The 72,089-nt window shown below is 36.8% G+C and overlaps 4 protein-coding genes across 9 annotated transcripts; 2 read left to right on the top strand and 2 right to left on the bottom strand.

Moving 5' to 3' along the window:
• Positions 1-17,257: 17,257 nt before the first annotated feature.
• On the top strand, positions 17,258-25,212 carry LOC121980828 (OVARIAN TUMOR DOMAIN-containing deubiquitinating enzyme 12-like). Of its 5 annotated transcripts, none has more exons than XM_042533063.1 (13): positions 17,261-17,589; positions 18,648-18,742; positions 18,814-18,921; positions 19,007-19,085; positions 19,187-19,353; positions 20,166-20,239; positions 22,228-22,282; positions 23,537-23,611; positions 23,691-23,764; positions 23,849-23,897; positions 24,295-24,379; positions 24,530-24,589; positions 24,873-25,212. In XM_042533063.1, the coding sequence occupies exons 4-13, from the start codon at positions 19,040-19,042 to the stop codon at positions 25,004-25,006; spliced, it is 819 nt and encodes a 272-aa protein (XP_042388997.1). In that variant the 5' UTR covers positions 17,261-17,589; positions 18,648-18,742; positions 18,814-18,921; positions 19,007-19,039; the 3' UTR covers positions 25,007-25,212. The 5 variants fall into 5 exon arrangements, with proteins under 5 accessions (XP_042388993.1, XP_042388997.1, XP_042388996.1 ...); XM_042533062.1 differs by having other exon boundaries at positions 17,265-17,589; positions 18,822-18,921; positions 19,007-19,096; XM_042533061.1 differs by having other exon boundaries at positions 17,265-17,589; positions 19,007-19,096.
• Positions 25,213-26,257: 1,045 nt separating this feature from the next.
• Positions 26,258-33,153, top strand: LOC121980827. Its single transcript, XM_042533058.1, has 5 exons — positions 26,258-26,977; positions 29,345-29,463; positions 31,687-32,433; positions 32,525-32,843; positions 32,924-33,153. The coding sequence occupies exons 3-5, from the start codon at positions 32,239-32,241 to the stop codon at positions 32,941-32,943; spliced, it is 534 nt and encodes a 177-aa protein (XP_042388992.1). The 5' UTR covers positions 26,258-26,977; positions 29,345-29,463; positions 31,687-32,238; the 3' UTR covers positions 32,944-33,153.
• A 159-nt stretch (positions 33,154-33,312) lies between these two features.
• On the bottom strand, positions 33,313-45,469 carry LOC121980826 (protein CWC15 homolog A-like). 2 transcript variants are annotated; one of them, XM_042533057.1, is made up of 7 exons: positions 45,245-45,469; positions 37,370-37,476; positions 36,763-36,801; positions 36,569-36,659; positions 35,218-35,311; positions 33,728-33,834; positions 33,313-33,649 (listed from the first exon to the last, which is right to left on the bottom strand). In XM_042533057.1, exons 1-7 carry the CDS (start codon positions 45,373-45,375, stop codon positions 33,526-33,528), a joined length of 693 nt encoding a protein of 230 aa, XP_042388991.1. In that variant the 5' UTR covers positions 45,376-45,469; the 3' UTR covers positions 33,313-33,525. The 2 variants fall into 2 exon arrangements, with proteins under 2 accessions (XP_042388991.1, XP_042388989.1); XM_042533055.1 differs by having other exon boundaries at positions 36,763-36,804; positions 45,245-45,468.
• A 196-nt stretch (positions 45,470-45,665) lies between these two features.
• Positions 45,666-46,226, bottom strand: LOC121979735 (putative invertase inhibitor). The gene has a single exon (XM_042531721.1). It carries the CDS (start codon positions 46,224-46,226, stop codon positions 45,666-45,668), a length of 561 nt encoding a protein of 186 aa, XP_042387655.1.
• Between the last annotated feature and the right edge of the window lie 25,863 nt (positions 46,227-72,089).

Raw genomic sequence — 72,089 nt, 5'->3', positions numbered from 1 at the left:
AACAAGCACATATATTTGATATTTATTTCTTTAATTTATCAATGGGTGAGATTTAGTTCGATAAATCAATAAGCCCGATAAGTTGAGAAATGATATCACTTATAGTGTGTGTTGTTGATTATAGAAGGAAACTGTGTCCTAGTGATCTAGGTTGAGAATGTCCCCAAGAGGAGCTCATAAGGATTGTCATGTTAAACCCTGCAGGTGGACTTAGTCCGACATGACGATGAAGTTGAGTGGTACTACTCTTGGAGCTAGATATTAATTAAGTGAGTTGTCAGTAACTTACTTAATTAGTGGACATTCGACATCTTAAACACAGGGAGACTAACACACTCATAATAAGAAGGAGCCCAAATTGTAATTTGGGATTGGTGCGGTAATTCAATAATAGTTCTCTAGTGGAATGAATTATTATTGATAAAATTAAGTTGTGTGTTCGGGGCGAACACGGGATGCTTAATTTTATCGGGAGATCAAAACCAATTCCTCCTCTCGGTCTCTATCGTAGCCTCTTAATTATAGAGTACTATACCCACCTTCTTACCCATCCCATAGGGGCCGGCCAAGCTAGCTTGGAGACCAAGCTAGGGCCGGCCAAAGTTTGGTTCATGGGTGCTTCAAGGTGGCCGGCCCTAGCTTGGGTTCAAGCTTGGTGTGGCCGGCCAAACTTAAATAAAAGGATTTTTATTTTTTTAATTTTTCTTATGTGGATAACATGATTTAAAAGAGAGTTTAAAAATTTAAATCTTTCCTTTTATAAGATTCTACAAAAGATTAAGAGAAGAGCTAAATCTCTTTCCTTATTTGTAGATTAAAATGTTGATTTTAATTTTGATAAAACTTTCCTATTAATCATGTTTATTATTTAAAATAAAGTTTAAAAATTAAAAAATTCTCTTTTATTAGTTTCTACAAAAATTAAGAAAAGATTTAATATCTTTCCTTATTTGTAGATTAAAAGATATTTTAATTTTTAGAGATAACTTTCTTTTTATCCACATGTTAAAAGAAAGATTTTAATTTATAAAATTTCCTTTTTATTAACCAATCATGAAGGGAAAAATTATTGGAGAAATTTTTATAAATTTCTAGAAACAAATTAGGAAGTTTTAATTTTTGTTTTAATTAAAACTCTCCTTGTTTTAGGGAAAGAGGTGGCCGGCCAAATAAATTGGAGAAGAGAAAATTATTTTTAATTAAATAAATTTTCCTTTTCATGGCAAAAGAATTAAGGAAGTTTTTATTTAAATTTCCTTATTTGCCAAGACCAAGGATTATAAAAGAGGGGGTAGAGGAGGCTTCATGGTGAACGACTCTATTCTTTTTCTTCCTCTCTTTTCTTCCTTGGTGTGGCCGGCCCCTAGAGGTTCCCCTTCTCCTTCTCTCTTCTCCTTCTTGTGGCCGAGACTTCATCATCTCTTGGAGGCATAGAAGTGGTCGGATCTAGCTTGGAGAAAAGGAGAGAAAGGAGTCTTGTTTCATGTATCCCTTGGAGCTTGGTTGGTGGAAAAAGATCTTCATCTTTTGGAAGCATTGTGCTTGGCCGAAACTTGAAGAAAGGAGAAGAAGGTGCTTTGGTGGTTTCTCATCTCGGAAGATCGTTGCCCACACAACGTCCGAGGTTAGAAGAGGAATATAGTAGAAGATCAAGAGATCTTTCTAAAAGGTATAACTAGTATTTTTCCTTTCCGCATCATACTAGTTATTTTTGGAAATAATACCAAATACAAGAGGCATGCGATTCTAGTATTTCGAATTTGTTTTCGATGTTGTGTTCTTTTTTTTTTCTTTTCCTTGTGATTTGATTGTTCTTTTCGGTTGACCTAAAGTTATTTAAGGAAATTAAATATTAACTTTCCTTAAAAGGCTTTGTCTAGTCGGTGGTGGTTGTTCCCATATCCAAGAAGGTCATGTGCCTCACCACGTCAGTACTGGAAGCCAATTTTGAAAATTAATATTTAATGAAATTAATAACCTAGGTGATTTGGATCGAACGTGTTAAGTTTCGCAGGAGATCCGAGTCTAAACCTAAAAGAACAAATAGATTAAACTTTGGATCAAATGTGTTAAGTTTCGCAGGCGATCCAAGTTTAATTTAAAAGAACACATGGTAGCTAGGAAAAGGTTCAGACCTTTGTACAAAATTTTTGTACAGTGGAACCATTAGGTTTTCCGAGTAGCAACCAACAATTGGTATCAGAGCTAGGGTTTTGCCTCTGTGTATTTAGTATTAGTTTAATTATACACATGTCATACATAATTTAGGCAGGTTAATATGAGGATATGCTAACTTTGTGGATGCAGGATCCAACTATTATGGCTTATAGTTATTATGTATGTGATTGGACCCTTGGACATATCAAGGGCATTTTATTGTGTGTGCATGATTGTATTATAAATACAGCAGGAGCTGTATTTAGTTTTATTAGAATTTTATTTTTTGATCTAGTTACATGTACATTCCTTTTATGGAATATAGGATCGATGGATGTAAATTTTATTTTATGTTCGATCTAGTTTACATGTACATTCCTTCGAGGAATATAGGATCGAAAAATGTAAAATTCTATTTATGTCGCGGATCGAATCTTGCAAGGCGTGGAACCTTTTGAGGATCAGAGGCGCAGCGGAACAAGGAGCAAGATGGATGCAATAAACTAGACCCAGTGGCGGTGGCCAAAGATGGCAGCAGCTAGGGTTGGCAACACACGGATGACAGCAATAGATAAAAGTCATAATAGTTGAAAATTAGTTTTTCTATTTATTGCTTTTTATGCTGTGTTGTGTGTGCTTGTTAGTATGCATGCTAAGTAGGCTAGCATAGTCAAAATTCCTCACTTTAAATAACTAAGTGGGAGAGGGATTTATTTTTAAACAAATTCCACGGTCTCCATTACTGGTTTATAAGTGATGCAACAAGCTTGCGCGTTGGCTCTGAGTGCCTTCCTCCATATCGGATGAGCTTGTTTGTGGATCACTAACTTAAACTTCCATTTTGGATGACTATAGGAAGTTAATTAAGAGCGTGTGATCTTCCCCATCGGAAGGGACACAATCTTATTAACGGACTTAGTGTCAAGTAATGGTATACACTTAGGCATGTCTAATAGTATCCTCCCCATCGGAGTCACTGCTATTATTTGTGTGACCGAAGAAAATCAACTATTGATTTGTCAAATAAATAAGTTGACAAGATAATAAAATTAAAAACCCCTCTTACAAATATTTGATTTTGTATACGTCCACACTATCGTGGCATACAAAATTCACGGTGTTTGAGATAATTTTATTTGTCATAAAGATTTATTGACAAGATAATTAATGGGTAAACCCCTCCTCTTACAAATGTTTAATTTTGTATACGTCCACACTATCGTAGCATGGAAAATTCACGGTTTTTGAGGTGTTGGTGAATTTAAATAATATTGTTTGAGGAATCAATGTTATTTTAAATTCAAAAGTTTTGACCAAATATTTGATCAAAGAAATATCAACTATTAATTTTATTCGTCAAGTTGACGAGATAATTAATGGATAAAATCTCTTCTTTGTTTTTGTATACGTCCACACTATCGTGGCATACAAAATTCATGGGGATTTTAAGGAATTGATCTTGACCAAATATTTTTGTGATTCTTAGGATTTAAAATGTTTGTCAATCCCCTAGTTGTTATACTATAGAAAAGACTTAGTAGTCCCAATTGTAATGATTGGAAATAGGACTTGGACATTAAGGTAGACTGTCTTCTTAAAACTAAGAACAATTTAGGTGTATTTAATTCATTAGTTGAAACATGTCTAGTGGTGTTATCTACCAGAACCTGGAGTGTAGATACAGATGCCATTAATCATGTCTGCAATTCATTGCAGGGTTCCAAGAAACCCGACAACTAAATGAAAATAAAAACACCGTCCACGTGGGCATTACTGTAAAAGTAGCAGCTGTTGCAGTGGGAGAGGTTTATTCTCTAATAGGAATAAAATATGGATTATTAGAAATTGTCTTTACATACTAAGTTTAGAAAGAACCTGATTTCAGTTTCTAAACTATTATAGAATAGATATTGTGTCTATTTTGATAACAAAGTTGTTATCAAGAAAAATATGGAAGTTATCTATTCTGGTATGTTAGTTGACAATTTATAATCAATAACTCCCACGATGCAACAAATGGAAATTATAACGCATCTTCTAACTTTAAGAGAAAGCAACCTTCCGAAATGAACCAATTATATCTTTAACATCTAAGGCTAGGTTATATTAACTTGAGTAGGATTCAAAGGATAATAATCAATGAACTATTGGGTTCATTGGTAGAGGAAAATTTTCCAACCTGCGAGTCTTACTTGGAAGGAAAAATAACCAAGAAGCTTTTAAGTCTAAGGGGTTTGGAACCAAAGATATGGAGGAATAGGTTCATTCTGATTTGTGAAGATCTTTGACTATCCAGGCAAGAGGTTGTTTCAAATATTTCGTCTATAAACAACTATTTGAGATAAGGATATATTTACTTGATGTACCACAAGTCTAAGTGCTTTGATTAGTTCAAAGAGTACGAGGCTGATGTGGAGAAACGTCAAAGTAAAAAATATCAAGACACTACGGTGAGATCGTAGTGGCAAGTACCTCTTGGGAGAATTTAGGAGTCACTTATCAGAAGTAGGGATTCAATCCCAACTAACTGCACCTGGTACACCCTAACAGAATGGTGTAGAAAAAGGAAGGTATAGGACTCTTATGGAAATAAGTAGATTGATGATGAGTTATTACCAAATTCATTTTAAGGATATACTCTGGAAACGGAAGTGAATATAGTACCTTCCAAAGTCAGAACTCTCTACTCATATAGAATTGCTGAATAAGCGTAAGCCTATTTTGAAGCATATTCGGATTCGGGTAGTCCAGCACATATGATGAAGAGAGATAATGATAAGTTGGACAGGAATTCACTTGTTTGTGGGTTATCCTAGAGAAATGAAAGTAGGTTTATAGTCTTAAAAATCAGAAAGTCATTGTTAGCATCAATAACCGATTTTTAGAAAAGGACTATGTAATAAGCCGCGTGCCCATAAGTAAATTTGTTCTTAAGGAAATAATAAAGGACATGTCTAACCTAATACCAACTGTACAAGATGAAATATCACAAGAAACTACAACACGTATCACAAATGATATACAATTGCAGAAGGTGTCTCGTCATAGTGGGAGTGTTGTTAGGCAAGCTTAAAAGATTCATGTTTTGGGAGAGTTTTTGGACTCGATCCCTGGAAGACATGAACCTGATCTCCGGACATATGACGAAGCACTCCAAGATAAAGATGCAGCATCTTGGCAAAGAGTAATGAATAACAGAATTAGAATATATGTATTCTAATAAAATCTAGAAGCTTGTAGAACCACCAAATGGTGTAAAAGCCTTTGGGTGTAAAAAGGTCTATAATAGGAAAAGAGGGATAGACAGGAAGGTAGAAACTTTCAAAGCAAGGCTTGATGAAAAAGGAAACTTTTTCATTGGTAGCCATGCTTAAGTCTATCTAGATTCTTTTATCTATTTGGCAAGTGGATGTCAAGACAGCATTCCTTAATGGAAGTCTTGAAGAAAGCATCCATATAAAGCAACCAGAAGGGTTCATTGCAAAGGGCTAAGAGCATCTTGTGTGTAAGCTCAATCAGTCTATAGACTGAGGCAAAGCTTCAAAGTCTTGGAACATCCGGTTTATCAAAGGAATCCTGACCTATGGATTTATTTAGTAACCGGATAAGTCTTGTGTATACAAAAGGTGTGATGAAAACGTGGTGATATTTCTTGTACTATACGTAGATAACATTTTTGGTAGTTGGAAACAATATCAAAATGTTGTCAGAAGTAAGGGTATGGTTGTCCAAACAATTCGATATGAAGTACTTGGGAGAATGAATATATTCTTGGGATCAAAGTAATAAGGGATCGCAAGAAAAGAATATTTTAATTATCCCAAGCTTCATATATCAAAAAAAAAATCCTTGCTCATTTTAAGCATGCAAAACTCCAAGAAAGGTTTCTTACCTTTTTAGCATGGAGTAACTTTATCTAAAGAAATGTCTCCGTGGACATCAAAGGAGATAAAGGATATAAAGGCAGTTCCTTATGCTTCGGCTGTGGGAAGCCTAATGTATGCAATACTGTGTACGAGACTGGATATCTATTTTACCGTGGGCATAGTTAGTAGATATCAAAGCAACTCTGGACAAGGACATTGATCTGCGGTAAAGCATATATTGAAGTATCTTAGAGGCACTAGAGATTATATGCTAGCTTATAAGGCAGATAATTTTTTCCCTGTGGGTTGCATGGATTATAACATCCAATCGGAAAGGGACAATAGTAAGTCAACCTCGGGGTTTTGTGTTTACTTTAGGAGGTAAAGTCATAACTATGGAAGAGTGATAAGCATAGGTGTTTTTCTGGACTCGACCATAGAAGTTTAGTATATGGCAAGCCTCTGAGGTAGCCATAAAAGTTGAATGACTCAATAACCTCAAGATAGACTTAGATATGATTTCTGGTTTGTCTAAAGATTATTACAATTTATTGTAATGATATTGGTGCAGTAATAAACTCGAAGAAACCATAAGTCTATAAGGCAGGTAAACACAATAGAATGCAAGTACCACCCAATACGAGAAATCGTATAAACGAGGAGAAGTTGTTGCTGCCTAGATTACATTAGATGATGACCTATAGATCTTTTCACTAAGGCCTTTAAGGCAAGAGCTTTTGATGAGCATGTTGAAGAGTTGGGAATCAGATGTATGGCAGCAGATATAGCAGCTTAGTCTTTTAGTATAAGTGGGAGATTGTTAGGATGTATACTAAAAGCCTAGCTTTTGGTATAAACATTTACCTAGAAATAAGAATCACATTGGTCAAATGTCTACATTTATGATAAATGTAATTGTTCAATTAATATATATTGTAGATAACATGGTGTGTGGTGTCACACACAAAAGATCATGTTATCGGTTCCTTATAAATTATAAACAGTAGCTCACAACCAAGATGGAAAGGAACAAACCATTGGAAGGCCGTAGTGTAATTAGGTATTAGTTTATCTTAACTATATAATTACACTAGTACACTTAGAGTGTATTGATTAGGACCATTTGAGGTCGTTTCTTTTATACTGACTTTATAAAGGAACAAAGACCTCAGTTATTATGGAAGTGTGTGCTCTTAATCCTAATATAATAACAAGCACATATATTTGATATTTATTTCTTTAATTTATCAATGGGTGAGATTTAGTTCGATAAATCAATAAGCCCGATAAGTTGAGAAATGATATCACTTATAGTGTGTGTTGTTGATTATAGAAGGAAACTGTGTCCTAGTGATCTAGGTTGAGAATGTCCCCAAGAGGAGCTCATAAGGATTGTCATGTTAAACCCTGCAGGTGGACTTAGTCCGACATGACGATGAAGTTGAGTGGTACTACTCTTGGAGCTAGATATTAATTAAGTGAGTTACAGTAACTTACTTAATTAGTGGACATTCGACATCTTAAACACAGGGAGACTAACACACTCATAATAAGGAGCCCAAAATGTAATTTGGGATTGGTGTGGTAGTTCAATAATAGTTCTCTAGTGGAATGAATTATTATTGATAAAATTAAGTTGTGTGTTCGGGGCGAACACGGGATGCTTAATTTTATCGGGAGACCAAAACTAATTCCTCCTCTCGGTCCCTATCGTAGCCTCTTAATTATAGAGTATTATACCCACCTATACCCACCTTCTTACCCATCCCATAGGGGCCGGCCAAGCTAGCTTGGAGACCAAGCTAGGGCCGGCCAAAGTTTGGTTCATGGGTGCTTCAAGGTGGTCGGCCCTAACTTGGGTTCAAGCTTGGTGTGGCCGGCCAAACTTAAATAAAAGGATTTTTATTTTTTTAATTTTTCTTATGTGGATAACATGATTTAAAATAGAGTTTAAAAATTTAAATATTTCCTTTTATAAGATTCTACAAAAGATTAAGAGAAGAGCTAAATCTCTTTCCTTATTTGTAGATTAAAAGGTTGATTTTAATTTTGGTAAAAACTTTCCTATTAATCATGTTTATTATTTAAAAGAAAGTTTAAAAATTAAAAAATTCTCTTTTATTAGTTTCTACAAAAGATTAAGAAAAGATTTAATATCTTTCCTTATTTGTAGATTAAAAGATATTTTAATTTTTAGAGATAACTTTCTTTTTATCCACATGTTAAAAGAAAGATTTTAATTTATAAAATTTCCTTTTTATTAACCAATCATGAAGGGAAAAATTATTGGAGAAATTTTTATAAATTTCTAGAAACAAATTAGGAAGTTTTAATTTTTGTTTTAATTAAAACTCTCCTTGTTTTGGGGAAAGAGGTGGCCGGCCAAATAAATTGGAGAAGAGAAAATTATTTTTAATTAAATAAATTTTCCTTTTCATGGCAAAAGAATTAAGAAAGTTTTTATTTAAATTTCCTTATTTGCCAAGACCAAGGATTATAAAAGAGGGGGTAGAGGAGGCTTCATGGTGAACGACTCTATTCTTTTTCTTCCTCTCTTTTGGCTGGCCCCTAGAGGTTCCCCTTCTCCTTCTCTCTTCTCCTTCTTGTGGTCGAGACTTCATCATCTCTTGGAGGCATAGAAGTGGCCGGATCTAGCTTGGAGAAAAGGAGAGAAAGGAGTCTTGTTTCATGCATCCCTTGGAGCTTGGTTGGTGGAAAAAGATCTTCATCTTTTGGAAGCATTGTGCTTGGCCGAAACTTGAAGAAAGGAGAAGAAGGTGCTTTGGTGGTTTCTCATCTCGGAAGATCGTTGCCCACACAACGTCCGAGGTTCGAAGAGGAATATGGTAGAAGATCAAGAGGTCTTTCTAAAAGGTATAACTAGTATTTTTCCTTTCCGCATCATACTAGTTATTTTTGGAAATAATACCAAATACAAGAGGCATGCGATTCTAGTATTTCGAATTTGTTTTCGATGTTGTGTTCTTTTGTTTTTTTTTCTTTTCCTTGTGATTTGATTGTTCTTTTCGGTTGACCTAAAGTTATTTAAGGAAATTAAATATTAACTTTCCTTAAAAGGCTTTGTCTAGTCGGTGGTGGTTGTTCCCATATCCAAGAAGGTCATGTGCCTCGCCACGTCAGTACTGGAAGCCAATTTTGAAAATTAATATTTAATGAAATTAATAACCTAGGTGATTTGGATCGAACGTGTTAAGTTTCGTAGGAGATCCGAGTCTAAACCTAAAAGAACAAATAGATTAAACTTTGGATCAAATGTGTTAAGTTCCGCAGGCGATCCAACTTTAATTTAAAAGAACACATGGTAGCTAGGAAAAGGTTCAGACCTTTGTACAAAATTTTTGTACAGTGGAACCATTAGGTTTTCCGAGTAGCAACCAACACCCTCAACTGGGGCGAGTCCTCAGTTAGTCACTCTCCTCCAGTGACTTATCTTTATTTACCAGTTTGTCAGATATCCGGTCAGCCCATCGACCTATCTAGACTTCCCTCCAGATATCCGATCAGCTCATTGACCTATCTAGACTTCTCGCCAGATATCTGATCAGCCCATCAACCTATCTAGACTTCCTGTTAGATATTCGGTCATCCCGTCGACCTATCTGTACACTTGGTAAAGTGGTTAGATCACTATTATACCAAACTTAACTTATTTGTCATTTATCAAAACTTGAGTTAGACCGTTAGTACAAACTGCACCAACATATCTTAAGGGATTTTCTATGTTAAGTCATAAAAATAAGATTTATAGATTGTTGAAGTCATTATATGGCTTGAAACAAGCACCAAAGTAGTGGTCTGAGAAATTTGATAATGTCATGAAGGAATGTGGATTCAAAATCAATGAGTGTAATAAATGTGTCTACATGAAAGTCACAGAGAATAATTACGTCATCTTGTGTCTATATGTAGATGACATACTTATCATTGGGAGTAATGATAAGATAATCAAATCCACTAAGGGTATATTGAACTCAAGATTTGATATGAAAGACATGGCCTAGCTGACATGATTCTAAAAATCAAAATTCTTAGAACAACAGAAGGGCTTATTCTTAGTCAGTCTCATTATGTGGATAAGATTCTTGAGAAATTTACCAAGGGTGATACTACATTGGCATGAATGCTGATAGATACGAGTCAATATCTATCGAAAAATCAAGTGAAAGTATCTCAAATAAAGTACTCTTAAGTGATTAGAAGTCTGATATACTTGATAAGTTGTACATGACTAGACTTGGCCTATGTAGTAAGTAAACCGAGTAGATACATGGGTAATCTTGATGTTGAGCACTGGAAAGGGATAACAAGAGTACTGAGATACTTGAGGTATACTCATGAATATGGACTGCACTATACGAGATATCCTGCTATGATTGAAGGATATAGCAATGCAAGTTGGATATCTGATATAAAAGACTCTAAGTCTACGAGTGGATATGTATTCACTCTGGGAGATGCAGTCATTTCCTGAAAATCTTCTAAGCAAACGGTAATAACCAGATCAATGATGGAATCTGAGTTCGTGGCTCTTGACAAATGTGGTGAAAAGTCTGAATGGCTACGGCGATTCTTAGAAGATATTCTGAGATGGCCAAAATCTATACCGATAATTTGGAAATATTGTGATAGTCAATCAACAATCAGTTGGGCATAGAGTCATCTGTATAATGATAAGTCTAGACATATACATCATAGACATAATACCATAAGATAACTACTCTCAACGGGAGTTATGACTGTTGATTATGGGAAATCAAAGGATAATCTAGCAAATCCGTTAACCAAGGGGTTAAACAGAGAGTTAGTTACAAGCTCATCATGAGGGATGGGCTTGATGCCGATGAGAAATGTTGGTGCAAAGGAAACCCAATCTATACGAACTGTAGATCTCAAGAACTAAGTTCAAAGGGACAACCTAATTGTACTGACAAAGTTGCTCACTATGGGTGAATGATCCAATGGATCAGTGAAGGATGGAGGTTGAACATATAGCTTTTAATAATCCAAGTAGAGTAATAAGGAATGCTCTTAAGAGATCACCTATGTGAGAAAGAAGTGGGGCCGCTTCGAAGAGAATTGGAGACACAATTCTTAGAACTTCTCACAGAACTAGGCGTGTTTATGGCCAAGAACTAACACACTCATGAGAACTGAGTTGTATCAGGGAGAATCTTGGATGAGATATCAATGCTTGTACAGATGACAGAATAGTTTAAGGACATTGTGTCTACTATCAGCCAGTAAGCAAACAGATCTTCACAAGGGAAGGTTCAAAGGGTAAAACCTATTTGTCTTATACTGAACTCAATTGTTGAATATTATCATATACGCTATCTCCATTCATGTGGGGGATTGTTGGATATATGTGAATGAAGAAGTGGTGGAAGAGGAAAGAAACACTGCATTATGAATGAGACTCTAGTCCCACATTGGGAGTTTCAAGGCATATTAGTTGGTTTATATTGATTCACATGCATTGATGATGTGAACAAATGCATTGGGAGAGGCTCTCTCTCACGCGTGAGTGCGTAGGGGGGTGCAAATCCAGGGCTTGGATTGCACTGAACAATGTTGACTCATGTGCAAGAACGACCTCCGCGCTAAATGCTGAATCGGTCGGGGCAAAATTTGCCCAAGTGGAACAACCTATATTTTACCACGTAAATCTGTTTGCTGCTTATTTAAGTGTGTAATGAATGTATTAAATTAAGATTAATGTAGAATTTAAATGGCCAAGTGAAACGTTGCCGTTACACAACTCGGCGAGTAATGATCATTGACGTTGCCCATTGGTCTACCCTCCTATATAAGGAGGTTGCGATCATTAACAAAAGAGGTTACATACACAGAAAAGAAGCAATAGCTCTCCACCTCCGTTCCCCTCCTCCTCTGTCGTGCAACTCTTACTCGGCGGAGTACCCATGATAGTAGACGAGTACCACTCAGTTCGTCGTGACGACCAGTACTTGGTGGGAATCATAGTTAACCGTTGTATCTTGGGAAATAGACGACCCAAGTAAACCTCAAAGCACAGCCGGTGGTGGAGCGAATCTGTTTCAAGGAAACTTCGACCATCGCAGGCCTTGGTCCATTTGCTCGCTCGACCTCTCTGCCCGGCTGGTCGCTCACTCACTCGATCGCCCGCTCGGCTTCTCTGCCCACCCGACCGCCCGTTCGCTCATTCGATCGGCCTCTTCCTCCGCTCGGCTGCACGCCCGTCCGGTTGTTTACTCGTTCGGTCGCTCTGCTGCTCTGCCCGACTGGACACTTGCCTACTTGGCTTATTCGGCCGCACGCTCGCTCAGTCGCTTGATTTTCTGCTTGACCGATCGAATCTCGCTCGACCGCTCTCTCGCTCGCCCGCTCGCTCGCTTGGTAACTCGGCTGCACATTTATTCAACCTCTCAGGCTGCTCAACTTCTCAACCCATGGCTGAACCACCCGGTCGGCTACTCTACTTTACCCGATCGACTACTCTGCCCGGTCGGACTCTCTGTTCGACCGCTATGGCCACTCGATTGATCTATCACTCGATCGACTCTGCCTGATCTACTACACAGCCCGGTCGGCTATATTGCCCGCTCAGTCGGTCTACCCACTTGACCTCTCTATCTACTCGACCAGTCTGCACTCAGCACTTGGCAGAAATCAGCCCCCGCGCGCTGACAACTTAAGATTATCGGCTCAGGTCATTTCAACAGATAAGTTAAATTTAATTGTATGTATTTAAATTTGACTAATTCCCTAGAATCTCTAGCAGATTGTTTGTCCAACATGTCTTGCTCTATAGTTACAACAAAATTTTTCAAACTTATTTCTAAAATATAATAAATAATTAAAAACATAAATTAAAATAAAATGGCTCACCATTTCTAAACTTATTTACTCCTCTTCCTTCTTCTCATGTTAGATTTTGATGATCACAATTTATTTAAGTTGGGAATTATATTGAAGATGGTCGCATGAGATACACATGAGATATTTCCATTACAGATAACAAACACTTGACGGTAGAGATTTATTTAGGACACTTTTTAAATATGAGGGACATAAATTACTTTGAAAAAAATTCAAGGACATAATTAGGACTCAGTTGAAATATTAAGAATATTTTAATGAATTATCTCTTACAACAACTTGATTAATTTTAGACCCAAACCAACTCTACTATTACACTAAATCATTTTAATCCGAATCAAATGGGATCGAGTATATTTAGAAGATGAACATTAAATGGTGGAATAAAGCTTCGTACGCATCTTTGATTTCGTATCTAACTTACTAGTCGATCTATAGTGGTGGTCCTCTTGTTTAGATTCTTGAACCACATGTGGGCCCGAGTGGCCATCTCCCTAAGCCTTTCATCTATCAATCAAGCGGACTTAAAATTACAAAGGACGATGAACCGGGTAATACTTTGGGATAATCGATCCGATTTTATAAAAAAAAATTATTGATAGTAAAAGTTAATCGGGAAGTGTTGAGTAGTCTCGAAGTTGAATATTTCATAGTTGTGCATCTTATTTGAAAAAAAAAATTATAAATATATTTTAATCGGAGATCGAACTGTGAATATTTAATTTAGATAATAACTTGATGTTTTTCCACTGTACTATATCCCTAGGTATAAAAAAAATAGATCTACTATCTTAACCGTTCTCCTAGTATCGACTACATATATAAAGAGAGATAAATATAAGTACTCAAATGTTATGCGTATGGTATAGTAAACTCTTAATCATCAATTTATAAGAATCGATATTTGATCATTACATTAAAGATGCCATATGTTGATTATCTATGTTATGCTCTTGGACTCCTCGGGCATCTAAAATGTAGATCCGCTACATTAACGATCTCCTAGTGACGACCCCATGCATATGGAGGGAGGTACATGCAGGTACATAGTCATCAGGTGCATGGTGGAGTGAATCCCAGATCGTCAATTCCTGAAAATCGACTTCTAACTATTACGTCAAATATATCATGTGCTCACCATCTATGCTACGTCCTGAGAGCCTCCTCGGGCATCTAAAAGCGTCTACGAAATGTGTACAACATTAAACACTATAAAATTATATAAATCAAATTTGATTTAACTAGAAAAACAATTAAGTGAGATAGAAATAGATTATTTTATTAAATAACTTTGAATAATATAAAATTTGTTTTAACTGTTCATAGTAACGGGTATCACGTGAGCACAAATGTGACAACTAGTGGCGGATCTAGACAAAAAAAGGAAGAAGGTACTTAAAGAAAGGAGTTGGAGTTTGTCTTCCTTCTCGCTGCCCCTCGGACTACAACATATTGGTCGAATTTTCCGGAAGAAAGAGGGTGCTCAAGCACACTCCCGCTCCCCCTAGATCCGCCACTGGTGACAACAGAAGCTCCGGATTTTGGTGCGACGTAAAAGGGTGGGATTGATTCTTTAGGTACGGATTATTTAAATCACACGTTATATATTTATGTAAAACGTAACTCGGGCATTTTAGGGTATCTCCAATAGAGGATATTTGGAAGATATATTTTTCTAAATATTTCTCCTCTTAAATATCCCTTATTGTGGGGGATATTTTGAGAGGTGAATAGAAATCATCGAGCATAACTTTATGCCCGGTGATTTCATGATAGGTGGCATGCGGCAAGTGGGTCCTATAAGCGGTAATGATTACTTTATTAAGATATTTTATTATATAATTTGAGATAGTTGAGAGTAAGATATTTGGTAGGTGAGATCCATAGATATTTGATTGAGGAGATATTTGATTGTGAAATTTAAGATATTTGAGGAGTGAGATATTTAATTAATGATGTGGACGTAGAGATCATAAATATTTGAAATAAATATTTAGTATTATTGTGGATGCGATCATACTAATTCATAGATAGGTAAGTTAATCAATCGAACCGGATATGTTTTATAATTGCATTCACCTATATGTCACTCATAATATGTTTTAATTATATAAAAAGGAATAAATTATAGGCTTAGTTTATAATCTAGTGGTTAGGAGGTAGGGTGACTATGACATGTTATATATTATAATAAAAGATAATTACGTTCATCCTATACATTTTTGACAGCTCGTTTTCAGGTTATGTGAAGGGAGATAAATCACATGGTGTGCTTATAACCGATCACCAAATGACTAGAGATATAAGGAGTTTTTTTTGTCAAAGACATACGTCCGTTAGAAATTGATCTCTATCCATTATAGTAAATCTGTCGTCTTCTAACCAATTAAATATCTCCATGGGGCTATGATGTTTTATTAGGTAACATCAAATCTGGGACAATCGGTTTAGCTCTACATAAGTTTTCCATCGGTCGTCACTAGTCAGGATAAATCGGGAAGTACTTGCAGTGAGCGGCTCAAAAACCTAACATTCCATGATTATGTGCCTCATTTGGAAGAAAAATCCATGCCAATACTCCGTAGCTGGGATCGAACTGTGGGTGCCTGAGTGACAATTTGGTACCCTTTTGTTGCACCATAGTCCGAAGCAAAAAATATTAAACCAGATAACATTAAACCAAAAGTTATATATTGTGGTAAAAAGATGATTACACTCATTTTAGACGTTTTTCAGAGCTCATCTCAAGATTATGTGAAGGGAGATAAGTGATGGAGTAGCATATAGCTGGCCACCGTCAAATTAGCTAGGGGTGAAAAATTATTTATCTTTGAGAGTATTTGTCCATCAAAAATGAATGTTTTATCCTATTGTAATAAGGCCATATCTATAATTAATAGGACATCAAATGGGAACACGACAAGGAATTATTTTACTATTTTATTAAGAATTTATCCCATTTACTAATTAATTTTGGTGAAGCACAAAATGAAATTACGTTAATATCCTTTTTTCTTTGCACATCGAAAATAATTTCAAGATTTATTAGTAATTTCCACAAATATATCAATCAAAGATTTAGATTTCGAGACTCGGCCGTGATATATTATTAGGAATTTTTCTAATTAATCTATCAGTGATCTAGAGTTCGAGACTTAGTTACGACGTATTGTTCAGAATTTTCCTCATTAATCAATCAAGAATTTAGAGTTCGAGACTCAGCTAATTTTTTTCATTAATCAATTAGAAATTTAGAGTTCTCTTTAGTCCCATATAGGGGTGTAATCGAGCCAAGCCGAACTCTTGAATGCTTGAGTTAGACTCGTTTATAATCGAGCCGAGTTCGAACTTTATTTAACGAATATATTCATGGCTCACGAGCTTATTCGAGCTTTTATCGAGTATAAACGAGCTTAATAAATATAAATTATAAACTTAAATATTTATTAGAAATTAAATTATATATTTAGAGAAAATTATAATAATCTTATTAAAATTTATAATTTTATTCTAATAAATAAATTTAATATATTTATTTATATGTTTGATAAGTAGAGTATAAAATCTATAAATTCAATATCAAAACTATTATTTTTTAATTTAAAAATTGATTCATGAGCTTAACGAACATATTTATTATGAAGTTTGAGCTTAGTTTGTTTATCTTAACGAGGCTCATTAAACGAGCTCAAACGAGCTTTTATCGAATCGAGTTTCGAATAGCTCATTTGCGGCTTGGTTCATTTATACCCTTGTCCGACATCTTATAATTAGGAATACTACGAGAAGAGAAGCTTTTATAAATGTGTTAAGTCGGCGATATTAAAAATATATTTTTTTCAACTTTTTGGCTAAAATAAAGTATAATATTAAATTAATTTTTTATAAGAAGAAATTTGTTATAGTAGCTTTGCTACTAGGATTCTAACATCAAACATTGTATTATTGTATAGATCTAGTGCACCTTTATCTAATTTATGGACAGCCTTTTGAGATATTTATATTCATATATTATATTGATATTTATATTCATATATTATATTATACATATAATCAGGAGCTATAGTTTCGATGAAACAGTTATCCCATCTCAATTTTTTAAAATATCTTTAGAGGTATAAAAAATATAAAAATGCTAGAGGCTCGCCTCATTGATATACCAGGCACTCAGGCAGAGGAGTTTGAATTACTGCGCTGAATAAATTGTTAATTAAAACTCTTTTATATACTTATTGCTGAGCCATTTGCCCACGCCTCGCGTGCTTAAATTGTATATTAAGCGACAAGCGTCAAGTATTTCCACGATCTGATGCAATCAAGTGGCGTGCGCACGCTGGATCCTACGCATCGCCGGCCCATCGATTCGAACTTCGGAACGGTTTCCAACTCCCACCGCGAACGCGTGAAGCTGCTGCCGTTGGATCGAGATCGGGCGATGCGTGCACTCCGCCCCTTCGGGCCCGATGAGGCGTGAGAGAGTGGTGGAGGCGCGTCGGGAGGTCGTTGGATTTGGACTATAAACGAGCGAGCGAGGGAGAGGGAGGAAAGAGAAACGCCGTCCGCCCGCCGATTCCTTGACATTCGGTGGCGACTCGTGGGCGATTTTTTTTTTATTCCTTCTTTTTTTTTCTTAATTGCTTTCAGGTTTCAGCTCAGCGCCCTCTCTCGATTCTTCGCGTATCTGGAGGTTAGTGTTTTCCAGCTAATTTTGTGGATTATCCTATGGATGGTTGTGGATCGATCTGCACCTTTCTTTCTTCTACTGAAATGCTAGAGTTGATGGATATGGATTATGATTTCCTTGACCCTAAAATTGTTTTTTTTTCCTTTTTGTTAAGGTGTATATTGAAACTCATAGAAGTGTTGCTCGCTCCGTTCACGTTTGCGTGGATTGGATACATTTTTGGTTTTGGAAATTTCTGAATTTTCTTATTTGTAAGCTTGGAATTGTGGTGCTTGGTCAGTTCTTATCTTTTCCGTTAGGCGTCCTTGAAATTCTGTTAAAGGGGTTGTTTCACTTGAGATCAACAGAAGGTTATGAACTTTTGATCAGATGCTCTGATCTATCAGTATTCAGTTTTAAGAAACTGTTTTTCCACTTCAACTCCTTTTTTGCTTGTTCTTTCTTTGTTTTGATTGAAATAAGAATAAAGGAAAGCAGTGATAGAGATTTCTCAACTATTTCTTTTACAGAAAATGAGCTATCAGAATTTCTGCTGGACTCTCTAATTTTTTTTTGTAAGAGCAAGATTTACACACTGAGACATCCTATGTCACATATTAGCTGAGGAAAAGTTTAACAACTCTTTAATTAGATTCTAATTTATGTGCAATACAGTTGTGATCTTGTTCCACATATTTAAGAATACGATTTCCTAAGAAAGTCAGAACCATGTTGATGTTTATGAAGCAATTGCTACTTATTGTTCAATTTTCTCATTCGAAGGATTAATTTTTAACAGATTGTTTTAATAAATTTATCAATGCCAAATACCTCACCTCATTTTTCTGCACGTTGTTCTATTATGATGGTTGTGTATGCCTTGTTTAATGTACGTATGCTAAGAATGCCAAACACTTGTGTTATGATGCTTGATCCAGCTGCATGCTGCTCTATATTTATGGTTGTGTTGGTCTTGCTTCTGTTTCCCTTTTCTCTCCTCAATGGATGGTGTGAATTGTCTTGTTACTGCTTATATTTGCTCAATTTGAAATTGTTTGATGTGTCTTCCTTTTGGGGTATAGAGCTCCACATGCAAGGGATGGCTCTGACATGTTCAAGATACACAGCCTATTGTGATTGACGTATTCTTCTGATGCAATAAATAACCCCAGGAAGGGTAATTTAATTTTCATTGCTTGCACATAGTTGCCTTACATCCAATGGCTGCTTATGAACATGACTCTGAAGCTTATCAGTGGGGACTTGGTTTTTTTTACCCACTCCCTGACCCTCCATACTCTGGAGGCAGGATTAACCAGGAGACTACCTTTTATTCGAACTGTTGTGCTAGAGAAGGTATGTTGAGAATCCATTCTAGTGATGGCACGATCCTCTTTTATGTGCCTGTCCTAGGACTGATTTTCTCAAGTTTTTGATGCAGATACATCCAGAGCTGCATGCGAAGAACATATGCATGCATCTATTTTCTCACAAAACCTGTTTGAACCATATACTAGAGAGTATGACTTAGGTGGAAGTGAATTATTTTCTCTCTTTTTTAATGTGCTATTGGTATATTGCAATATTTATATTGGTTATAAACTTTTGCTCATACATGTAGTAACTGAGGAGGGACATGAAGGTATGAATGAAGCTGGACCCTCTAGTTTTTGCTCCTGTCATGGAGGCTACTCTTATGGGAGAGAGGTTCCATTGGAAATATCAGATGAACATTCTGTTGCTGATGGAGAAGTTGGGAGGAGGTTAAATCAAATGCATCCAATCCCTGTAAGAGCCTGATATTTTAACTTTACCTATTTGCTATTCTGATGTGAAAATTCATTTCATATTTATTTTTCATTAATTTAATACTCTTAGCATATTATACAGTGTTAGGCTAACTTTTATGAATCATTCTATTTTTATAAGATGATAAATGTTCAATTTGAGGATATCAATGGTTAAACTAACAGTGATGTCATGGCAATGTTTATATTGTTATGTTTTGCTACTATAATTAAAATATCTAGTCATCTTTACTTTACTTATGATGCTCGAGTTGAATCAATTAGAGCAGAATCTATCAGGGGTAGAGAGAGACAAAGAAAACAACTGTCAAGGAGTAAAAGAAAAATGATTTAGTTAAGTTGAACATTATCATCTTGACCATAATAAAGGGATAAGTTTCATATAATAGGCCCCAAATAGTTAGGACAAAGACGCTTGATGATGCTGATGAAGTATTACCAATGACATTGCCTTGAAGAACCATTCTGAACTAAATCAGTTTATGAACATGTAATGGAGTTACAACGAGCAACCAAGCTCTCCATGGTAGTTTGGGATAGCAATGTGTGTCTAATTAGTCCCATATTCAGATGTGGGGGCTAGACTTTGAGTAATTGAGTTATAATTCACTGGGAAATTTATTTCTGGCTGTGTAATAGATGTTGCATGCTAGTGAAACACAACCTCTCTTTTCATAGTCTAGGCACATAATAGATACTATTGGTTATCCATGTCTTACTTTTTATATAAAAATCCTTGTCTATTTGTATTTATTACAAGGATGTAATATTATTGTTGTTTGGTTTATGCAGCATGTTCCTCGAATAAATGGAGACGTTCCTTCTTTTGATGAAGCTACTTCTGATCATCAAAGGCTCTTAGAAAGGTACATCTCTTTTGTATTATATGTTTTTAGTGAGATCTGTGATAATTTTAGTACCATGTCCATTCTCTCCCAGAGTAGAAAATCGCATTCAATAGAGAAGCTTGTTTATACCTTGAGGTTGGCTTTTGCAATGCATTTTGTATTAGGGTTAAAATTGAGGATAACTTCAGCTGGTATTCTTACCTTTATCAGGCAAGAAGTCAAATACTGTGCAAGTACTTGTCTCCACACTCTTTTTCACTGATAAAAATACCAGTCAGTAAGTAGTTTACCAACAAGTATTTGAATCCTGATATCATGTACCATTATTTGGATAGACCTTCTCTTCCATACTGACTGGTCTTTGAATCCTTGACATCTAATGTAACAATCTTGTATTTGAATCCTTTGATATCTAATTTCACAATCTAGATAAATTGTATTCCAACCTCTTCTTTCTTGAAACTAAGCTTGGAGGTCTAGCGTTCTGCAGTTCTGAAGAGTGAAGACTGAACTTCTGGTTCTAATCAAGTCCTATAATTTAATACATTGTTTATTTATGTGGATACCTCTCTGTTTCTTGTTAATTTTCCTATAGGTTTTGGCTATCCTAATGAAAACCACATAAAAGACTTGATTGTTGTTACTCGGGTGTTTTTAGCAATAAACTCACTTAAGAAGTAAATAAACTTTCCTGCACAGAAACCAGTACTATTATCTGTTAGAATCCCTTTTTAAGCAAACATACGAAGTTCTGACTAGGAGTGCTTCTTGAAAAGAAAAGAAAGCAACGAAAGATTTGAAACTACCAGATCTACATCCAATGTCTAAGATAGAGAGTATAACTAGCTTCATACACGATAACATGTGTTGGATTGCTAAGCGCATGATGAATATTTTTAGGTATGTATTTATTTTGACTATCAAGCTTTTCCTATTAACTATAGCTGGTAAGGAATAAAATAAAGTTCATTGAGGAGGTAGAACCAATAAACATTTCCTTTTTGATTCATCTCTAGAGTTGAATACCTCATTCAAATGTTTTGGATCTGAACTGTAGGAGTCAATCGCAATACAAATCCCTCCCCCTCAAAGCACAATTTGACTCAATTAATAGTTTTTTTTTTAAAAAAAAAAATTTAGGATTCTAATAAAAAATTATGGTGTAATTTGTATTTCATTTTGTTCTACAGTTGGGATATTAAATGCAATAAATAAAAATGGCAATGAAGCATGATAAGAATTTGTTTATCTGAATGTAAGTACCTAGAAATGAAAATTTGTGACAGCTACAAATAGTTTCACATAACAAATTTTATATTGTTATTATCTTTATCTTCAATGGATGTTATCTAACAATCAGGAATCTCCATAGTCACTAATAAGAGTCCATAAGTAGCTCAAACCCTTTAAAAGTGTGAAAAGTAAATCCAACATTTAAAATATCATGTTGTTCCACCCGGTACGGATGAAACATTTATTTCTGCCCACCTTCGGCATTGCCAAGCCACGCAATCGCCTCAGAGGCATTCCGCGGGCCCTGCGGACAGGTCAAGTGAGCCCCATAATCATGGAGCTTACCGTCACCAGAGGCACATACATGGAGGAAGGGGCTGCGGGAGCTTTCGATTAAATAACTTAGATTAATAATCTTATCAACTCCTAGCTATAATAGGGATAATTTAAATAGACTTATTTAAACCCTAATAAAACTATCCTATATATATATATATATATATATATATATATATATTAAAAAGATTAAAATTTTATTTTTAGTTAATATATTTTATATTTTAAAAATACCAAAACCATTCGTTCCGGTCCGGGGCCGAAAGCTTGACACAGGTCGAGATTTTAAACCATGAGTAAATCTTCCAATTGTATTAACTATAGATGTTCAACATATAATTGACAAGCCATTTAACCAAGGTCATTGTATATATGTCAAGTTAATGTCTCATCCTCAACTTCCTCTATTTGATTGTTGGGGTTTCCTTATCATTCAGGTTGAAATTGTACGACTTGGTTGAACGCAAGGTCCAAGGAGATGGCAATTGTCAGGTTAGTCCTTGTAATTAGAACATGTTCATTTTTTCCTCTACTTCAAGACAACTTAAATGGCTGCACTGTACATACTTGTAACTTCCAACCTACCTTGGCATAGTCATAGTAGATTGCTACCTAAGTTTGCCAATTGGAGTACTGGTCAATGTTATGATGATTCTTCCTTGACTTGAAGATTCACTATTTATTTCTACACTTGAAAATAGCACTTGACCTATTCAATTTTAACACTAAGAACTATAACCGTTCCATAGCTAGAGGTTAATATTACATAGAAACAACTTGAAAATAATTTCTCACTCAATTCATTACAGGTATATGTTATTGAGTCACATTTTATTTTGTAGTTATTATTATATCAAAGTTTTAATAAATTCATGGATAACTAAATAGTAGCTTTGAATTATATCTAAATTGGCACACAGTGTCACAAGTTCTAATTCGACGGTATCATACTTGGTTCTCTAGACCTTGTTAGGCAGAAGTAGTTTGGCTATGGATAATGTCTTAGATAATGTTTAAGATCCAGGCATGTCCTATGCTGCTGATTTTGCCACATGAAGTGGTCATGCCAAAGCTCATAAAGAGGGGTCGAGTTACAGTTATTGGCTCATAAGGAAACTGGACCTACAAGAAATTCACAGAGAGATGGGACCACATATTGACTAAGAGGTCTCTCACAAGAAGAAAAAGTTTTATTTATAACTAATATTACTTTTCAAGAACATTAAGTTTATATTAGTTGTAGGTTTGGGGTTCGGTTGGTTATAGTGTCATTAATTTTCAGGGATTTAGTGTGTTAAATATGTTTCTATTGAGAAAGTGGAGACATGCTCTTGATTACATAATACATTTTTCATGTGTGTAGTCTTTGTTTTCTATTGAGAAAGTGAACACAATTACCTTGATCTTTCTAAAATTTTTCAAAAACACAAGTAACAAATTTATTTGGTATTAGTATGTGCAATACTGAAATTTCAATTTAACAACTGCAAAAATGTGATGGGCGTTGTCAGCTACATAATTATCTCTAAAGTTCTGCACTGTGATGCAAAGAATCATTTTAAGAAAAAACCAGAACCTCACATCATGCCAAATGGTTTCATGATGATTAATTGGATTTAGACAAAGAACCACTTCTAATAAAAGGTAGTCATCATTGTAAATTAGCTTTTTCTAATTTGATCTTTTTTCTATATCAATTATTTAGAAAATTAAACTGACACGTATTAGTGCTCGTTTTTTGTTCAGTTCCGAGCACTTTCTGACCAATTGTATCAAACATCTGAACATCATGAGTTTGTCAGACAGCAAGTTGTTGAACAGGTTGGTTTTTCAGTCAGTCTTCATTACTTCCTTTCCACTTTTGACATGTTTCATTATCACCTCATGTTTATATTTTCAGCTAAAATCTCATTCTGACATCTACGACGGATATGTTCCAATGGCATATAGTGACTACCTCAAAAAGATTTCACAGTATGCACTTCTTATTAGGATTATTTACCTTCAAATTCTCTATAATATGACCTCAATGAATTGGTTGTTTCCCTATGTCATCAGAAGTGGCGAGTGGGGCGATCACGTGACATTACAAGCTGCTGCAGATACCGTATCTCTCTCTCTCTCTCTCTCTCTCTTTTGTTTTCGTCTTTGTATTTTCTGAAAAGAGGAAAATTTTCCAAGTTTAAATTTAATTTTCATCCTGTTAGTGATGTCATTTGACCTGTTTCATCAAGAAAGCTCAAGCATGAGCATCCTGAGTGCTATTTTTTCAGAATAACTGCTGTATTTGGATTTAATGATAACAACTGGATGCTTATCCTGAGTGGCATGATTCTCAGGATCTTATGCTCGAACTATTTACAAATTTCGATTCTATTATTTCTTCTTATCCTCGTATTTGCACATTTTGTATTATATGCTGTTACATCTTTATCCTATTGAATCTGGTTCCTTCACTTTTGAGTCTTAATCTTTTTTTTCTTTATGGATGTCTTGTTTGGCAGTATGGAGTTAAAATTTTTGTCATAACATCATTCAAGAATACTTGCTATATTGAGATTCTGCCCAGCATTGAGAAATCTAAGCGAGGTACAATACAAATTACTGATTGCAGTCATATTCGAGTTTTCTTGTTAAGTCTAATAAAGTCTACCTAGATACAGTTCCCCTCTTTTCATCCTTGTTTAAATAACTTGCAGTCTAATTTTTGTTTTTTCTTGATTTCTATCATTTATACAGTCATTTTCTTAAGCTTTTGGGCTGAGGTGCACTACAACTCGATTTATGCTGAAGAGGAGGGTAAGGCATTCTCACTGCTTGATTCACTTATGTATCGAGAACAACAAACAACCACTAAGCTTTTATCCCACTACGTCGGATTGATCATATGGATCCTCCTATGTTATTGGGTTTCATCTTCTACTATATCATCTATATCTAAATGAATCGAGAAGGGGAAAAAAACTATGCATGCCTAAACACAAATGCCTAGAATGTTGGAAAAAAGTTTCTCCTGCACCCAATGAATTTGAATTTGTTCTTGAAACACTTGTTTCTTTGTTGAATTGTTCTCTTTTGCTAGTTCAGAACTCCCCACTGCAGACGCAAAGAAAAAGAAAAAGTGGTGGCAGTTGGGAAACAAACATTGAGGTCGTAGATTATTATTCAAGAGTTCCAGCTCAGATTAGAGCACGGTGGCGCTATCATATAAGTTGAAGGTGGTTCTTTCAGTTGGATACTTATAATTTTTAAATTTTGTTTTATATGTTGCAAATATGTATCGCGATTATATGGAAAAGTGTGATATATTTGATCTAACAATCCTTCTACTCTACTTCCTGTAGATAAGATGGAAGGGAGTTGAGAGACGAACTGTTATTGTAATAAAGAAAACTTCATTAAAGATTATCGATTTGGAAACCTTCTTGTGAGCATTCTCTTGTGCCTTGCGGTGGTGTTCCTTCATCATTGAGTCTCAACTCGAGTATGAACATGTTGAACTGATAACTTTGCATCCATTGTTAAAAGATAAGATGTGACTGGATATGTGGATAGAGATGTAAAAACAGATTGGATGAAGACGATGCGACGCGGATTTAAGTGACGTTAACATTCGTCTCATCATCCAAAATGGGGCGGAATAGATTGCAGAAAGAGGGTGAGAATATTTTGTTATCCATTCAAAAGAGTCTTATTTTTATCTTTGGAGGGGGGATAGGGAGGGAATAAAGTTCTAAAAGAATTATTAGCTAGCCAAAATTTAAGGGGAGGGAATCTTTTTCTAGATGGATTCCTTTGTTGTATATAATGAAATCAAGTAACTTGGCCTTTACAAGCTAAGTATTAGAGCACTAAATTAAGGCAATTAAGGATGATAAACACAAACACATATGTCACACACTTGGACTCGACAAAAAAAAAGAGGCTTTTGTGAGAAGTTTGAGATGATGAAATGAGGTTTTCGCAATGTGAACCTCTCATCCCTTCGTGAGAAGTCTATGACAACGAGATACATGTGTATGATGAAATAGAGGTTTGACCTAACATTATTTCTTAAGAAGAATTATATATATATATATATATATATATATATATACACTAAACAAATGATTAGTCATATTTACATATGTTTTTATTAAAAGAATAAAATGATAAAACTATAAGAGTTTAAAAACTGTAAACGCATTAAGATAATTTTTTTCCAAAAAAAAAACAAAAACAAAAAGATAAACTAGAAAGGCCAAAGCAAAATCCTTCTGGTGTTCCTTAGAGGATGTCTAAAGTTGACAGGAAACTAAAAGTCAGTAAATCAGAAACACATTTTCTTTACTTTGTTTATTAAAAAAGACTACTTTTCTTTCCTTTTCACCCAAACTATAGAACTTGACTAAACTAGGGTTAGACCAGATGTTACTCCTTAAATCACAATCAAAACCTAGCCATCTGCCATTATATATATGTATGATCACACATCCTTCTCCCACATACCTGTCATAGTACAATCTCTCACTCTCTCTCTCTCTCTCTCTCTCTCTCTCTCTTTTCCTCCACTTGATCTGATTCCTTCCTTTCTATCACTTCTATCCTCACTGAGATATCCTCATGACCCATGGCTCTTCACCTACAAACGTGTCAGATCTCATTTAATTTCTAACCCTAATCCTCCTCTTCTTCTTCTTCTTTACACCTATACCAAGTTAATAGTAGGAGGTAGGTAACGTGCTCTCCTTCTTCATCTTCAAAATCTATCCTTTTCTTGGTTTGCTTCAATCTAGGATTTGCTCCTTTTGATTCTGTTGGTTGTTTGAAAGTGGATTTGTTGCTGATAATACAAATGTTTCACCCCAGTACAACTCTCAAATCAAGACTGCAAAGATTCCTCCTGTGTGTGTGTGTGTGGGTGGGTCCATAAATCCACCATCTTTTTTCTGCAGCCTTCTCGAGCTATCCTCTTCCTTCTCCCTTCCTTCCTTCCTTCCTTCCTCCTCTCTCTAAACCGAGCTTCAAACTCCTCAACTACTTACAGCCGGTGTTTGCAGCTGTGGCATCATCAAGATTCACACACGGATCGATATTCACTCGTCGATCAGTTTGTCTTTTTCCCGGCCGCTGAGAATCTTGATGATGCTGCATCAGCAAATATGCGGCTAGCTCGTTGTCGACTGAGATCTTGCCATGGCTCGTCAGGTAACAGCTATAACTTGGATCCCTAGAGATCTAGCTATATGTTTCATCTCGTGGCTCTTCATCTTTCTTTCACTTTGTCCTTTTTTGTAGCTGCTAGTTTTAGGGTGATCAATTAGCTAACTGAGAAAAGTCTTCACGATATCACTGTGTGCTATTTGATCGCCAAGTTACTTCTTGTCTTTAGTTTATTTCATTTCATTCCATTCCATTCCATTCCATTCCATTCAATGTAGGATCAAGATTAATTATCAAGCTCGTTATCATATTATGATTCATGTAGCCAGCAACCTCTCAAATGCCAGAAACACATTAATTGATTAAATATAGATTTTGATCGAGTATAAATAGAAAATTGCATAGTGCAGGAATAGAAATGCACTTCTCCTCCATGAAACCTATTAGTTTAAACTACTATACACAACATTATAATTAGTCTAAAACAAAATGCAAGATGATATTATATATTCTAGTTTTCTTCACTAAGGAGAGTTAGTAAATAAAGCTAGATTGTCTGCATAAGCTTCTCTCTTTGATTATATGCCAAGAGTTTCTCCTAATTTGGTTCAAATTTATAATACAATTCTGATAATGAACCCAGAATATAAACTTTCAAGCCCTATTAATCAATCTTTTTTCTCAATATATATATATAATGTTTATATTCTGGTTGATACTGAATGATTTTAGAGTATGATTAAATTGAATTAACTGATCAGAAATAGGGTCTTCTAAGAAAGTAGAAAACTATAATACAGAAGTGAATCATATATAGAACTGGACTATATATATATATTTATTTATTTATTTTATTCAGGTATATGGTGATCATATAAATGTCTAATAGAAGCACAAAAAATTATTGTATTTGTCAGACATAACTCTACAATTGCTTTAACAGGTGGACCATGCAGAAGGTACATAGTCTTAGTTGTTTCCCAAGGGGACCTTTATATCTTTTAGGTCTTTTAGGACATCATTTCAGAGAATTGTCTGTCAATTCAATTCAGTGTTTTTCCTCCTCTCTCTGAAACCTTTAACCATGTGTTAATCCTTCACAAAATCCTACTTATTCTCTCTCTCTCTCTCTCATGAGCCAAATATATATGTTTAATTATCTGTTCATCTATCATTTGATGGCAACTATATATATATATATTTATATATATTAATGCATTTTCAACACTCGTTTTTGAAGCTGAAGCTCCAAACACTATATTAAGTGCTCGGACAATAAGATCCATATATGTGTAATGCGTGCACAGGACTGTGCTGCCAAATCGAGAGCTTTTAATAAAAAGCTTTTGTTCGTACAATTTGCCTTGATTTTATGAATTCTGATTCGCCATAGTGATTACTGCTTTGATATTTATGTGCCCGTACCATACACTGTTAATTTTTTTTAACTTTGCCCGGTATATCATACATGATTCAATTTCGGAGGGGTACCCATACTATTTCAAATTATCTCGTGCCCCTATTTAAAAAGGCCAGTTTCCATAATTTACCTTCTTTAAGGATGTGTGGGAAAGAACCGCTAAGGTAATTGTTTCACCTTAAGCCATTAGTTTCCTTATAAAGCCATCTAAGGTACTGAATAAATCTTTTCAAGTTCATTCATAAAGCCATCTACTGAGCAGTTCTATTCAATTTGTACGAATTGACTTTCTGCTTCCCTAGATTTGGTTGACTTCTGGCTTTAGTTGACTATGCCAATAGTGGATCTTAACTTAGCAAGTCGTTCGACTCGAAGATATCGCCCATGCTTTTTTATTTCTAAAGAAACAAATCCTTATTAAATTCTTGATTTAAATCTAATAATATTTCTTAGAACGTAGATATTTTAGTTTTTGAAAATCATCTCTCAATTTAATAATTAAAGGGGAATTAATTAAAACGAAATTAATATCAAAATTTGAAATTAAGTCGGCAAATCTGTGAAACTTTGGCTCGACTCGCTATGATTCTAAGTATTTTGAGTTCTTTGGTCGGATCATTAATTTCTTGTTTGCAGTTAGAGTTGCAAACGAATCAAACCGAGTCAAGATATATGATGTTCAAACTTATTTGATAAGATAATTAAGCGAAGCCAACCCTAAAATGAATCAAACCAAAATGATGGTTCAAGCGTGACACTAGTTTTTTTAATGAGTTTGAGCTTAGTTCAGATTTACCTTGAGGTTGGTTTGTTTAGTTATTTTCAAATTCTCAATTCAAGCTTATTAGATTGTTTGAGCTTTTATATTTAACAAATTGTTCAAATTTGTTCATTTAATTGATCTTATAGATATTAAATGAACACAAACAAGCTCTGTGAACTTGTCATGATCTGATTTGGTTGACTTCATCTGTTTGGCTTTCTTCGTGTAGGATCATAACTTTGGGAGAGATAGAGACAATGTTAATGTAAAGACAAGAGTTTGATCGTCATTTTTAGTCATATCTGGCCTACAACAAGTTTATTACACAATGTGCACATTGTGAAAAAGGTAATTTTCAATCGCTAATCAGTCGTTAAATATATTTATCAAAACCACAATTACAATATTAATATTAATTAGAATAATATTTACTAACAATGTTCAAATCATCAATTTCAAAATACAAATAATTTATCTAAAAATATTTATGACATTAATCCCACAAGATGAAGCAACATAATTTGAAGAACAACTAAAATACTAAATATTAAAATAATCAAATATAACCTATTGATCATTAGGTCTAGTATTCTAGGTCTTTTGGGAATCAAAACCATAAGTTGAATAATCAGGAAAAGTAGGAGGATGAGTTAATGGTTGAAACATAAGAGATATGAAATCTTACATCAATTGCTCTATTATCACCGTGACATGAGTTCTCAATTCTTGATTCTCAACCTTAACGTTTGCATTTTAGCAAATGAAGAATTTGAACGACCCCCAAGTCTAAGAGGACACAACACATGATCAAGTACAACTTTTATGTGAGAACTAGACCGTCAAAGGATTTCTTTATTCGATTGCTATTTAATGATCGGATTTTATTTCGGTAATTAAATGACCATTTTCTTGCATTGGTGAATTAAATTTTGAAAAAATTAAGTGAGCATACAATATAAGGTGTATATATAGAGAGAGTTTTGATATGTTACAGATTTTACGCTGTATATCTCATACATACCTAATTTTTTTTTTATTTGAATTTTTTTTTTACTTAATATTGTGAACCCAACCTTTAAATCCTAAAGGTAAAATCTTAAATCATATAACCGTAAACTATAAAAAATAAAAAATGCTCTATAGCGGACAAAAGTCCGCATCATAATGTCACACACCTCATAGCACTTCAAAAAAAATTTTGTTTTGAAATTGTTCTTGTGCTTAATATTATAACTTAACTTTTAAATCCTATGAGTGTGTTTGGTTGGAGGTTATCTCGATAATCTTAATTATCCATCCAAGGTTATCAACGAAAATCCTGTTTGATTTAGATAATCGATGATCTTAAGTAATGATCTATATATGTTCAACACGTCAACAAAAGGGGCATGCAAGAAAGTAGGATTTTTCTTAATTCTAGGATTAACGAAATTTTTTAACTAAAAATATCCCTAAAACTTTTTATAACACAAAATTTATTTTAAAAGTAACTAAAAAAAATTGGAAACTTAAAAAAAACGTAAACTTAAAAGAAAAAACAGAAACTTAAAAAAACATAAACGACAGAAAACGTAAACTTAAAAAAAACGTAGACTTTAAGAAAAAAACATAAACGACAGAAAACGTAAACTTAAAAAAAACGTAAACTAAAAAAAACACGTAAAAGAAAAACATAAAGTTCAAAATAATAATAATAATAATATTATTATTATTATTAATATTAATAATAATAAGTAAAAAAATTATAGTAATAGTAAAATATTAAATGTTATATATTAAAATTTTGAAACTAATAAATTTTTATTATATTACTTAAGTTAAATCAAATAACATTATTATGTTGTATTATATTCATCGTACTTTTGATTATGTGATTACTAAATAATCACATAACTGAGATTAACTAATAACTTATCAAATATATCTTAAAGGTAAAATTCTAAATGGCTTAACTGTAAGCCTGTGTGTGGCTGTGCATCATATAATTATTTTATTATTTTATTTTTTTAATTTACGGTTAAATTATTTAAAATTTTATCTTTAGATTTAGAAATTGAGGGTTTAGAGATTGAGTTTATAATATTAAGATACAAAACATTTAAAATGAATTTTAAAAAAAAAAGCTCACGAGAATGCTGCGTAAAAGGTACGGAATAACAAAACACTCTTTATATATCTACATTAATTGATTAACGATGGAAACTTATTTACTGAACGATCAAGCCAGCTTAATAATCACTCCACATGTCTCACCTAAACGGACATCATCAATTGTCTCCTCTCTCTTGTCTACATGACTGACCAAAATTCCCTTCACTCTAACTTCAATAATATCTTTAAATAATGCCTCCGCAGCATAGCCGAGATGCTTGTATAAATAAGCAATCATCGATTCCGGTGAGGTCGACGAAAAATACCCTCTTACGTTTACATCTATCTCTGTAAATGTAAATGATTGCGGGGCAGAAATAATATCTGTAAAATATTATAAAGATAAAATAATGTTTTAAAAATATATATACACACACTAATGCTGTGCCTGCTCTCGCTGACACACAATGCCTCTCTCAGAATGAGTCGATCCCATGGCGAATCACAAACCATTGCAGCCAGCCATCTCTTTGAGCATTAATTTCTTCATCGCCAATCGCCATTCGCCATGGCGATGAGGTGAGGTCATTGGACTTGTCAGCCATGTGAGTTCGTGAACTGTGACAAAATCCCTCCCCTCGGCGCTCACATGGCCACTTCACCATGAATCTGTGTTTATTATTACTTTCTGCTCTGCTCGCTGTCCGTTCCCCTCCACTTGTGATGATAAACGCATCCCCGTCTTCATCATTAGGCGTTAGGTTACGCTGATCAATAGATTCAGTACCTGGCTGTTGGATTGCATCTTTGACCGCTCTTTTCTGTTGTCTCTGCCGGCAACTTGCAGTTGGAGAACATGCTGCAGGGCAGGCGAAGCTTAATTAATATATATATATATATTTAAGATGGCCGTCCATGGCATGTTATCCCACGTTACAAATTGCTCTGCCATGGCGATTAGGATAGCGTCGTCTTGAATTGAGTTGAGTTGAGTCGAGGAGGAAGAAGATTAGTGCGCTAGCTGCGGTGAGAATGGGGCACGAGACGACGGCGGTGATCGTGGGGTGCAAGGTGTTGCCTATCTGCGACGCGGCGGCGAGCGGCGGCCAGCTGAAGGAGGTGGCGCGGACAAGCGAGAGGAGGAGGTCGGTGGCGCGGGTGAAGCAGGAGCTGCTGCGGTGGGCGGCGGCCGCCAAGTCCAGTAAAGGAGGGAGCAAAGCATGGAAGGTGCGTCGCAACTAAAAAAGGCTGCTTTATCAACTCTGTTATTTTTAAAATATATTTATTTTTTTAAAACAAAAAAATAATATTAATGCAGGTTTTGTATTCCCGAAACAAACTGAAACCTGAAACGGAGTCGCCGGAGTGCTCGGCGGGCAAGGTCAGCTTCAAGTGGGACGCCGGCAGTTGCTCAGGAGCTTCGTCGGTGTGCTCCCCGCTCTCGCTCCCTTCCTCTTCGACCTCTCGAAACGACCACAGTCACATCCACACCAGCAGCGCGTCCAGGCTCTCGTTTACTTGCTGCGAAAAGCCACGACACGGCTCGACGAGTAGCACTTCGATGGGCGCCGCCGCCGCCGCCGCCGCCGGCGACGAGCACGTCAGGAATGGGCAGTGGATCACCACCGACTCCGAATGTGAGAGCAGATTCTTTATTAATGTTCGTTTCGATTCATTAGCGATATTAACTTTTGGATCTGTAAAAATTAAACTGCAGTTGTGGTGCTGGAGCTCTGATTGAAAAATTCATGATTCGACCAAGAGGAGCGAGGAAGAACTAACGTTCTAAAAAAACTGGGTTTTTGATGGTCGTTCGTCTATTAGCTACAAATTCAAACATTGAGCAAATCGCTTCTAATGAACTCCAATCGAATGTGTACTAATAAGTTTCAAAAATGAATGAATTCACTCCTTTTTATAATGGTAACATGGACAATTGAACAATAATCACAGTCTAGATTCTATTTACAGATTAAATATTATCTTGGAGTCCTATATCTCTTTGGTAGAATAACATAATTTTATCTCACTCAGTTTAGTAGAAGAGATGCCGCTTCATTTCATGATCAATGGTTGAAAAGAGAGATCAAACAAACCACAACAATATGATACACCACCATGTTTCTTCTCAAGTAAATATGGTCTAGACGAAAGCACAATCAAAGGGGAAATCACACCAATACTTTGTTCTCCAAGCTAAGAAGGATGTCATAATCAAGTTGAGAACCCACTAGACACGGATTTTAGCAATGGGTATGATACAGCTTACCGACTTGAGATGAGAAATTCCAAACAGATATGAACTGAACACTGACAGAATCATTTCATGTACTTGTGCAAAAACTTGCGATGGAAGTCATTTCTGATAGTATCATTGATAAAACGCTTAGGAGCTTTAGTTTCACCACGAGACTGATTTTTGAAAACAACATCATCGTCCCACCTGGAGCATCGAATAAAGTCTCAATATTTCGGAGATAGTTTTTTCATAATTATGAAGATGCAAAGAAACAGTGTGAACCTTCTCTTGACGTTGAAAGAAGTTGAATTGTTGATATTGATTAATGGATTCCCTCGCATTAACTCGGCTTCTTTTGCCTTGAGCTCTTCTTCCTGCTGTTGTTGTTCCTGTCACATCGGAAGAAAATATGCTAAAAGGTAAGAGAAGAAATTGAAGATATGGGTGGCAATGACATAAATAATCTGTGATTCTCATGCACCATTTATTTGCAAAAGCTGCAGTACAAAGTTCATATTTCAGGAGATACTAATCTTCAAAAAATTATTCTCAAGAAAAATTCTCTATGAAGTTAAGAAATCGTTCGCAGATGTGACAATGAGAATATGTTAGTAAATGATGATTGGTAAACTTTGATATGAGAAGAAAAGATTATAATCTTTAATATGTCAGATTACAAGCAAATGTGTTAGATAAGATGAGCAAAGAAATGGATCAGAATGAAACAAATAATAAGTATTCTTCACACGCGATCTATATGCAAAAACCAATGTGTGAATGGTAAAGAATAATAATAAAGGAAAATAATATACATAAACAACTTACATCTCAGAAAATTTAAAAATGCTTAAGTAGATAGGTAAATTACAGAATCACAACTAGTCATTTTCTGCTCAATTTAAGTCATTCTACTATATCAGAAATTATATTTAAAATGGTTAATATAATCATAAAAAAATAATAATTAAAAATAATGGGATATAAAACTATGAAGGGAAAGAGTAATAGTGTACACAGGAAAATCTCATCTGACGGGATTCTTAAAAAAGTCAGCACTTACCTTGATGGGGGTTTGTTATTGCTACCTAAATCTCCTCATTAGAAAATTAGAATCCCATAAATTCCCATACCAAAGGTTCAGAAATGCAAGATTTTGAAAAATTCTGCAAATTTAAAAACAATGAACCAAAATCTACCTAAATGGTTGGGTTGAAAGAAGCTGGAAATATAGTTGCTTCAACTACAATTAGGAAAGTAACTTTGTTTATGTGGACAACAATATGCAGACGCAACCTACACCCAGGAATTATTTGCCAATACTCAAAATTACTGTAATACATCTTATGAAAAAAAGATGCCCAATCATTTTCTTTCCAAGTTATGATCACTTATAAAATAAAATTATAAGCAAACAGCACAGCTAGTGATGCACTGAAGAACAGAAAAGGAGGTTAGGTGATGCTAAACTCCAACATCTAATATTCCAAATTTCTGACTCATCACCAAACACATACGAAGAAACAGTTAAATTAACACAAATGGTAAACCAGTTCACTGTTTTAACATAAGACATCATATGTATATGATACTATGATTTCAGGATAAAACCCGAGTGTGCTATAAAGAACCAGGTTCATGTTCAATTAACACAAAATCACCTAGCATTTTCTGTAAATAAGTCAAATAATAATGTCAAACAAGCTAATCATACAAAACGGAAACCCCCGAGAAAATAAAAGAGACAAAACCCCTGAATAGTGACTAGCACAGACCTTACGGAGTTTTTCTTCAGCGCGTTCTTTCTTTATCCTTTCAAGTTCAGCCAACAAAGCTTCAGTATCATCTTCATCATCATCGTCATCATCACTATCACCAACAAGATTTTACATTTTTAAATTGGAATGAGGGTTGATTTTTGTCCAGAGTGGACCAAATGAATATTTTACAATGAGCTTCTTGGAGAAAGAAAAAATAATAAGAAAAGCAAAATTAGTAAACCAGTAGGACAAACAAGCTACCATATCTGCTCTTCTACCACGAGAAACATGGTAGAGTGCTTGTCCTACTGATCTACGTCCTATATCTGGGGAATTTAAGTATCTTTAAAATGGTCATATTGATCATGATAAAACAAGATTAGTTGACAAAAGATACACATAAAGTTCTGGCTAGGACTACTTCAAGAAAATTTTATGTGTTGTTCATCCTTAGTTTATGTACTTTTTCCTAAGCAGAATTAGAGTAGGCAAATATTTCAGATGAATGTTCAAAGTTTTGAATATGACAGCCAGTGAGACTTGTATTGTCATACTATATAAGGTGGGGCAACCAAACTAATGATTTAATCATAAATGTTTTCATGTACGTGAGATGTGATTTTCACACCAAAAAGTTACAAACAACACTCTTTGTCTTCAAACACTTAGTTCTGAAAATTTTTATTTTTAGAAAAACAAGAAAACCATTGATTTTTTTTAAAGCAAAAAGATAAATGTTCAACAGGCCATTCACCACTAATAAATTTAAAAATGACAAAAAAATCTATGCTAAACATTTGTCTTCCATCATTTTTTAGCTTTTAGATTTTACTTTCTAAAAACAAAGAAAAAAGAAATAGAAAATTTTCCTTAGGACTTGAACCGAAGGAAAAGAAAGAACAACACAGAACATAAGCAGCAGTGCTCTCATCCTAATGCTTCATGTGAGCATAAATTTTTTAGTTGTTTGAGAGTATTTGGAAAATAAGAACAGGAACAGAAATGAGAAGACAGAAAAATCTTATGGGAGTTAACTCCCGACAATCTAGATTGAACTAATATGACAACTGTCATACACATCAAACATCCAGAATGTTGCTAGCTAAAGTGAATGAATTTAACGTAATTTAAAGCAGAATAATAGCATCTTTGAGCCAAGCAATACATGACTCCATGAGCTTTGTTTCTACATAGTAAGTAATAATTAGAGAACATGTGCATATACTGCTACTGCTATCAGAAAGCCCTGATCTAAAAATTTCAAAATTCAAAGTGGGAAGTTTATGCCAAGATTTTAGAACCTGCAAATCCATAGACATTTCAGGCATTAAGAATACATGTGCAATTAAAAATAAAATAGAGTTACCTTTCATCATCATGATCTTTGACATCCCCATCAGAGTCATCAGCATCAATACTCCTAGGAATAATCCTATCTTCAACCTCTCTTCTTGTTCCTATGAACAAAACAAGAGGAAAAAATATGCATCACAGAAAAGAATTTTGAGTCGACATTAAGAGAATTTAACATTATAACAAACTGAAAACAAAGTAACATGCCTTCCAAGAGTAGGTGCCCCCCTTTTCTTCTATCTCTATCTTCTGCAAGTAATAATGAGTGTAAGTGTACATCCCAACAATGTGAAAAGAGTACAACTAATGATAATAAAGATATAAATTGCAATTTAAAGGCCAAGATGAACTGCAAGTTGCAAGTGAACATCGAATGACAAATATACAGGTGAACATTGATTGTCATAAACAAAGTGGTAGATGTACAATTCAATGAAGCAACAGAGTGATCACATCAGCATCAAGCTATGTTTTTTCCCAACGAATGGCACAAATTTTATCATCATAATTGAGTTTCATGCAAGGCTACATCACTAGCAACAAAGTGACTACAAAATGTCAAATGAAATTGTTCAAAGATGCAATATCCAAGCAGATATTTTTACAGCACTAGAAAACTAAAAAATGCATAGAGAAAATGGCCCAGCAACTCCGAATGTCTAATTATAAAAAACGAATGTGTATTGATTGCATGTAATAATCATTTATACAAACAACATTTGCTGATATTCCAAAAATTATCAATGACAGGATTATTTAAACAACAGAATATCATACTAGCCATATAATATAGTGATGAGATTTCAAAAATCACCTGCATAAGTTTTATCCTTGGAAGCAAAGTGCCTACGCTCACGCTCCTCCAGCTCCTCTCTGAGGTTCCTCTTCTGCAATTCATCCTGGGTATCCTGCCCTTCTTTCCTGCACCCAAATATCAATCATCCACAGACCAGTAGCATGCAATATAGTTTTCGTAATTTACAATTTAGCAACCAAAGGTGTTTTCCATTTTTGCTCCTACGAATGTGTGGTTCAAGATCTACCTTCAGGCTGTTGGTTATTATCTCTAATTGGTGAGCTTAATTGAAAGTTGTGCATATGAGTACAAACCAAACCCATTAAAGTAATCTAACTTAGGCTTATTGGGTTTCGGTTGTTGGATGTAGACCTTGTATGTATAGAACCTATAGTTTTGCATCTATTATCATCTATGGCCTGAAATAGATGTCCACTATATATAGGGTTAGTCTCCAAGGATTTAGGACATCATCTTGACACAACTCGTGGTTCCCTAGACCTAGAGTTTTTCAGCGTCGTCAACCCTAAGTCCCTGGGAAGACCTTCCTTTTGCTTCCGCGCCACTTCTTCTTCCTCAGGGTTTTATTTCTAGATGACGCAAAAGACAAGGATGTCTCTTCAATCCGGTTCCTTTGTCTTTGGTTATTCTTTATGTTGTTGTGCCATGATTAATTGTTGAAACAAGATCCATGCTCATATGTTCTTGTATTTCCTATATGCGAATTTTTATATGATTCTTAGAATTCATGCAACTTAGGTTTTACAAGTTCTAACAATTCATATCAGAGTCATGGCTCTGTTTCATCGATTTCATGGTTTAAAATTAAAGTTTTTGTCGATCTTTTGAGTTTTATGCTCGATTAGGTGTTACTGGTATAAATTGTATTTGATCGTCAAAATCTTTTGTATAGAAAACCTCGGAAAGGCTTCATCTTCCATGTAGTTTGTGTATTTCACGAAGAACAGCAGTGAACCGCTGCCCTTTTTGGAAAGAACCGTCGCGTTTAACCTAATTTTAGGTCAAATCATGATAGCTTAATCGATTGGCTTGGTCGGCCAATTGACTACCAAGCGAACAGAATCATCTGGAATCGATTGACTCAATCGATCAGTTGGTCCTAATTGATTCTGTTGGTTTGGTAATCAATTAGGACGACGTGATTGAATACAAGATTGATTTTAATCGATTAGGCCAATAGATTTGATGCTACCAATTGATTGTGTCAATCGATTGACAGCTCAGAATCGTGATAAATCAATTGGAATCGATCAACTTGATCGATTGATGAAGTTAATTGATTAGGACAATCGATTAACAGCTAAAATCGCGATAAATTGATTGGAATCGATCTGCTTAATCAATTGATGAAATCAATCGATTAGTCCAATCGATTAACTGCTTTGAACTAGCGACTGCATCAATTTTCAATCGATTAAGAATGGTTTTAATCGATTAAAATGGACTTAATCGAATAAACACATTCCTTAATCGATTAAATTGCCTTCCCTACGTGAAACAGGGGCAATTCATGCATGTGAATCGAATCATAGATTTTGTGAATCGATTAAATGTCATTGTGCTTGCATGCTACAGTGGCAATGGTAAGTGAATCAATTCATGGATTTTGTGAATCGATTAAATGTCATTCTGTTTGCGTGCTACAGTGCCATGGCATGTGAATCGATTCGGATGTTATGAATCAATTAATTGCATTACATGAATAGATTAATTGTATTGCATGAATTTGCTTGAATTGATTCAATAATGATTCAATTATAGAATTTCAAGGAAGCTTTAGCTTCTCAAGGGTGGTTCTATATATAATCATGTATTCACATTCAGTAGACTTTCGGATTGATTGGGATAATCGATTGGATCATACCAATTGATTACCATAAGATATCAATCGATTAAAAAACCTAATTTAGAGTTGTTAAGGTTGATTAAGTAATTTTTGTTCGAATAAAATTCCTAGGTTTTTTTGGCTCAATCTACATAACGTGCTACTAAGTTGAACTAATGTGTCGCTCAAAGGAAGACACCTTAGGTAGGTTTAGTGCATTTTGTATTGGTAGATATATATCTACTACGAGTAATCGGCCTAAAGGAAGATTATTTTTATACCAGATATATGCTCAAGGTAACCTACAACTATAGATGAGAATTTATTTTGTTCAAATCATGCACAAGATATATCAGCTCAAAAGAAGACATATTGCATGGCAGATTAAAGTTGTTATAAGCTATAGACCAATTTATAACTCATAAAAAATGTCATATTATGTACACAATGGGCCAGACCAAAGGAAGGCACATTGTGTGGCCAATTAAAGTTTGAGTTATATCAAAGAGTATCGTTAACAAATAATGTGTTAGTCCAAAGGAAGACACATGTTGTACTTGGAATCTCATAAAGAGCCTATTTATGTGCATTTAAAATTTTATTTTATTTGCATAATTTAGTAATATGTTCTTGACTTTAATTAAATCGTGAGCTCAAATAAATTTCTCGCTTTAATTTCAATCAATCTGTAACTGCTAGTATTAATAACATCCTACATTAACTGGTTTGAATTTTACTGAATGGAAAGAATATGTGATTATAGTCTTAGGCTGCATGGATTTAGACTATGAATTAAGAAATGATCGCCCCGCACCTCTGACCAGTGCTAGCACTATAAAGCAGAAGGCTGAATTTCAGTTGTGGGAGAAATTAAATCGCATGTGTCTGAGTATCATGAGACTTTCCATACTGGCACCAATAAAGGACTCAATAACAAAGGGAGCAGATGTTAAGAGTTTCCTTGATCAACTCGCAGACTGATTCATCTCAAATGAAAAGGTTGAGACTACCACATTTCTTACGAAGTTGGTAACCATGCGGTACAATGATAAAGAAAACATAAAGGAATACATTATGGAGATGTGCAATATAGCGACATGTCTGAGGGTATATTAGTACATTTCATCTTGATGTCTCTACCTGCACGGTTTATTCCTTTTAAGATATCGTATAATACTCAAAAGGAAAAGTGGACATTGAATGAGCTCATTGCTCAATGTGTACAAGAGGAGAGGAGACTAAAGATTGAGACATCTGAGAGTGCTCACTTAGCATCTGGTTCTTAAAGTGTGAGTAAGAAGCGAAAGAGGATCAATAACAAAGAAAAAGAAAAACAAACTACAAATTCTGAAGACAATGGCCATAAGGAGCACAAGAAGCAGGATAAGGAACCCACTAGTTTCTTTTGCAAGAAGAAATATCATACGAAGAAAGACTACCTCAAGTACACCAACTGACATGCAAAGAAGGGTAAACTTCTCAACTTTATTAGTTTGGAAATCAATTTAGCTATTGTATCCACTGACACTTGGTGGATAGATACTGGTGCTACTACTCAGATAAAGATCACTACGCAGGATTGTCTCAGGAGTCGACTTTCGCTTGATGGTGAAAGATACATCTATATAGGAAATGGAAAGAAGACTAAAGTCGAGTCGATTGGTGTTTTTAGACTTTATTTAGGAATCAATGTCTTTCTGAATTTAGAAAATATATTTATTGTACCGTCTTTTTGACAAAATTTAATTTCAATTTCTTATTTGGATAAATCAGGTTATTCTTGTTCATTTAGAAATGAAATTTTCAGTATTTTCTTTAATTCAATGTTGGTTGACAATAGTTCTTTGGTTGATAAACTTTATAAATTGAACACACGGTTGACAATGTAATAATGCATAGTATAGGTACGAAACGTAAATTGACCGACGAGAATTCTTCCATGTTGTGGCATATGCGTTTGGGACATATATCCAAACAACGCCTAGAAAGGTTAATATCACATGGAATTCTCGATTCCCTTGACATGTCATATTTTGATGTTTGCATAGAGTGTGTTAAGGGGAATACCACTACCAAAAGAAACAAGGAGGCTACCCGTTGTAGTGACATTTTGGAGCTAATACATACGAACATTTGCGGATCATTCCCTAAAGCATCTTGGAATGGACACATAGTTTATTAGCTTCATAAACGACTATTCCAGATTTGGCTATCTGTACCTTATTCATGAGAAGTCACAATCTTTGAACATATTTAAAATTTTCAAAGCCGAAGTTGATCTCCAACCAGATAAAAAAATTAAAGTCATTCGATCCGACCGTGGAGGTGAATATTACAGTCGATATAATGAATCAAGTGAACAACGTATTGAGTGTGGAATTGTGTCTTAGTATACCATGCTTGGTATTCCCAGTTAGAATGGTGTAGCTGAACGTCGCAATCGTACCCTAAAAGACATGGCAAGAAGTATGATGACTTTCACTTCTCTACTAGAGTCTTTGTGGGGTGAAGCACTCAAGACTGCAATTTACCTACTCAATAGAGTTCCTAATAAGGAAGTAACTAAAACCCTATTCAAGATGTGGGCGAGTAGGAAGCCTAGCATTAGGCATTTACACGTCTGGGGGTGTCCAACTGAAGCTAGGTCTTATAGGCCTAACAAAAGAAAACTGGACTCAAGAACAGTTAGCTGTAATTTTGTAGATTACTCTAAGAAATCAAAGGGGTATAAATTTTATAATCCCTCTAAAAGATCCTTCTTCAAAACAGGAAACACCAAATTCGTTGAGGCCAGTGGGAGTGATAAAATCAGGAAGTATCTTTTGAGGAAAGCATTGACGATCCTCCTGTGGTCACTACTAGTGCAATCAGTAGCGGTGTGGTTACCATACCGCACATTATGGATATCACACATCTAGTGAGCGTAGTGAACCAAGATATTCCCATGACATCTCCAATGCAATTGGAGGAGTCTGCCACTGAAATTTAAGTATTGCCTCATATTGATGAGCAAGTATCTCAACTACCTCAAACACAAGTGCCTTTAAGGCGATCCATAAGGGAACGGAGAACCACTAATTCTCGTGTTTATGTTTATCTCCAAGAACATGATTTTGACATAGGGTTGGAAAGTGATCCTACATCATTCCAAGAAGTCAAACAATGCTCTAACCTTGAAAGGTAGATTAACGTCATGCAAGAAGAATTGAAGTCTATGACAGACAATGATGTTTGGGAACTTATCGAATTACCTGAAGGTAAGAAGTCCGTTGGTTGTAAATGGATATTTAAAACTAAGCGGGATTCAAGGGACAATGTCGAAAAATATAAGGCTCGTCTTGTTGCCAAGGGATTCACTCAGAAAGAAGACATTAATTACAAGAAGACTTTCTCACCTATATCGATGAAATACTCCCTTCGGGCAATCATGACACTTGTAGCTCATTATAATTTGGAGCTAAATCAAATAGACGTAAAAATTGTATTCCTCAATAGAGATATAGAGGAGTCTTTATATATGGTGCAACCAGATAACTTTGAGTCTAAGGACTCAAAACACCTAATATGTAGATTAAAGAAATTCATTTATGATTTAAAACAGACGTCCCATCAATGGTACCGAAAATTTGATCAAGTGGTTACCTCATTTGGATTTAAGGAGAACTCCATTGATCAGTGCATATATGTTAAGTTCAGTGGGAGTAAGTTTGTTATACTTATTTTGCTACATGAAACCAAGTCATTTCTATCTAGTAGTTTTGAAATAAAAAATCTTAGTGATCTATCATGATCGTTCAAGAGGGATTCTTGGACATTCACAACAAGCATATATTGAAAAGTTGTTTATAAGGTATGGTCTGCAGAACTGTACACCTGATGACACACATGTGTTAAGAGGTGACAAGTTCAGCCTGCAGTAGTGTCCACGGCTTGAACTTGAAATAAAGGAGATGGAACAATTCCCATATGCGTCAGCAGTGGGAAGTCTCATGTATGCACAAGTTTGTACTCAATCAGATATAGCATTTATAGTGGGAATGTTAGGCAGATATAATAGTAACCCAAGACCGTCATACTAGAAAGCGGTTAAGAGAGTGATGCGGTATTTGCAAAGAACTAAAGAATATATGCTCATAAATCAGAGATCAGATTACCCGGAGGTGATTGGATATTCAGACTCCGATTTTGCTGAATACTTAGATAGTAGGAGGTCCACTTCGGGTTATATCTTCATGCTTGCTGAAGGGGCTATATCTTGGAAGAGCGTCAAGCAAACGCTAGTAGTCACTTCTATTATGGAGGCAGAGTTGGTAGCATGCTATGAAGCATCCAATCACGGGATTTGGTTGCGAAACTTCATCATAGCATTGCAAATCGTTGATGGCATTGACAGATCACTGAGAATCTACTGTGATGATAAAACCGTAGAACTTTATGCCAAAAATAACCATAGTTCATCGAAGTTTAAATACATCAACATCAAGTTTCTAGCGGTTAAAGAAAGAGTTCAGAGTTGTCAGATTATGATAGAGCACATCAGCACAGATTCCATGTTGGCCGATCCACTCACCAAAGGCTTGGTGCCTAAGGTGTTTCATGCACATGTTATGGATATGAGAGTTCTTCTTATGAAAGAAGAACTCATATAGTAGGAGTCTATATTTATTTTATTACTCTATGTTGATTAATAAAGATAAACATTTGTTTTGATTATTGTACGTACTCAAAATTCAAAACATTAATGAGAATTTATATGTTTGTTTGATACTCTGACTATGATATCATCATTTACTACTGCTGTTTAGTATTTAGTATTTGTAAATATGATTCAGATTCCTTTTAAAATCATAAAGTTGATCATGATTTGCTATTACAGTTTAATATAAAATATTTCGCAAATATGATCTGACCTCTTTTAAGGTCAACTTAGGATCAGTTGAAAATTGACATGTACTGCATGTAATTTTCACTATACACATCTAAATCTTAAACTATGTCATTAATGATATTGGTATTGTGATTACTGTTGAGGCTTGTTACAATCATATAAAGTAATTATGACCTCTTTAGTCCTATACCAATGAAGTTAATGGACCAGATTATTTACAGAAATATTCTGTACCCATAAAGTTTGATATCAACTAAAATTTTACTTGTATTTCATATATAACTCACAAGTAGTCCAAGTGAGAGATTGTTGGTTATTATCTTTAATTGATGGGGTTAATTGTAAGTTGTGCATATGAGTTCAAACCAAACCCATTAAAGTGATTTAACTTAGGCTTATTGTGCTTCGGTTGTTAGATGTAGACCTTGTATGTATGGAACATATAATCTCACAGTTATTATCATCTATGGGTTGATAATAGATGTCCACTATATATAGGGTTGGTCTCCAAGGGTTTAGGGCATTATCTTGACACAACTCGTGGTTCCCTATTAGATCTAGAGTTTTTCGACACCGTCAACCCTAAGCCCTTGGAAGATCTTCTTTTTGCTTCCGCGCCGCTTCGTCTTCTTCCTCGGGGTTTATTTCTGGACGGCACAAAAGACAAGGATGTCTCTTCAATCAGATTCTTGTCTTTGGTTATTCTTTATGTTGTTGTGCCATGATTAATTGTTGAAACTAGATTCATGCTCATATGTTCTTGTATTTCCTATATGCAAATTCTTATACGGTTCTTAGAATCCATGTGGCTTAAGTTTTACAAGTTCTTATTAAAAAAAATTGCAATTTTTGATCCAATTGAACAACCAGTTGAAAAAAGAAAAGGGGCTCTCGGACAAAGAAATAAGTGCTTTACAAGGGATCCGAGGTACCTGATACCAGACTTTCTTTTTCTCCTCTCAAGGACAATAGGCAAAATAAGGGAGAAAACAACATGTATCGCTAATTTAACAACCGCCCACAAATAATACATCAAAAAAAATCTTAATCAATCTTCAATTTTCTTCTGATCGCAAACTAACAACTTCAACTCCCACACGAGTCGATCGAATTGACAAATCGGTTAGGGTTTTTTGGAGCTTGCGAAGGGAGGTCTCACCTTGGCTTTAGGGTGGTATGGGAGGCGAGATCGCGGGAGGAATACTTCTGGGAAGGACCAAAGATCCTGGTGCCGCCCTGCTCGTTCCCACCCTTCGCCGGCGCCCACGTCGGCCGCGCTGCTGTCGTCATACCGTCGCACTCTTCTCCTCCTCTGCTTAGACAGGGCGAAACCACCAATTACTTCAGGATCCCTTCTCCGGAAAAGATCTACGATTTTTTTTCACTTTGAACCTAAAACTTTATTTAATCTCAACCTCGAAGTTAGGGAATCAGATCAATGGATCGGAAGAGTTGGATTTTTTTTTAATATTTTTCTTTCATAATTCCTACTTAAAAATAAATTTTATTATTTTCATCTCACATATTGATAATACTTAATTTTATTTGAACATCTCCAAGTTCTTGAGCCCGACAACAAACTACCCCAGCAAATGGGTGATGCACAGAGCAACGTAGCAGAACTGCTGCGCCGCCATGTTCTGCTTCGGGAACGGGCACGCCACCCGCAACTCCTCGAACGCCTGCGCGCACACATCCGCCGCGCCGATGCTCGCGCTCAGGTACGTCATCGCGTCGTCCAGCCTCCCCTCCTCGATGGCCCCCACCGAGAGCCCCAGCGCCTCCACCGCCTCCCCGTACGCGCTCGCGCACGTCTCCAGGCTCCGCCGCTCCGGCGGCCGCCGCGCCTTCCCCAGCAGCGCCGTGGCCGCTGCTACCATGCTCGTCGCGTTTTTCTCCGACAGCTTCGCGGCGATCACCGCCAGCCCCTTGGTGTCAGCCGCGCCGCTCGCCGGGTCCCTGCGCAGTGCCTCGACGCAGAAGGCGTAGTGGACGTTCGGGTCGTCGCGGGCGATGGTCTTGCAGGTGGCTTCCACGGAGTCTGCGGCGGTGGAGGCGAGACGGAGGTGGTGGGGGAGGAGGAGGAGGAGGAGGGGCAGAAGGAGAGAGACGTTAGTCATGGACCAGGGCTTCATCGCCATCACTAATCAGTGGTGGTCGAGGTGGTCACTAATCGCTATGTATATATCGCTGGGGTTTGAATTGCAAATTAGAGACATTTTCGGTGTATAATGCATAAAAGGATAAGGCTATTAAGTTGTTTTTGGAAGAATTAAAATAAATGACTGGGTAAATTTTTGGACATTTGGCGCATTTCTTCCAACAAGTTGACTCAAGTTAAAATTTATTTAATCAATATTTCTTTTCCAATTTAATTGAATATGGTGGCTGGAAATTTGGTTTGCCAATTATTAATAATACGCAGAATTTAATTTTTAAATTATTATATTTTTTAAAAATATATGGAAAGGGTAAGAGAGGTTTTTTATTTTCATTATGACACCCGTTTAAAACTCTGAATATTTACTGAAGAGCAATATACGTGAGAATCTTAATAGTAAATTATTATTTTTTAACATCGCTTATTCAAAATATTTATAGAAGTTTTTTTTCATGATATTTTCAATCCTAAGATGGTAGATTAAAGAAAATCATAATAATAGATACTTTTTATATAAAAAATAACTAGAAAAAAAAATACTAATAAACCTTAAAACTATTTTTTTAGTGTGAAAAGAAAAAAATGACATTAACATAATTTCATTTTGGGTTTCACTAAAATTAATTAATAAAGTGTGCAGATTTAGACCCTTTACTAAGTACTAACTAATTTTGGAGGCTAGGTTTTTCATTGAGTTTCGTGAAAGGGAGGTTTTGGCGGAGGAGGTTAGATTGTAGACATAGATAACATATATTAAAAAAATGCTCATAGACAAGGTTTTTTTAAAACATGTTGTCTTTGATTAAAAAAACACCTATAGATAATGATTGTTTGAAAAAAATATTATCTTTAATAAGAAATAAAAAAATATAAATAACGCTTTTCACTAAAAACGTTGTAAAAAAACAACATTTTTTAAAAAATCTTGTCTGTTAAGTATTGTGTAATCTCAAAAAAATCTTGTCTGTTAAGTATTGTGTAATCTCAATTTTCTTATAGTGATACAATCCATATCATAATTACTTATAAATGTTAATGGCACTTACAAGAAAATAGATGATGGAAAGAACTTACAAAATGTTAATTTAGTTTATTCACAATAACATCATGTGATTAAAAATTAATAATAATATCATGGTATATTATATGGATTTTTTTTTTTACTTTTTCATGCCCCTAGTTAGAAGACAATATTGTTTCAAATATGTATAACTTATACTGTGATTTTGCATAATTAGTCATGCAGCCAAAACATAGAGCACATGGTGACCAGATTGTTTTCAGAGTTGTTGGTGATTGGTAAATAGTTATGTATTTAGTAATTATTCTAGTATTTTATCTTCTTTTTATTTATCACACATATCTCATACATAATATTTTTTGTCATGCAGCTTTGTCTCAGATAGTCACCAAGTTGCATCCCACATATCAAAAACATTTAGAGAATGATTGTTCCCAGCTAGTAACTACATGACGGTTTGTAGACTAGGACATGAAGAACTTTTATTACGGTGAATTTTTGGTAAGTATTTTGAATATAAAATATATTTTGGAGTTAAATATTAACATGATAGTAATTCTCAAAATTTATTATTGCAAAAGCAGTATGTTTGGGAGGAGGACCACGGGGCCGAATTTTAAAAAAAAAAAAAATAGAATACCTAGTACTCTAAACTATATAGAGACATATTGCACAAGTGGAGGTAGAGGAGCACTAAATCATCTGAGGTCCTTGATACAGTTTAACAGTCTTAGAGAGTCATTTAGGTTGCCCAACATTGTCAGGATAATGCAGCGATTGCTCGAGACAATCGTAATTCAAAGTCTGCTGGGCTAAGCACCGGATCCACAAAGCATTATGTTGGATCTCGTTCTATCATGGAGCATGCTTTTGACTTGGTAAGTTTAAAATTAAGTCATATAAAAATTCCTTACATGTGTTTTTAAATTAGTTTTAATGTACTTGTATTCTTTGTGTTGGATCGTAAAGTTCGCTATCGAGTAAGCAACGGAAACAGAAAAATAAACACAACGCTAACAAAACCAATTTTACTTACTTCGGAGTCTTCGTCGACTCTTACTCCAAGGCCCACATGTGAAAGTGTTTTCGTTGGGCAATCACTAATAATTCGTAAAAGTATTACACGATTTAGTACAAGAATTATGAAAAGAATACCGACAACAAGGAAAAATAAATTGAGTCACAGATTGTCGGAGGAGCTTCACAGCGTCGCAGGAACAGTGCGCAACAGAGCAATCATAAAAGGAAGTTGTATCTTTTTGCTCCAAGTGGGGAGCTTTTTATATAGGTGGCTCCAGACACCCGGATCCCTTCCGGGCGCCTGGATAGTGACGTCGGCCTAGCCAATCAGCGCGCTCCATGTTGTGACGAGATAAACTTTTGCATTCCGAGCGCCTGGACTAGCTCCGGGCGCCTGGATCCCTTTTTTTAGCAAAAGCTTTTTCTTATAAGAAAAAGATTAGTCCGAGGCAATAAACATTATACTACCCTACAAAACAAAAGTTAGCAAAAAAAAAAAAAACAGAGTAGTAATTAGATTCTGTCTCCTCGAGACCAGAATCTAGTCACTATCTCAACTTAGATTTTCAAAATAGATCTAAGTTGGATCGACACTGATATGGTGCATGATAGTGGGGTCAGACAGCGGATGTGGTCGGAAGTCAAGTCCTCGGGGAGGTCAAAAGTCAAGCCCACGAGGCAGTCAAAAGTCAAGCTCGCGTGGCGGTCAGAAGTCAAGCCTACGTGGTGGTCAGGAGTCCGGCCTACGTGGAGGTCAAAAGTTCAGCGCACGTGGCGTTCAAAGGGACAGGTTACGGGACGGTCTTTGTAACGCCCCGCCCCTCCTGCTAAGGCGACGGGGGTTACTTTAACATACATACCTACTTACTACAGCGGAAGTCTTATTTATAGAAATTAAAACTTTTCTTTTCTTTAAAATTACCATGACTAATCACCTGGACATATAAAACCACATAGCATACTTAACATGATTTTAAAGTCATAATACCCAGACATATAATTAAATGTCATGGAGTCATAAAGCAGTAACATAAACTAGGCATAGTTCTTATTAAACAAAAGCAGGTCTTTCTCCTTTAGCCAAGCTACTACCACACACATCCTTCTAGCCCCTCCTGTTGCTCCCCTAGTTCATCCATTCCTTGTCTTTATCTGTGGTACAAGAAAGTAAGCTGTGAGCACTCATGGCTCAGTAAATTCCTTTCCTACTCACAAAAACCATATAGCATATCAAAATCATAAGACATAACACATGGAGACAATTTCATCATATCATGCAGCATATCATGGCATATCATAACATAATCGTAAGGTATCATGGCATAACATAACATGATCATCAAATGCACCCCAACATATCATAACATCATCATAAATATCATGGTATAATCATAAAGTATATGCAAGGTGAATTTCTAAACATGTATCATGAAACATATGCAACATGTCTTTTGAAAACTTATAATATACATACTTAAACATAATCTCAACATAAGGGGGGCCCCGACTTGTACCACATACATAAATACGCGCGTCCTATGTAGGTCCAAGGTAGCAAGTCTTGAACCCTACAAGGCATACATACTAGGCCCGTTTCTTAGTCCATCGACCTAGGGGCACTTAGGAGCCCATCCCTAACGAGACCCGTTTCTTAGTCTATCGACCCCGAGGCGCTTATGGAGCCCACCCTTGGTACAAGCCTTAAAAGTAAAGTAGCATGTCATACATATCATAATTCTTAACCTATCATTCATGTCATATTCATATCATGAAGAGTGCTCCTAGTCCCAACTGATAGGGAAACAACTCTTAGGCATAACATAAAGCATGTATAATTGGGCACACAGCACATCATGAATTTGGGCACACAGCACATCATGATCACATGCATAATTGGGCACACAGCACATCATAAACTTGGGCACATAGCATATCATAAATTTGGGCACATAGCACATCATAAATTTGGGCACATAGCACACATCATGCATAGGTCATAAGCATACATAAATGAGTATAGCAGCATGGCATATTCTTATCATATCATAAAGCATTGCATGTGAGGCACATGGGAAATCATAATTAGGTCTCTAACCCTAATATCATGTAGTGGCCGAAACATGTAGTTGTAGCCTAGGTTAGCAAGCAACATAAAAGCATGTGAACCCTAAACCTTTATCATATCCTATATCATAAGGAACACCTTGAGCATGTTTAGTTTGGGTTCTAAGCTTCCTAGGTCTTTACTTATATCATGGCCGAAACTCATCAAGCATCAAATTAGGTTATAAGCAACATACAAACATGTAGACCCTAAACTAATGTCATATCATGTATCATGAGGAACAACTTGAGCATGTTTAGTTTGGGTTCTAAGTTCTCTAAGCTTTTAACCTTATCATAGCCGAACCCTAGCAAGCATGATTCTAGGTTACAAGTAGCATGAAAGTGTTGAACCTTAAACCAATATCATAACACATATCATGAGGAACATCATAAGCACATTTAGTTTAAGTTCCAAACTTCCTAAGCCCTTTAATCTAAGGTGGCCAAAACTTGTTAAGCATGGAAACTAGGTTTTTAGTGGCATAAGAGCATGGAAACCATAAACAAATTTCATAGCATTTATTACAAGAAACATCATGAGCATATCTAAGTTGGGTTCTAAGTTTCCTAGGCCTTTAAACTAATGGTGGCCGAAACATGTAAGACATAGACTAGTTTTCATGTGACATAAAAGCATGGAAACCCTACACAAATTTCATGGCATTTATTACAAGGAACAACATGAGCAAACTTAGTTTAAGTTCTAGGCATCCTAGGTCTTAAAACCTTGTGTGGCCGAAAGTTATAGAGCATGTAACCAAATTTCTATGCAACAAACAAGCATAAGAACATCAAGTTAGTTTCATATCATTTCATCAAGAAGGTCATGAGCATGTTAGACTTGTTTTAAACTTTCCTAGGCCTCAAATCTTAACATGGCCGAATCTTCATAAACATGAAATAGAGTTCAAATCAACATACAATCATGGGCATATCATACTAGCTTCATATCTTATCTTAGGGAAATCATGGCATGCTTAGTTTTAGGTTTAAAGCTCTCCTAGGCCCTTAGTTCTACCATGGCCGAATGTTCATGAGCATGAAAATAAAGTTCCAATCAACATACAAGTAGGAGAAAATGTTAACAACACCATTATCATAGGGCACATATCATAAGAACAAGGGAGCATGTTTAGTTTGAGTCTTAAGCTTACCTAGTTCTTTTGTTCATGCTTGGCCGAGAGTCTAGGATCATGAATCTAATTAGTTCTAACTAAACATTCTAGCATAGAAACATTAGGTTAACCTCCTACCATAAGATACATGTCGCAAGAAATATAATGAGCATATCTAGTTAGGTCTTAAAATTCCTTAGATTCTTCTTTTTGTCTTGGCCGAAATTTCCATGAAACAACCCTAGGTTTTTAAGCAATCTATCTTCATGAAAACCACATGAACTATTGTACCACAGGTGAGGGGAAGCTTACATAGTTTTCGGTTGTTGATCCTTAAGGAAGTGGTACCCTTGTGAGGAGGGAGGAGAAGTTTCTCTTCCTAGTTTCCCTTTTTGTTTTTCTTCTTCTTGTATGAGGTAGACCTTGAGACTCCTTGCTAGTATTTGTTTTCCCTTAGAGAGGAAACCTAAACTCGTCTTTTGGAGATGAGGGAGGAGAGCTCTAGTTCTCGGTGGAGAAGGGAAAGAGGATGAGGAAGAAGAAGATTTAGAATTTCCCTTTCTCTTTTCTCCTCTAATCCTTTTTATTCATCATGGGAAGGATTCTTGTCCCCATTCATCCCCCCCTTTATCTTCTCTTTAATTCCCATGAAAATGAGAAGGGAGAGAGGAGAGGAAGGCAATTCACCTTTTGCTTGCTTCTTCTCTTAACCAAGAGGAAGAGGAGGTAAGCCACTTGGTTTTCTCTTGCTCTTTTCTTAGTTTTCTTTTATTTTCTCCTCACCTTTAACTAAATTTTTCATTCCTTCCTATCCAAATATTATTCATTATCCTAGTGGTTATTTCACACTAATTTAACTCTATCACTTGTGGGAGGTTCAAGGTTCAAACCTCAACCTCTCCTTCTTTTTATTTCTATTATTTCTTTTTGATCCCTCTTACTTTCATGCTCTAAAGAAAATACTATCCATATACTTATCTTATAATTTCGTGGGTGTTACAGTCTTGGTCGGGCCCAAGTGGCATTCCGGAGTTGGACCTGCATGTCAAGTAGGAACTCGGAAGCCAAGGATTACAGGACCGGATTTATAGACTGGCGGAGCAGGATAGTCATATAAAGCGTGCAGGTCGGGATATGAAACCAAGGATTACAGGGCAGGATTTATAGACTGGCGGAGCAGGATAGTTATACAAAGCGTACAGGTCGGGATGTGCAAACCAAGATACAAGTCAGGGCTTATAGCCTTGCAGCACAGTGGTGTTGGCCATTTTCATGTCACTTGGCACATCAAATTAATTAAGATTGAAACTCATTAAAATTAAAACAAGTGTTGTAGTAACGAGTCTCAAGTCGTATTTTTTTTCCAAGGGTTACTAGTAAGTATGTTTGTGCTCTAGAATTAATTCGCATTGTTTTCTCACATAAACAAAGTTTATTAGGCATTCTCATCAATCAAGCATCATGGAATCAATTTCTTCAACTAACCATTACCGCAACAATTAACCTCAAAGCTTTATCACTACTTGATAAACCAAACTACATACAATCTTCAATTACAATCACTTCAACAGTCAACTTCAAGAATTCAGTCAAAATAGCATTGTTCAGAGGAAACAATCTATATATCAGAATAAGCATCCAACATTTAGGCATGATCACAGACTTAACATATCCAATGAACCAAACAAAATCTTTACTAACTAAATAACCAAAACTAACAAATTCGTGCTAATCAGAACATCTAGTTTAAATCACAAACTAGTTAAACAACTAATCCAGAAGTTAGACAAGATTTAGATTGTATTAACTCAGAGAAAATCAGAACTGCACACTAGAAATCAGAACCGGGGTTTGTTAAGCAGTAAATCAACAAAATCAGAACATGAAAGAAACAAAATGCAGAAACAATAAACTGTAAAATCAAAATCTAAGCCATCTCTATCCAAAACTACTCTTCTAATGAGTCTTTCCTTGCCGTCACACAAAGACTTGAAGAAGAAGCTCTCAAACACTTAACTCAGTTCAGAATTCCCCAGCATTGAAGAAAATCTTCCCGGAAAAGCTGGTGAAGAATGAATCTGCCAAGCTCGAAATTCTGCAGATCTGAAGTATGCAGCCTCTGAATCGATGCTCTCTGATGGAGGGCGAGCCACTGTCACCGAAGAATTCCCCCGATGATGGCTGAAGTAGAGGACACACGATCAGATCTGAGCTCCGGAGAGATGTTCACCGGCGCGTGCAGAGGATCAGGACTTGGAAGCCAACGGATGGAAGCTCCAACGCCAATGAGATTCACTGAGAAGTAGATCTGGAAGAGGATGGGGAACACCGGCGTCGCAGCGGAGAAAAAGATCGCACTATGGAGAAAATCGCGATGCCGAGCTCAGCTACTGTAGCTTCTCACGCGGGTTTTTAAACCTCCTCAGTTTTGATCGGACGGCTGAGGATTCTCGATGCTTGATCAACGGTGGAAAACATCTCAGATCTGGATCAAAAGGTACTGATCTTCATCTATGGTCCAGATGTACTCCTCATTAAGTCGGATGGACCAGATGCTTGACGGATGGCTCAGATCTGCTTGATCTTCAACGGACGGTCCAAATCAATCCAGGTCTTGATCGCCTCATCTTGCCCTAGATTTGAGCCCAAGTATGGTCCAATCTGATCGGGTCCATGACCCTTTTGATGCCTACAAAATAATAAACAAATATTAGCACCAAAATACCATGAAAATAGACTAATTTACAATTAAGTCCAAGATCACATGCAAATTATGATATGTAATGCAAATACGAGTTTAAGCTATGAATAGACCAATAAAAACATGCATTATGATTCAAAATAATATAGCTAAAATCATGGTTATCAAATCCCCCATACTTAGCCTTGGACGTCCCGTACAAGTCAATAAAACCTAAAAATCATCTCCACACAACTTTCCTAGCAATACCTAGAAGATGGTAAAAAGAATTTAACTATGATCATTTTAAAGATCACAAACAATCATGAATACAATTCAAACAATAATCAGTAGGTATGGCGGTTTCAATCCAATTGAAAAATTAAACAAGTTGCAAGCTCACAAGGTATTTTCCTATTCTAGCCCTCACACTCAAACATGCATATAAGTGGAGCTCACTCAATGCAACTCACAACATTTCACTACCATAAGCTTGCTTATTTTCTAATTTTCCACCACTATAAACATAGCATACATGAATTAAAAGGAATTTATCATGAATAATTGAAATGGAAGCAAAAAGAACAAGGAAAGTGAATGAAAATGGCAAAAGCAAAGAATTCAATGAAGAAAATGAGAAGATGAGAGTATTGAAAGAATATACTTGATGAGTTGACCATTTTGATGTAAAAAGAGATGAATACCATTTGTTTTTAACAATTCAAAGCACCAAGCTAACCTCCCATTCAATTTGATGACCAACAAAGAATCTTGAAACTTTTTCTCCACCTTTGATACACTCTTGATGTGCCAATTTTCAAAATTTTCCTTTCACTATTTTTTTCCACTTCAATTTCAGCAATTTGAAACAAAAACAAACTCACATTAGCTAATGGAAAATAGCTCCCTCCCCCACACTTAAAACATTGGCCGTCTCGGCAATACAAAACATCAAGCTTTCCAATAAACTTGATACTCATCAACACACATTTCTTGTATACATGCTGCAGATTTTTTTCTTTCTTTTTCTCTGTTTCTGCCTTTGGTAGATTCAAACATCAGACTTCCGTATCCTGACCCACAACAATTCATTAAAACTAGTCTGAGAGCTGGTGATAAAAGATTGATACAATTCGATACAACTCTAAAACTGAATCTATTTTGGTTCTTGTTGTCACTACTGCATTCAGCATTTTACAGCAACTATATTCCGAGATTTTTTAGCCACTATATTCTTTTCTGCAGAATTACATTTTACTTCTTTCCACTGTTTCTGAGTTTTCATATCCGAATTCATTATAAACAGAAGCCATTGGTGGAGTGGTTATTGCATGACTCGAAGGATTCAAGTGATGTAAACTTCTTCCAAGCATTACTGATCAATGAATCAGAAACAACAACAACAAGAAATTCAATCCACTGCAGCAACAATAGTTCAGATTTTTCTTAGAATTGCTGCTAATATCTATGAATTGTTGCTTTAATCTACAACTTCAAAACAAAGTTCGTTGACTCCAACAGCAGCCATTTTCTATATAAAATTCCTATCTAAAATTCCACAGCCAACATTCAATTCCTTCTCACTACTTGCAGCTTTCAGCTTTCGAAAACTCAGTTTCAGAAACTCAAATCTGTGCAGTTTATTACTGTCCAGATTGTGAACCAGTGCAGATTGGTTACAACGTTTCTTTTTAGCAAGCCAAACTGCACTTTTCAAAATTTTCACAAATAAAAATTCTTTATTCAATTTTCAGCAATCTCTGAAATCAGCAACTTTGAGAAATTCAGTTCCAGAAATTTTTAATAATGCAATTGAATTCAAATTAGAAGTCACAATTTCAGCCACCCAGCAACTTTGTCTCATAAATTTTGCATCCTGCAGGTTCAGTTTCTGGAATTCCTGTGCTCGCTGCTTCAAAATTAGAAATCCATTCCCAGAATACAGCTTCTATCAAACAGAATTTCTGTTTCAGAATTCAAATCATGCATTTCACAGCTCTTGAATACTAGGCCGGATCATTTAGCACTGAACACAAATGTTAAAGCTAATACATTCAGAACTGTCAGTGAGCAGTTTCAGAGATAAAATTCGAGAAGTAAACAAGTTTGGTGTCAAATCAATAGCCACAGATTTATACAAATCTGCACCTCCGAACTTTGCAACGTGCTGATTTCAGATGGTATAGTTTGGGTTCTGAAAATTTCAGAAGAAATTGACGTTGAGTTTCTGAAAATTCAGAACTGTACTTAGTTTTCAGCTTCGTGAACTCTGTTTCAGAACAGCTTTATCACCCAATTCTACTTGATACTTCCTTTAAATTGAAAGATTTGCAAAGAACTTGGCACAATCTCTATTTCTTACAAAATAACAAAACTTCTATGCCAAATCTTCACTTTGATTTCTCACTAATTAGAGGTCTGCAACAAAATTGAGTGCTAACTTAAGCATTTCTGCAGATCTTGCAGAATTCCATACCTAAAGAATTCAGCTACATGTCAACTTCTTTTCCAAACATAGCCTCTCCAATTTGATCTATATGTTGAAATGCAGGAAAAGAATCTATTTATCAAAGAATTAAAACTACCAAAGAAAGGTACAGAAGCTCAGCAACCTGGTTCAGCAATTGGTTGAAAGGTTGACTAACTTCTGAATCATGGGACAGTGATAACAACCAAATGAAGCCAGTTTTGAATTCCGTAACTCTAGTTTTCAATTTCAGAAATGGAATTCTGCTGTAACTTCAGTCTAATGCATTACAACTTCATTCAGCAAAAACAAAATTCATTGGAAAACTTGAAAAGGATAAGTTTCAGTTTTAACTTGTGTTTCTGATTTGTAATCAACTTTCAGCTGATCTTCATAAATTTCACACATGCAGCAACTCATAAACTCGACCTTAAATTTCTTCCAACAGATTGGTTTTACTTCAATGACATTTCAGCCTAAATTCTCTAGCTAGTAATCCTTAAAAGATAGCTTATTTGACACTGCATCAACATGGCTTAACTTCCATTCATACTTAACCTCTTCTCTTACAATAACACAAAATTTCCAGCTCCTCTGACTTTTCCAGCACTGATCAGATTTTGGAAGAGGAAGAATAACATATGTCAATGAGAAAACAAGAAGTTTACTTGAGTTTATCAATAACCAAGAAATCGTACAGAAAGTTTGGCACAATCAGATGCGGCTGATACATCAATTTCAGATTTCTTCAAGTTGATGGTGAAGTCTATTGATAAAATTTTGCACAAAACTCTGCATTTCTAAACAGATTTCATACACATTTCTGTTCTTATAGCCCTTAGCACAGATTCTCTGGACACTAACAGCTCTCAAACATCTCTGATTACTGGCTTTCTCCCTTATCAGATCATATATGTCTAGCTTCCCTTGAACTTTTCATTGCCTAGAGAATTTCGGGTGCAGCAATTCAGTATTAGAATAAAATTCAGCAACTTCCTGCCATAAACAGTTGTTTCTGCATCTCTGAAACATGGCACAGTTATTCAACACCAATCTTCAATCCTATATACTGCTTACTGAATGAAGCTCCCTGCAAATCAAAAACAAATTAAAACTTCTCAAAAGTTCTCAAATTCATCTTCACAGAATTTCACAGATTTGCATTTATCTCTCGGAATTATGAGTTTCAGCTTGATCGCTTAGTATCCTCTCCTGATGTTGTTGCTTCCTTACTTCAAGCTTAAACAATATATTCCCAAAGAACTTAACAATCATTTCATCAAATGATAGCTTGACTTCCATCTTATTTCAGCAAGTGACATCAATTAGTTACTGCAATTCAGAATTTCAGCACTTTGACACCTTCAGAATTCTGTTCAGCCATTTAATAAAGATTGGAAAGGAAGTAAACATAAGTAATACTGAAAATTTAAATTCTTCACTTAGACTTTTAAATGATTGGAAACTTCCCAATTTAATTAACAACATTTCTTCATTTATTTCATTCTCAAAATCTGCAAAACAGCTCCAAAATCTGCAAACAGCTTTCAATCACAACTTCAGCAACAGATTTCTTGTTTTCTACAGATTCTTGCTTCTGCAGCCTACTCTAAATAAGTCTTTCATTAGCATTCCTTCAATCTTCCATTACTCTATAGTTATAGTGTTTATTTCTGCAAAATGCAGCACAACACAGCAACTCCAACAGAAAGTTAAGATTTCAACACTTCCAAAACCTTCTTGCCACATAGTTTTGAATGTATTAACATAGTATCAAGGCTTACCATTCTAAACCATTGAAGCTTGCTCTTAATATGGATACATTTGGCATGAAACATTTAGAGTACTTCATTCATGGCAATATTTTCAACATTTCCTTTTCTAGCACAGTAGCATCCCAACTTGAAAAACCTTAAGCATTTAACTCCATTGCATCTTTCCAAAACTCCATCATTAGCTTAAATTTGAATCCCGAGCATTAATAAATGAATTCAAACATTCCAAAAACAGTATACACCTCCCCCACACTTAATTCTTTGTCCATCTAGTCAATACAACTCATCAAGATGGTCAACCAAAACTCTCAATGAAATGGACCAAGCAAAAGTAATCAAGGGTTAAAGTGCAAGAGAAAAAATGTTTTAAGAAAATTATGAAGAAAGGAATTGGAATTTATGAGGGATCAAGAATGAAAATAATCCTTTATTTTCATGCATACATATGCAATTATGACTTTGAAAAGAAACTAAGCAAGTTCTAGAGTTTAATTTGCTATGAGTGCATACCACACAAAAGAATATAATTGTGTATATGCTTAAAGTGGTCCTCTCTAGGTATTTTTATGCAATCAAGCTTAATTAATCAAAATGGAATCCACCACCAAATTAACCAACATAATGCAAGAAAAACATCCAATCATGTTAAATGACCTAAAATTAATGATTAAATTTAAGAAACTTTTACCATCTTAAAAATGTTACTTAGAAAATTTCCATGAAGAATATTATTCAAATTAAAATGCTATGTAAACAAAATAAAATGCAAAGTATGAAAGTAAAGTGTGGAAACAAAATGCAAAATGTAAAAATAAAGTGCAATTGCAAAGTATGAAACTAAAGAAATGCTCTCAAAAAGAATTATTAACAAATTATGAATTAAAATTGCAAAAGCAAGTGAATTAGAACCAACTCCCCTTTCATTCCGGTGGTCGAAGAAGATTTAGCAACAAAATCCACACCGGTAGAGGTGTAATTGTGATTCCACAAAAATTCTTTTTATTCTTCATTTTTCCATCGCAAATTCTTTCCGGAGGTCTTAGGCGGTTCAGTTCAAGCATCCACTCTGGGAGCTTGTGTTCTCCTACAACATCAATACAAGAAACCAACTCCCACAAGCATGTGGGGTAAAAAGAAAATAGGAGATTATTAGTGTGGGTAGAAAATTTAGCAAAGAATGAATCACAACTAATGAAATCAATGAATGGTACCTCTATTAAATTTTCTGATGAATCACAAATAATACTCACCTTTTCATCTTGGAAGGTACCTGGAGTGGTGATTGTTACCTCTTTCTTATCAATATATGGCTCAAGCTCTTTTTCTTGTGAATGTTCATCCTCATGTAGTGATTCTTGGGTGCTTGGCTCCATAGCACAAGTCCCTACACTTACATCTTCAACTCTTGGTGATTCTTGAGGTAATGCTTCCAGTAAGCATTCCCCTACACTTAAATCATCTTCAAAAACATGTTCAGAACCTGAATCACTAACAACATCTTCAACGACAAAATCATTAGGACCAGAAATTTACATAATTACATAATCATCACAAAAAATATTAGAAAAATCATGTGAATTAATGGAAGTAGGGTCAGGCCTGACAGAATCGCTACTTTCCATCTCTCCACTAGAATTCTGTGCTTGCAGCTGATTGATGGTTGATGCAATTTGATCTATCTGACTCTGTATGTTCTGAATCCTTGAAAATTGTTGTTCTTGATGCTCACTCATTTGTTGCATAATCTCCTTGAGTTTCCATGTTGATTCATCCATCTGAAAATCATTCTGTTGATAGGGTTGTGGCATAAAATTTGTTGAAACTTCTTGAAACTCATATGAACTTTGGTAGGTAGGATATGACTCAACAAATGGTCCTTGTGCACTTTCATACCTGAAACATGAATTATCCACCCAATTAGCATTAAAACCATTTGAAAATGACTCATACCTATTTTGTTGATCCAAATTTGGGTAAAACTGGTACTCAGGTTGAAAACACTGATAACTCTCCATTCCACCTCCAAAATTCTGAAAATACGGATCCATGCTAAAGAAATCTCCTGTTCTTCACTACAACACTAGAAATCAATGTTAGAAGATTCAAGAGCATAAAGTTTCAAACACATGAAAGTATAAACAGTAAAAACACTTAAAGATTCAAGAATAAACCAACATGGAAATACAAAAAGAAATAAGCAATCAAGCCAATCAACATGCTAACAAAATAAAATCAATCAAATCCAAAATAAACACACATTGCTAGTTAATTCCCCGGCAACGGCGCCAAAATTTGGTGTTGGCCATTTTCATGTCACTTGGCACATCAAATTAATTAAGATTGAAACTCATTAAAATTAAAACAAGTGTTGTAGTAACGAGTCTCAAGTCGTATTTTTTTTCCAAGGGTTACTAGTAAGTATGTTTGTGCTCTAGAATTAATTCGCATTGTTTTCTCACATAAACAAAGTTTATTAGGCATTCTCATCAATCAAGCATCATGGAATCAATTTCTTCAACTAACCATTACAGCAACAATTAACCTCAAAGCTTTATCACTACTTGATAAACCAAACTACATACAATCTTCAATTACAATCACTTCAACAGTCAACTTCAAGAATTCAATCAAAATAGCATTGTTCAGAGGAAACAATCTATATATCAGAATAAGCATCCAACATTTAGGCATGATCACAGACTTAACATATCCAATGAACCAAACAAAAGCTTTACTAACTAAATAACCAAAACTAACAAATTCGTGCTAATCAGAACATCTAGTTTAAATCACAAACTAGTTAAACAACTAATCCAGAAGTTAGACAAGATTTAGATTGTATTAACTCAGAGAAAATCAGAACTGCACACTAGAAATCAGAACCGGGGTTTGTTAAGCAGTAAATCAACAAAATCAGAACATGAAAGAAACAAAATGCAGAAACAATAAACTGTAAAATCAAAATCTAAGCCATCTCTATCCAAAACTACTCTTCTAATGAGTCTTTCCTTACCGTCACACAAAGACTTGAAGAAGATCGCACTGTGGAGAAAATCGCGACACCGAGCTCAGCTACTGTAGCTTCTCACGCGGGTTTTTAAACCTCCTCAGTTTTGATCGGACGACTGAGGATTCTCGGTGCTTGATCAACGGTGGAAAACATCTCAGATCTGGATCAAAAGGTACTGATCTTCATCTATGGTCCAGATGTACTCCTAATTAAGTCGGATGGACCAGATGCTTGACGGATGGCTCAGATCTGCTTGATCTTCAACGGACGGTCCAAATCAATCCAGGTCTTGATCGCCTCATCTTGCCCTAGATTTGAGCCCAAGTATGGTCCAATCTGATCGGGTCCATGACCCTTTTGATGCCTACAAAATAATAAACAAATATTAGCACCAAAATACCATGAAAATAGACTAATTTACAATTAAGTCCAAGATCACATGCAAATTATGATATGTAATGCAAATATGAGTTTAAGCTATGAATAGACCAATAAAAATATGCATTATGATTCAAAATAATATAGCTAAAATCATGGTTATCACATAGTATACATGGATCAAAGCGTACAGGTCGGGATATGCAAACCAAGGATTACAGGGCAGGATTTATAGACTGGCAGAGCAGGATAGTCATACAAAGTGTACAGGTCGGGATATGTAAACCAAGGATTACAGGGCGGGATTTATAGACTGGCGGAGCAGGATAGTCATACAAAGCGTACAGGTCGGGAAGTGCAAACCAAGGATACAGGTTAGGGCTTATAGCCTTGCAGCACAGTATACATGGATCAAAGCGTACAGGTCGGGATGTGAAAACCAAGGATACAAGTTAGGGCTTATAGCCTTGCGGCACAGTATACATGGATCAAAGCGTACAGGTCGGGATATGCAAACTAAGGATTACAGGGTAGGATTTATAGACTGGCAGAGCAGGATAGTCATACAAAGTGTACAGGTCGGGATATGCAAACCAAGGATTACAGGGCAGGATTTATAGACTGGCGGAGAAGGATAGTCATACAAAGCGTACAGGTCGGGAAGTGCAAACCAAGGATATAGGTCAGGGCTTATAGCCTTACGGCACAGTATACATGGATCAAAGCGTACAGGTCGGGATGTGTAAACCAAGGATACAGGTCAGAGCTTATAGCCTTGTGACACAGTATACATGGATTAAAGCGTACAGATCGGGATGTACAAACCAAGGACACAGATCAGGACTTATAGTCTTGCGACACAGGACACCTGGGCCAAGGCGTACAGGTTAGAACAGACTGAATCGGGCTAAGGCATACAGGTCGGGACAAACGGGATCGGGATAAGGCGTACAGGTCAGGACAGAGGGAATCGGAAGGAGACATACAGGTCTGGATGCAAGATAAGCGGAATCAAACCAAGGCATACAGGTCACGATACAAGGTAAGGCAGGTTAGGAATTCGCAAGACAGGATACGCAGGACAAGGCTGGATGTACAGATCTGGATTTGTGAAGCGGCAAACGCAGGTTAGGAAATATAGGTCTACACCCACAGAGCAAGGCCGGCAAGCATAGGGACCCAGTCCAGGGTTAACAGATCGGGGCAAGCATACACTACACGACAAGCAAACCAGGGAATCGTAACAACCTGTCAGGGAATAATCATTACCTGTTAGAGAATATGCTAACGGTCTGGTGCTCACCACCCACTGATTCTTTCCTAGACCTATAGGAGGGCACCACGTGTCATTCACCGCCAAACAAAGCCTGACATCTGACATTCCCTGACACCCGTCAAACTCTAGAAGCACCCATTACAGTATAAAAAGGAAAGCTTTGTCCCTTACACAGGTACGCTCACTCGTCATTTCATTCTCATCTTTTACTTTTCATCCTTTTCACCGTGCTTCTGGGAAAAAAATACCTGACTCGAGCGTCGAAAGGCCTGACCCGGGGACTTTTTCCCTAGTTCTTGGTCTCTAACATAGAGGCGGTTTGTCTGAGTGTGCGCAGGGCCTTCGCGTCATCATCTGCATCATCACACCCCGTCATCTGCACGTGTAAGCCCTTTCGGCAGGTGTCAGATCGACCCGGCTTCGTAACGACTTTCCGTCAACACTAGCAACAGCGCGACCCTCCTCTATCCGACTCAGCTTCCGGACGGGATCAAATTTGGTGCCGTCTGTGGGAATCTTCCCGACCTGTTCCGGAGCGTGACGATGGAAGACTCGGGCAGAATCAACGTAACCATGACCACGGGAGAGTATGAGCTCTTCAAAGAGACCAAGAAGAGAGTAGCTTCTAAAAAGCAACAAACTACTGCCTCTCGACCGCGAAAGTTACCTGAGGCTTCTAAAGAACCGGCTCACACCTCGGATTGAAGCTCTAAGAGAAAACAACCTATGGAGTTTCCTCCCGCTTTCTACAGGGAGTCAGGCCAGGGTTACTATCAACCAGAGCCTAGATACTACAGCCACAAGGAGCAATCCCACAAGGAGCAACCCCAAGTTTCTGTGGCTGAAAGTTCATTGCCTAAAAATTCAAAGAAGGGGAAGGCTACCGTCCTCCGTGAAGAGCGTCGTATGTAGCCAAAAGAAAAGGTGCCCTTCTATTCCAAAATATTGGAGGAAAGGCTACCCAAAGGATACCGCCCCTGCTATCGGGGAATATGATGGCAACAAGGACCCTGAGGACCACCTTCACAAGTTTAGAAATACGGTTCGGCTACATCAATACAGTGATGTCATTAAGTGCCGAGTGTTCTTGAACACTCTATCGGGCTCTGCCCAAAAGTGGTTCGATGGACTGTCGCATGGGTCCATCACCTGTTTCTCAGATTTCAAGATTGTGTTCCTATGCCATTTCATGAGCAGTAGGAAGTATCAAAAAACTGACCACTGCTTGTTCGCTCTCAAGCAAGGATCTGTCGAGCCGCTAAGAAGTTATATCAAGCATTTTAATCAAGTGGCCCAGGACGTTCCCTCGGCCACATCTGAAATACTTATGAGCGCCTTTTCCCATGGGCTGACCGAGGGCGAGTTCTTTAGAGACCTCATCAGAAATCCCGTAAGGAATTTCGATGAGATGCTAGAGAAGGCGGCCAACTACATCAACGTGGAGGAAGCGTAGGCGGCGCGAAGGAAGGCAGACAAACCGCCTCCCTCTACTAACATACCGAAAAGAAGAGCACCTCAACCGCCTACTCAACCTCTCCCGCGTGGCCGGGAAGCCCGACCTACCTTCCATCCTGGTAAGGACATTCGGTCGGGCCCGCGTGTCGCTGCAGTCCAGATCCCCCGACCTGGGCCTTGGGGACCGCGTTATTGTACTTACCACCGGTCGCACACACATGCCACCAGCGATTGTGTGCAATTCGCTAGAGACTCCCGTTGTGCTGCTGAGCTAGGTCTGCCACTTCCAGAGCTGGCTCCTCAGGTCTAGAGAATGATGGAAGAAAGACGTAACTCGGCGGGACAAGTAGGAAGACCTCGAGTAGATCAAGGAGGACCTGGCATGCCGCAGCCAGGGCACACCGGGGAGCCAGGAGAGGCTCGTGAGGCCCAGAATAGGAGCAACGTGGTCATCCGAGACATTGGCATGATCTCTGGAGAACTCATCGATGGAGATTCAAGTAGGGCGCGCAAATCCCATGAGCGTCGGTTAGGGATCCATGCTATAGGATGCAGTCGGGAGCAGGTTGCTGGCCCTGTCATCAGTTTTGGGTCGCAGGATCTAGAGGGGTTAGAGTTATCCCATGATGACGCCCTCATCATCAAGGCTGTTATTGCCAATAGTCGCGTGGTTAGAGTCTTCGTTGACACCGGCAGCTCTGTCAATGTACTATTCAGGTCTGCTTTTGAAGAGATGCAGATCGACGCTAGTGAGCTTCAACTAGTAGCTATTTCTCTATATGGTTTCACCGGCAACGAGGTGAAACCCATGGGCCAGATCAAGTTGGCCATATCTTTGGGAAGTGAGCCGCTAGTAAGGACCAGGAGGAGCACCTTTATCGTGGTGGACTCGCCCTCCTCTTATAATGTTATCCTAGGTCGACCATCCCTGCATGAGTTCAAGGTTGCCGTCTCTACCTTTCATCAGAAGATCAAGTTCCCTGTGGGAGAGCAGGTCGGCGAAGTTAGAGGGGAGCAGCGGGTTTCTCGGCGATGCTATATTGACATGGTCAAGGTCGAGGCTCGCAAGGCGCAAAGGACTCAGGATGGACTGTTCATGCCATTCAGGAGGAGCCTATGCCTATAGCGGAAGAGCCCATCCCTTGTGAAGAGGTCCAATTATATTCTGAGCGCCCAGAGACTCGCACTCGCATAGCTGGGGACCTGCCGCCCGAGTTGAAAGAAGACATGATCCAGTGCTTGATCCGCAATAGGGATGTCTTCGCCTGATCCACTGAAGAACTACCAGGGGTCAAGCCTGAAGTAGCAGAACACAGGTTACATCTCTTGCCTGACGCCCAGACCCGGCCCATCAAGCAGAAGAAGAGAAACTTCTCGGCCGATCAAAATAAAATTATCCGAGTTGAAGTGGACCAGCTCAGGAAAGCAGGCCACGTTAGGAAAGTACAGTTCCCATCCTGGCTTTCCAACGTGGTTCTGGTAGCTAAACCTAATAACAAGTGGAGGGTCTGCATAGACTTCCGAGATCTCAATCGTGTCAGCCCTAAAGATTGCTATCCTCTACCCAGAATTGATCAGTTGGTAGACTCAACTGTCGACTGCGAAAGAATCTGCATGTTGGACGCTTATCAGGGATACCATCAAATCCCCCTGGCCGTAGAAGATCAAGAGAAGGTTAGTTTTATCACGACAGATGGTACTTTCTGCTACACTGTCATGCCTTTTGGGCTCAGAAATACGGGGGCTACCTATCAACCGATGATGGATAAAATCTTCCGGGAGCAGGCTGGGTGCAATGTGGAAGTCTATGTGGATGACATACTCATCAAATCTCCCTTAGCTACAAACCTGATAGATGACGTGGAGGAAACCTGCATCACCCTTTGGCAATATGGGGTAAAGTTAAATCCCTTGAAGTATCTATTCGGAGCCAAAGGAGAGAAGTTCTTGGGCTATCTCATCACTGAGAGGGGAATTGAAACCAACCCTGAAAAGGTCCAAGCGCTCCGAGATATGAAGGCCCCCCAAAACTTGAGGGAAGCTCAGAAGCTGCTAAGCAGGATAACGACCCTGTCTAGATTTATCTCCACATCAGCAGACAGAGCAACACCCTTCTTTAAAGTGCTCAGGAAAGTCTCCAAATTTCAATGAGACGAAGAATGCACGCGGGCTTTTGAGGAGCTAAAAAAGTATTTGGAGACCCTACCTTCTTTGTTCAAGCCTATTACGGGAGAGCCGCTCTGGGTCTACTTGTTAGCCACCCCTGAGGTCGTGGGGTGGTATTAGTGAAAGAACAAGACAATGTACAATGACCAGTATATTTTTTCAGTCATTTATTAAAGGGAGTTGAGTCTCGATACACAGCTCTGGAAAAGTTGGTCTATGGATTGGTGCTTATGGCTCGGCGTTTGAGGCCTTATTTTCTGGTGCATCCCATCACGGTCCTGACCAATAGCAATATGGGTAAAGCTCTTACCAACGTTGAAGTTGTTGGCCGACTTATCAAATGGACGACCGAATTGGGGGAGTACAATATCGCCTATCAACCTCGCACAGCTATAAAAGCACAAGCCCTGGCTGATTTCTTGACCAAAGTGCATCAGACTAACTCAAAGGAAACTTGGAAAGTATATGTGGACGGATCAGCTACACGTCAAGGAAGTGGCGTCGGAGTTCTTCTGATATCCCCCCAAGAAGATATCTTGCAGCTAGCGATACGATTAAATTTCAGAGCTACCAATAACGAAGTGGAGTATGAGGTTTTATTGGTAGGCCTGCAGGCAACCCGACATGTAGGAGCTGCCCGAATTATTCAGATTCTCAACTAGTAACTCAGCAAGTAACTGACAACTTTGAGATCAACAGCGACAAGATGCAAGTATATCGGGAGGCATATGAGAAGATGAAAAAAGAATTCAAGGAGGTCACGGTGAGCAAGATTCCTAGAGCAGATAATAGCAGGACTGACGAGTTAGCCAAAATGGCCAGCTCCCTGACTACATAGGTACTGGATAGGTCGATAGCACAGACCTTTCTCATAACCCAGATAGATCTGCAGAATAACAGGGATGAGATTATTGATTAGAGGGCAACGATAATTAGTTTTCTTCAATAGGGCACCCTGCCAACAGACCTGGAACAAGCGCGACTAGTCAGGAAAGAGGCCCATGCCTACACTATGATAGGGGATCAATTATATAAGCGGGTGTTTTCCAGATCTTTAATCAAGTGCCTGAGCATAGAAGAGGTGGATCAGGTCTTGAAAGAAATGCATTTGGGGTGTTGTGGCAGTCATGCCAGAGGTCGAACACTAGCTCGTAAGGTGTTGTTGGCCGGATATTTCTGGCCCAATTTACAGAGGGATGCTCAGCAGCTGGTGAACACTTGTCTGTCCTGCCAGAAATATCAAAATCCGACGCATATGCCCACCTCAGTGTTAAAGACATCTATAGTTTCTTGCCCCTTTGATTAGTGGGGTACGGACATTGTCAGACCTTTCCCTATGGCATCCGGTCAAAGGAGATTCCTACTGGTGGTCGTGGACTACTTTTCCAAGTGGGTGGAAGTCGAAGCTCTGACCAGGATTACTGAGAGAGCGGTCATTCAATTTCTATGGAAGAACATTCTGTGCGGATTCGGCATACTCCATAAATTGGTATCAGATAATGGAAGGCAGATTCAAGGTCGGAAGATACAGGCCTGATGTCGAGGGTTCGGCATTACTCAGGCATTCACCTCCGTAGCGTACCCATAAAGCAACGGGCAGACCGAGGTTATCAACCGAGAATTTGTACGAGGACTGAAGATTAAGCTAGACCATGTGGGAGGAGACTGGGTAGAAGAGCTGCAAAGTATTCTTTGGACGTACTGTACAACACCTCGAGAAAGCACAGGTCTTACTCCGTTTCACCTAGTCTACTGCAGTGAAGCAGTGGTACCCGTGGAGGTCGGGGTACCTTCAACTAGGAGAATGCTATATGACGAGGAGAACGCCGAGCGACGGCTGGCAGAGCTGGGCCTCATTAGCGAGACTCGCGAGCGAACGATGGCCCGGCTAATGCCTATCGACAGAGGATGAGGTAAAATTATGATAAGAAGGTGGTTCCTCGCTTCTTTGGAGAAGGGGACCTAGTCTGGAAACGAGTAAAACCCGTGGGAGACGTAGCCAAGTTAGCACCTCAATGGGATGGGCCCTACAAAGTTATCAAAAAGTTGGCATCAAGTGTGTACTACCTGCAGGATGACCGGGGCAGGAATCTAGACCGACCTTTGAGTGCTAACTACCTTCGGTCTTACTGCACATAGGTGTAGGTCTAAGGGGGGTAGGATAGATCAGGCCGAGAAACCTACCTAGTCAGGATTGTCACCTAACAGAGCAGGTCGGGAATGTACCAATCGATCAATAAAAATACCTGCTGATCAGGATTGTTACCTCCTTGTAAGTCATTAGATTTATTTTTGACTCAACCATAAAGTAGGTAACGAGAAATAGAACAGAACATTAGGCATAGAATAGTTCAATTTACATGATGTACAAGTGCAAATTACTTGAAAGCAGGAAAAAACTTCGTCGGGCATTTCGTCCAAGTTGTGATGATGATCCAAAAAGTCTGCGGGAGGAGCGGATTTAAGATATCCCTACTCGTATAGTTACCGCAGAGCCCCTGCTGCACCAGAAGATACAGAGACCACGAAGCGGTCCCCGACCTGGACGCCGAACTCTATAGAATGAAGATAGGCCTCTTGGCTCTGCTTGCAGCGTTCATCTTCCCCTGCTTTATATATTTCCAGAGCTGAGGTAACTCCAGAAAGGCCAGAATGGGCCTGGGACAATTTAGCTTTCGGGGCAAGCAGTTGGGCGGTCTGGGATTCCAAAGTCTGGCTCTGATCTTGTAGGAGGGCCTCTTTAGATTTCAGCTCCTGGGTCAGCTGATCCACAGTCTGCTTATGGAGACCCTCGGCTTGACTCTTTTCTGCACGAAGGGCTTGAAGTTCTTGGTCGGCCGCCCTCAAAGTTTGTGTTGGTTAGTCCTAGGAAAACGTACCAATTTCACTGTACAAAAAATTTTGTGCAAGTGTCGAACCTTTCCTTAAATAACCTATTGTGTTCTTTAGAAGTTAAATTAGGAATCACAGACGGAACTTAACATCATTGATTCCAAATTTAACTTATCTGTTCTTAATGGTTTAGATTTGAATCGCAAGTGGAACTTAACACTATTGATTCAAATCTACCTAAGTTATTAATTCCATAAATATTAATTTCCAAAATTGGCTTCCAGGACTGCATAGCGAAGCACATGACCTTCTTGGATATGGGAGCAACCACCACCGCCTAGGCAAAGCCTTTTAAGGAAAGCTAATATTTATTTCCTTAAATAACTCTAGGTTAACCAAAAAGAACAATCGAATCACAAATTCAAAAAAGAAGAAAACACAAAATCGAAAAATAAATTTGAAAAACTAGATCTAATTGCCTCTTATATTTAGAATTCTTATAAAGAAAATAACTAGTATGATGCGGAACAAAATTACTAGTTATACCTTCTCTTTGTAAGCTAATGACCTCGAGATCTTCTGCCGTATTCCTCGCATCGCCTTGGACGTCGTGTGGGTGACGATCCTCCAAGATGAACACCACCCAAAAGAATCCTTCCTCTTCCTCTAAGATTCGTCCACCACCACCACTAAGGAGAAGAGAGCAAAGGGAAAAGGAGAAAGGAGAGGGCCGGCCACCAAGAGGTCTCCAAGCAAGAGAATAAGAGTTGTATCTCATGAAGCCCCCGCACCCCTTCTTTTATATTACTTGTCCCAGGCAAATAAGGAAAAACCTTTTACAAAAAATAAAATCATCCCAGAGTTTTTCCTTTTTCCTTTTTATTTTTCCTTTTCTTTCCTCTTGATTGAATCAATCATCAATCAATGGTTGTGATCAATCCTATTTGGTTTAGGATTAAGCTTGGCCGGCCCCTTGCTTGGGCACCAAGCAAGGTGGCCGACCACCATATTTAAGAAAGGAATAATAATTTTTTTAAAAATTTTACAAGAGAAAAAACTCTTATAAAATTTTACAAGCTCTCTTTCCTAAAGTAGGAGTTAAAAAAGGAAAGTTTCTAAAAATTAAAACCATGTTTTAAATTTAAAAACTCTCTTACAAAATTTTCTTTTTTAACATGATGATAGAAAATTTTAATTTTAAAACTTATCTTCCTTTTTTCCTTAAACCATGAGGATGGTTAAAAAAGGAAAGTTTTAAAACTTTTAAAATTCTCTATTAAAACATGTGGCCTAATTCAAATAAGGAAAGTTTTTAAAAAATTAAAATCTCTCTTTTAAAACTTATAGTTTTCTATAAAGAGAAGATTTTGAAAATTCAAAACACCCCTCCTATTTGAATTAATCTTGGTCGGGCCCTACAAGCTTGATCACCAAGCAATAGGGCCGACCCCCTATAAGAGGATGTGGCCGGCCATTGCTTGGTCACCAAGCAATGGTCCGGCCCCCTTCTTGGACACCAAGAAGAGCCTTACATTTGGATGGACTTGAGGCTATAATGAGGCTACGACAGGGACCTAGAGGAGAAATTGGTTTTGACCTTCCGATGAGCTTGAGTATCCCGTGCTCGCCCCGAACACACAACTCAAGTTCATCGATAATAACTCATTCCACTAGAGAGTTATTACCGCACTACCGCACCAATCTCAAATTACATTATGGGCTCCTTCTTATCATGAGTGTGTTAATCTCCCTGTGTTTAAGATTACGAATGCCCACTAATTAAGTAAGTTACTGACAACTCACTTAATTAATATCTAGCTCCAAGAGTAGTACCACTCAACTTTATTGTCATGTCGGACTAGGTCCACCTGCAGGTTTAACATGGCAATCCTTATGTGCTCCTCTTGGGGACATTCTCAACCTAGATAACTAGGACACAGATTCCTTATATAATCAACAACACACACTATAACTAATATCATTTCCTAACTTATCGGGCATATTGATTTATCGAGCTAAACCTCATCCTTGGATAAGTCAAAGAAATAAATATTAAATATATGTTCTTGTTATTATATTAGGATTAAGAGTACACACTTCCATAATAACTAAGGTTTAGTTCTTTTACTAAGTCAGTACAAAAAGAACTTACCTAAATGATCCTACTCAATACACTTAAAGTGTATCAGTGTAATTTATTAGTCAAGATAAACTAATACTTAATTACACTACGACTATACTGATGACTTGTTCCTTTCCATCTTAGTCGCGAGCAACTGTTTATAATTTATAGAGAACTGACAACATGATCTTCTGAGTGTGACACCACACTCCATGTTATATACTATATAAATTAATTGAACAATTACATTTAATAAATAAATGCAGATATTGACCAATGTGATTCTTTTATTTCAACAAATAAATGTTTACAAAAGCTAGACTTTTAGTATACACTCTAACAGTTTGTTGGTGTTGAGCATTCGCCCTCTTCAAAGCCCCTATTTCGGCTCTTTGGGCACGGTCGGCCACCGCAGGGTCA

Source organism: Zingiber officinale, chromosome 5A (genome assembly GCF_018446385.1).
Source record: "Zingiber officinale cultivar Zhangliang chromosome 5A, Zo_v1.1, whole genome shotgun sequence".
NCBI classification, from domain to species: Eukaryota; Viridiplantae; Streptophyta; class Magnoliopsida; order Zingiberales; family Zingiberaceae; genus Zingiber; species Zingiber officinale.
This window is presented reverse-complemented; position numbering and strand designations above follow the sequence as displayed.

Coding starts and splice junctions, on each gene's coding strand:
- LOC121980828 (XM_042533059.1), top strand. CDS start 18,786: ATGGCTGCTTATGAACATGACTCTGAAGCTTATCAGTGGGGACTTGGT. Junction 19,354..20,165: donor ATCAAATGCATCCAATCCCT/GTAAGAGCCTGA, acceptor TGGTTTATGCAG/CATGTTCCTCGAATAAATGG. Junction 23,612..23,690: donor GACAGCAAGTTGTTGAACAG/GTTGGTTTTTCA, acceptor TTATATTTTCAG/CTAAAATCTCATTCTGACAT.
- LOC121980827 (XM_042533058.1), top strand. CDS start 32,239: ATGGGGCACGAGACGACGGCGGTGATCGTGGGGTGCAAGGTGTTGCCT. Junction 32,434..32,524: donor GAGGGAGCAAAGCATGGAAG/GTGCGTCGCAAC, acceptor ATATTAATGCAG/GTTTTGTATTCCCGAAACAA. Junction 32,844..32,923: donor GATCACCACCGACTCCGAAT/GTGAGAGCAGAT, acceptor ATTAAACTGCAG/TTGTGGTGCTGGAGCTCTGA.
- LOC121980826 (XM_042533055.1), bottom strand. CDS start 45,375: ATGACGACAGCAGCGCGGCCGACGTGGGCGCCGGCGAAGGGTGGGAAC. Junction 37,477..45,244: donor CATACCACCCTAAAGCCAAG/GTGAGACCTCCC, acceptor ATTTGGGTGCAG/GAAAGAAGGGCAGGATACCC. Junction 33,650..33,727: donor TCTTTCAACGTCAAGAGAAG/GTTCACACTGTT, acceptor TCGATGCTCCAG/GTGGGACGATGATGTTGTTT.
- LOC121979735 (XM_042531721.1), bottom strand. CDS start 46,226: ATGGCGATGAAGCCCTGGTCCATGACTAACGTCTCTCTCCTTCTGCCC.